The sequence below is a fragment of the Microcaecilia unicolor genome, chromosome 12 (assembly GCF_901765095.1).
Source record: "Microcaecilia unicolor chromosome 12, aMicUni1.1, whole genome shotgun sequence".
In the NCBI taxonomy this organism is placed as follows: domain Eukaryota; kingdom Metazoa; phylum Chordata; class Amphibia; order Gymnophiona; family Siphonopidae; genus Microcaecilia; species Microcaecilia unicolor.
The window spans coordinates 12,252,124-12,314,014 of NC_044042.1; the positions used below are offsets into that span (position 1 = coordinate 12,252,124).

Sequence of the window (61,891 nt, forward strand, 5' to 3'; positions counted from 1 at the left end):
TCACCCGGCATGGCTCCCCTTATGTTCTTAAGTCTGTTGGCTACCATACCCAGATCCTTTTTTTTTTTACTGGCCAACATGATGGGTTCCACCAGTCACCATGGCCGCCTGTGTTCACCAGATCTCCCATCTCACTCTCAGGCGCTTTATGGGAGGTCAGTCCTCGCTGGCCCTCTCTGCCTCCTCTGCTTATTTTCACTATTAAAAGAACTTGAGATTTTCTCATTTGGAACTTTTTTAACCACAAATTTCCTCAGGAGAAAAACAATAAGGAAAAGTCAATTGAAGGAAAACTGCAACCAGTCTAGCATCCCACCACTCTGGGACCTAAGTTAGGACAGATAACGGGAGAAGTTGGGTATCTGGACACTAATTAGTACAGAATAAATAAATGATAGGTACCGGAGTCAGAAAGAAGGGAAAAAACAAGGCCAAGTGAAGGTTGGAATATTTTTCTAAAGAAACCGCTTAAAAACACCATAAGAACCAGGAAGAACAGCCAGTGGTATACAAGGGGGGAGGGGGGGCGGCGGTGGGGGGCGGTCCGCCTCGGGTGCACGCCGCTGGGTGTGCCGCGGCACGCGCCTGTGGGCTCCGACTTCGCTAACTTCGCTCGTTCGCTGCAGCTCCCTCTGCCCCGGAACAGGTTGCTTCCTGTTCCGGGGCGGAGGGAGCTGCAGCGAACGAGCGACGTTAGCGAAGTCGGAGCCCACAGGCGTGCGCCGGGCACCCCCTCCCCCCAGCGGTGTGCACCCGGGGGGGGTGTCATTTTGCCGGGGGGGTGGGGAAGGTGTAATTTTGCAGGCGGGGGGGGGGGGGGGGGTGGGCGCATCGGCGATCCGCCCCGGGTGCAATCCAAGCTAGGAACGCCACTGCAGCCTCCCTCACTCTTATCCTGTGGAGAACTATTTGGACTTACTTTCAAGTCACTTTACCCTGTCAGAAGCATCTAAAAGCAAGTAAACAGGTCTGAGGAGCTGGACCAGCGCAAGGTTGGCGTGCAGGCTGACTGAGCTCACCAAGGCCCCAACATAAACTAATCCTGGACTTTCTGACCCCAGGACATCAGCCACAGAACTATTTAACTGGGTACAAACAGTGGTCAGATAATGTGCCCTGTCATTACTGAAAGTCACAGGAATTCATCAAACCTACTACTTAACATTTCTAGAGCGCTACTAGGGTTACGCAGCGCTGTACAATTTAACATAAAAGGACAGTCCCTGCTCAAAGAGCTTACAATCTAATAGATAAGAGTGGAGACAAATATAGGACAATCAAGCCATTGTGACATCACTGATGAGGTTGGCTCTTAGGCATTGGTGGAATGAGGCATTATGACATCACAATCTCAGCTCTGGATACCAGAGACTGAAACTCTTCACACTAAGGGGGGGAAGTGGGCCAAAGTATAGGACAGTCGAGCCATTGTGACATCACTGATGAGGTTGGCTCTTAGGCATTGTGGAATGAGGCATTATGACATCACAATCTCAGCTCTGGATACCAGAGACAAACTCTTCACACTAAGGGGGGAAGTGGGCCAAGTATAGGACAGTCGAGCCATTGTGACATCACTGATGAGGTTGGCTCTTAGGCATTGGTGGAATGAAGGCATTATGACATCACAATCTCAGCTCTGGTTAAATCACTGCTATATGTAATAATACTACTACTACTTAACATTTCTAGAGCGCTACTAGGGTTACGCAGCGCTGTACAGTTAACAAGAAGGACAGTCCCCTGCTCAAACGAGCTTACAATCTAATGGACAAATGTGGCAGTCAATCAAATTGGGGCAGTCTAGATTTCCTGAGTAGAGGTTGTTAGTGGTTAGGTGCCAAAGGCGACATTGAAGAGGTGGGCTTTCAGCAAGGATTTGAAGATGGGCAGGGAGGGGGCCTGGCGTATGGGATCAGGGAGTTTATTCCAAGCATGGGTGAGGCGAGGCAGAAAGGGCGGAGCCTGGAGTTTGGCGGTGGTGGAGAAGGGTACTGAGAGGAGGGATTTGTCTTGAGAGCAGAGGTTACAGGTAGGAACGTAATGGGAGATAGCGGGTAGAGAGGTAAGGAGGGGCTGCAGATTGAATACATTTGTAGGTTAGTAGGAGAAGCTTGAACTCTATGCGGTACCTGCTCGGAAGCCAGTGAAGTGACTTGAGGATGAGGGGTGATATGAGCATATCGGTCCAGGCTGGAAGATAAGACGTGCAGCAAGAGTTCTGAACGGATTGAAGGGGGGATAGATGGCTAAGTGGGAGGCCAGTGAGGAGTAGGTTGCAGTAGTCAAGGCTGAGGAAGTAATGAGAGAGTGGATGAGAGTTCGGGTGGTGTGCTCAGAGAGGAAGGGCGAATTTGCTGATCGTTAAAACTACAGAGCTTAGAATCATGCTAAGTACCTATAGCTAGATAAACATTTCGATTTGTACTAACCAGGGGTGTAGCTACGTGGGGCCACGGGGGCCTGGGCACCCGTAGATTTGGCCTGGACCCCCCCTGCCTACGACCCTCTCGACCCCCATACAACGTGCAGGACGTTCAGACTCAGAAACAGAACAGAAGGAAGAAGAGGACCTTGGCTGGCATGGGTGGGGTCCCCCGCAGCAAAGGTAAGCGACGCGGGAGGGGGGGGGGTTGAGAGGGTTGTCGGCAGGGGGGGGGGGCTAAAATGTGCCCCCTTCCGCCGAGCTCTGGATTCCTCTTCCGCCGAAGTCTGGCTACGCCCCTGGTACTAACCTACCTTTTTTCCTTCTCCATAGATCAGTGGGAATTTCAGGTCGTCTTCCTGGATGTTTTATATGCCTGGTAGAATAGAAAGCACTTGTTACTGCTAGAGAAAGGACCTCGGCTGGCAGAGGTTGGGGTCCCCCGTTACCAAAGGTAGGCAACGGTGGGGTTGGCGGCGGGGAGTGGGGGTCGAGAGGGTCGTCGGCAGGGGGGTGTAAAGCTGGTGGTGGTGGTGGTGGCGGCGGCGGCGGCGGTGGGTTCGGCAATGGCGGGGGGGGGGGGTCGGCACTGCCGGAGGGGGGGGGCTAAAATGTGCCCCATCGAGCTCTGGCCCCCCCCCCCCTCCCGCCGAAGTCTGGCTATGCCCCTGCTTTGAATTGCATTTGCTATGTTGTCCATTAGAGCACAGCCACTGAAAAACAAAATGGCGTGTGAGCATTTATCGATACCTATTTTGTAGGCAGTAAGGCCTCACACGCTAATCCTGCACTAATCAGTTAGTGCAAGGGTAATGTAGCCGCCCTAACTAATTAGTGCAGAAAAGCCCACTGTCCTTCCTTCGGACGCACATAGTTAAGCAGAAGAGTAGAGAATGCAACACGAGCTCCAATGTAGGGAATGCTGAACAAAACTGCACTGGCTTCCTGTTCAGGACCAGATCACTTTTAAAATTTGCGCTCTGGTGCATAAAATCATCTACGGTGAAGCCCCAGCTTATATGGCCACCCTTATCAACTTGCCACCTAGGAATTCTCACAGATCAGCTCGTTCGTACCTAAATCTCCATTACCCAGTATATAGTGGACTCAAGTATAAGACCACCTACGTATCCACCTTCCCCTATATTAGCGCTCATTTGTGGAATGGGCTGCTTAAATTGGTGAAACTTACTCCTGATCACCCGACCTTCAAAAAACACCTCAAGACCTTTCTATTTGGAAAAGCTTACGCTCAAATCCTGCCTAACATCTCTTACTTCTGAACTGTACCTGTCAAAGTGAAATATTGATCACCGCTGCTCTTTCTCCTTTTCCCTTCTTTGCTATTACCCTTTCTCTCTTTAACTTCTGTGAAATTGACAGTTTGTTTGCTGAATTGATGTATGTTTTTACAGACTGTTGTAAGCCACATTGAGCCTGCCAGTGGGTGGGAAATTGTGGGATATAAATGCTATAAATAAAACAACTTTATTGGCACCAAACAAAGACCTGACACAGGGCCGTGTTTCAGCAGGACAAATCCAACTGCCTCAGGGGTCAAGGATTACACTGCTAGTGAGAAAAGAAAATTGACGGTGCCTGTGGTGAAGCTGGCCTGGTATAATTGCGTGTAGTTGGAAAACGCAGGGCCGCCGAAGGGGGGGGGGGGGGGACAAAATTCCCTGGGCCCGGCGGCGCCGCCGCAGTACGGCCCCGCCCGCCCTCCGTTGCTCCCTGGCATTGAAATTAGCACCTCACCTTCAAAAGCGCAGCAAGCAGCGGCAGACCACGCCTTTCTTCTGTGTCCCGCCCTTGCCTGATGTAACTTCCATGAGGGCGGGACACGAAAGGAAGGAGTTGTCTGCTGCTGCTTGCTGCACTTTTGAAGGTGAGGCGCTTAAGGTCAGTGCAGAGGGCCCAGTGGTGGAGAGAGGGCCCAGTGGCGGGTGGAAGGGGGGGCCCGGTGACTTCGGGTGGGGGGGGAGCCCAGGGGTGGCCTTCTCCCGGGCCTGGCATAGTCTCTCGGCGGCCCTGGGAAAACGCTAGTGAAAAGACGCCTTAGCGCCAAAAATGCCACTGCATCGATGTCAGGTTTTGGCGTCAAGGCGTCTTTTTGCTAGCGCTTTCCGATCTGGGTGTTCCAACTGCACGCAATTACAGCAGGATAGCTTCACCATAGACACCAGAAATGTTCTTGTCTCACTAGCAGTGTAATCCTTGACCCCTAAGGCAGACAGGTTTCTCCCGCCGAAACACGGCCCTGTGTCGGGTCTCTGGTTGGTGCCAATAAAGTTGTTTTGTTCAACATTCCCTGCGCTGGAGCTCATGCTGCATTCACTACTCTTCGGCCTAACTTTGGCACCATTTATTTGCTGTAGCTCTATGCAGGGGTGTAGCCAGACTTCGGCGGGAGGGGGGTCCAGAGCCCGAGGTGAGGGGGCACATTCTAGCCCTCCTGCCCGCCAGCCATTGTTGACCCCCCTCCCCAATGACCCGCTCGATCCCCCCCCCCCGCCGCCGCCAACCCGCCTACCTTTGATGGCGGGGGACCCCAACCCCCCGCCAGCCGAGGTCCTCCTCAGAAAAGGCTTCCTATTCCTTCTGTTTCTGACGTCCTGCACGTTAGGAATAGGAAGCCTTTTGTGAGGAGGACCTCGGCTGGCAGGGAGTTGGGGTCCCCCGCCAGCAAAGGTAGGTGGGTTGGCGGTGGGAGGAGGGGGGTCGAGTGGGTCGCCGGCAGGGGGTCCAGGGCCCAATCTACAGGGGCCCAGGCCCTCCAGGCCCCACGTAGTTACGCCACTTGCTCTATGTGTCCTGTCCTTGCTGACCCCCCAGGGAAAGTAGTATTTGAGAAAGTGCATTGTGAAACACCTTATTCTTCAGGATCCTGGGAGGTTCACAAGTGTTTAGATTTACCAGCCTGTCATGTTATGGTCTCGGTACAACATCCTCTTTCCCAGTTCCTTGTGTTGAATCCTCCGGGGAAATTCCAGATGTGTGAAGTCATCGCCGAGCAACTCTGGTTTCAGGAAACCCTAAAGGTAAAAATAAACAAACAAAACCAATATCAATACATTTTTCCCCTAGAAAAAATGGTTCCGTATTCACAGGGCTTTTTTTGAGGGGGTACTTGGGGGTACTGAGTACCGGCACCTTTTCCATTGTCTGCTAAAATTGATCCATGAACCCCAAGTTTTAATGAAAGAGCTCAGGCTCTACACACCGATTCTGCCTTGTCATAGATTCTGTGAATAGTAGCAGGGGGCCTGGCTATTGTGGGGTGGGTCCCTCAGTGATCATCCCACCCCCTGAAGGGTGGCCTAGCATTTGAATACCGGCACCTTTTTTGCTAGACAAAATGCACTGCGTATTCACAAAGTCAATTTAAAAGGGGGGTGGGGGGTGGCTAACTGTGACTCTGTTTCCACAATAGCTACACTCTCAAAGTGGTCACCTGTAACCAGCCGCAGAGCATATGAAAAAGCAGCAATGCAAATATTACACTAGCACACCTCTTCACTGGAAAGCAGAACCACATTCTCTCCACAAACCCCCAAACTCTATAAATGGCACACAAAAATATTGTAATCCTGTTTTATGATGACACAGAGTTTCAGGGCAAGACTGGCTTCTCAGCAGATCAGGACAGTTCCTAGTGAGCTAAAACAGAAATCACACCGTGACCCTGAACAGACATCTCTGTATGATTCCTATAAGGTGAGAACAACGCACAGCATTTCCGTCCAGTGGCGTAACTACGGGGGGGCCTGGGCCCCCACAAATTTCATCCGGGCCCCTGGTTTGGCTGGTGGGGGTTGGGTACCCCTGTCAGTAAAGGTATTTGTTTTTGCAGGGGGAGCGACGAAGTGGTGAGGCGAAGCGGCAAGGAGGCGAGGGGGAGCGATGAGGAGAGGAGGCGAGGTGGGGGGGTTGGGGCGAGGCGGTGTGGGAGAGCGAAGAGGCGTGGCGGAACTCAAAATGTGCCCCCAACATCGGGCGCTGGCCCTTCCCACTGTGAGGTCTGGCTACGCCCCTGTTTCCCTCATATGTGAGAACTGTCCAAGCTGACAGCGGTTTATTTCTGAATGGGTTTTCCCCCCCCCCCCCCACCACGGCCAATCCTTTTTAATACCTGGATTATGTGACAATCTTCGCTACTATTGGAAAGGCAAGTCTCTTTCTATGGGGAATCCCTAGGGTGCACAAACTTTATTCTTGTATTAAGGCACTCCTCTACTTAGAAACGTTAACAGAGAAATATAGAATATGATGATGGCAGCCATGTGGAGGGGCCTGGGTCTGATTCCCAGCTCCTGCACTCCCCCCCTGGTCAATGGGAATTGAGAATGCCCTGAAGCAAGTCTTAGTCACTGTGCAATGGTGACACCTAGTGGCCATGCTTACAGCCTTTGTTTTCAGGGTTCTAGGAGGAGTCCTGGCACACGGACTGCAGCTGAGGATTCCAGCCGTAGTTTCAACTGAGTGGGAAGCCCAAAGAACCACGAGTGAACTGTAGGGACAACAAAAAGATGCTGGTGACCATGGGGCTTCGACGTTAACTTCAGAAATTTTAGAACAAGGACAGTGCTGGGCAGATTTCTACAGTCTGTGCCCTGAAAACAGCAAGAATAAATCAAGACCAGGTATACATATGAAGTATCACATACCATATGTAATGAGTTTATCTTGTTGGGCAGACTGGATGGACAATACAGGTCTTTATCTGCCGTCATCTACTATGTAAGTGTTTATGGAACTATAACCAGCCCAGTTTACTTCCTAGTGCAGTACTCTGGACCCAGGCTGACCTCTGGTTTTCCTTTCACTTCCTCACAGCTGGGAACCCTTCCCCTTCTGTGCTTATCCCAGGCTTTCTTTAATTTTGTTGGTGTTTTTGTCTCCACCAATTCCCCTGGAAGGCCGTTCTCTTCCTCCAACCATGTCCGTCTAGATAGGGCGCAGAAAGGCCGGGAGGTCAACCAACCAAGACACTTTTAAATCTTGACAGTTAACAACTAAATTAAAATTTAAAAAAAACAAGTCACTGATTTCTGCTTTAAATTTGGTGGTTGTCGGAAGGACGGCATCGGTGGAGTTGGGAAGAGATTCTGGCAGATTATAGAAAGGACGTTGGCCCCGATATTCAGACTGTGGGCTGCCTCCTGTGGCCCACCCGAATATTCAATGCTGGACTGTTTCCAGTGACCGGCATTGAATATCTGGGATTTTTTTGGGGCGATTTGAAGATAACCGGCTATGTTGATATTCAGACATAACCGGTTGTCTTTAAACCAGCCAAAGATATACCCTTATATTGTAGTTAAGCCCCACCCAGCGCATCCCAGGATGCAGTGGGCAGGGTGCCGCCATTTTAAGACAGAGCTTGCAGGAGGAAGGAGTGCTAATCCCTCCTGCTTTAAGGTAGGAGGGGGTTTGGGAGGGGCTGGCCTACCTCTAGACCACCAGGCTGGGTGGGTGGATGGTCGGGTCTGGCCTGGTAAGGGTCCCAACTAGGAGGGGAGGGGGGGGATATAGGTACAATCTAAAACACCTTACTGGGCATACTGGATGTACTCTGCAATCCTTTATCTGCTGTCAATTACTGTGTTACCATATTAATATGATTCTCGCAGGGATAACAACCCAGCCCAAAGCTGAAAGGATCAGTCTCTTGTGTTTCTATAGCAGTACGGAAATAATCTATTGCTTAAGAGAGGACTTGATAGTTTATAGGTTATGTGATCCGATATACCACCTATCTCTAGAGAAATCTTTGGCAGTTTACAATGAAAGAAATATAAATATACATAAAATATATCTATTTTAGACACCTTCAGTACAGAACGGGGAATGTAGACCTAGGTTACAATGTATACACAAAGAGTATAGTGGGGAACATAGAACCACTGATGTTTGATGGAAAACAGGCGAGGGAAAAATCTATATATATAAAAGGCACCACCAACGTTCTAAATTAAGCCTCCAGCCGGAAGTGTGAAGGGGGAGAGATATCCGTTTTCCCCATGAGTGTCTGCCCCCCCCTCGCTCTCTCTGTAACACAAACAATGAAGGAAAACACAGCAAAGCACGAAATCAAATCGCTCTTTCTGTAACAGTGAAGGACTCAGAGTGGGGAGGGGAGAGAGGGCAGAAGCCCTCACTATCTCTCTAACACAAACAGCTCAGCAAGAAACTTAACACTGAAGGACTCGACTCCGAGGGGGGAGGGGACACACAGCACAGGGGAAGGGAGAGAGGGCAGAGGGCAGGGACACACACACTCCCACATGCACACAGAAGAAAACCTTGCTAGCCCCCGTTTCATTTGCATCAGAAACGGGGCTTTTTTACTAGTTATCAATAAAATAATTGTAAACACAAGGAATCCATTCTTGATCGTTTTGTGATCTAGGTGTATGTTATCCATTGGATTAGTATCATAATCCACTTCCCTTCTCACTTCTGGCCCTCTTGTGTTGAGTTAAAACATTGTTGACAGACTTATAACATGTTGGGTAGTATTAATTTTGCTGTGTGGATGTTTACCCCTCCCTGTGGCTTGTTTTCCCTCCCTTCTACAGTCTATACATTGTCTGTGCTCTCCCTGAAGCAGTTTTAAATTTGTATTGGCCACTGCCTCAATGTCTTTATATAAACTTTAAGACTTTAATCAAATAAATAAGTAAAAACAAGACAGTCTATTACCAGTGTGATGAGATTTCCTTCATTTGTAGATTAAAGATTATGGCATGCAAAAGATGAATTTGGAAAAGCTGTACCACGTATGATGGATCTCCCAACAGAACAGAACCCTCAACATGTCCTTAAGCATTGGCTAGTGCTGGCTTGGAGGGAAATAATGTCTTCTCTGAAGCCACCAGAGCTATCATGGCACTTGGTCGTCCTCAAAGGTCTCTTCTAAGCATTGACTGGGCTCTACTCTGGTTAGTATCTGCAGAACAACAGGCCTCTTTCTGATCATAAATATTTTAGAACAATCCCAACCTTTAGACTTCATCTCAGAACAATCCATCTTGTCCAACGATAGTGTAGTCCCCCACCCCCAATCCCATCCCTTGAATTGTTTGTACCTGAAAACCAGGGACATGAGGAAAACCAGCTGCAATCTGTAACCCAACAATCAGTAGCGTTCCTAGGGGGGCTGACACCCGGGGTGGATCACCGTTGTGCCCCGCCCCCCGGGTGCAGCGCCCCCTCCCCGAACAGCGTGACGCCCCCCCCGGCAAAAGAACCCCCAATCCTCCGGCGAAAGAACCCCCCCAGGTGCACGCTGCTGAGGGGGGGTGCCGCGCACCTGCCGGCTCTTCGTTTTCATGCTCCCTCTGCCCCGGAACAGGAAGTAACCTGTTCCGGGGCAAAGGGAGCATGAAAACAAAGAGCAGACAGGCGCGCGGCACCCACCCCCAGCGGCGTGCACCCGGGGCGGACCGCCCCCACCTTGGTACGCCACTGCCAACAATGGTGGCCATGCTGTGGAACAAAATGCCTCCTGAATTGAACTGTTATGGGCCTTTTCATAACTTGGCTTTACCCATGTCAGAATAATGGATATACTGGGGTAGGTGTTGGGTTTTCGTGTAATTTTTATTTGATAGTAATAAGGGGTTAGGTCAAGATAGGTGAAGAACTAGGGAAATTGTAACTAGGAAATGTTAAACGTTTATTAAGGATGGTGGGACAGGGAAGGTTATTTGTTAACCGCTTCGATTGTTTTCATTAGCATGTAGATGGTATATAAGAACTTGCATAAATAAATACAAAATGCCTGTCAGGTATGTCTATAAAGTTTTCCTCTAATATTAAAAAAACTAGTGGAACCCAGCCCGTTTCCTCAACAATGAAACGGGCCCTAGAAAGGCTCTTGTAAGAGATTTTTTTGTCTCTCCCCTCCATGTCCAGCGATTCTTCCCTGCCCTCCCCTCGCTGTGCTGCGATTCTCTCTTCCTTTGTACCTCATCATTTTCTGGCTGGCCTGGCTGGCTTCCCTTCCGTTGGTAACATCTTGACATCAGCTCGCCTCCAGCGTTCCCTTCCCTCTCACTGTTCCGCCCTCTGACGTCATTACGTTTTGACGTGAGGGGAATGGAACGCTGGAGGCTGGCTGACGTCATGAGATGTTACGAACCCTGGCAGCCAGACAGCGATGGAACGTTGGAGGTGCAAATTATTATACAGGATGTCTCTTACTGTGAAATATTGTACAGTTTTTTCTGTATAAGAGATCTGCAGAGTTTTCAAAGTACCTGTATAATATCCTATATAATAAAACTCACCCTCAACGTTCTGAAGACACTGACGTCAGTGAAGCCAAGCCACTGACGTCACTTCCTTCAAGACGGGTTCGAAGGGTTCATGGTGGTGAAGCCACCGAAATCGCCAAGTCTCGGGGCCCCGCCCTCACGTCAAACGTGATGACGTCGAGGGCGGAGCAATGGTGTCACACACCAAGGGCGGAGCAATGGTGTACGGTGCGTTCAGGAGGTGCGGAGCAATGGCGTCAGAACGACGAAGGGGTCGGCAGGTAGGTAGGTAGGTAGGGAGGGAGGGAGGGAGAAGGGGGGTGTTGGGGAGGAAAACCTTGCTAGCGCCCGTTTCATTTGCTCCAGAAACGGGCCTCTTTTACTAGTATATATATATATATATATTATACAGGCACTTTGAAAACTCTGCAGATCTCTTATACAATAAACCACTTTGGTTGTACCACAGAAAGGCGATATGTCAAATCCATGAGCCCTTTGACCCTTTTCTGGATGAGGTATTTGTCTGCATACCCTTCAACTGCAGAACAGCATAAAGCTCTTTTGAATTAGGTAATCTGTATGGACTGCTCGACTTGTGAACCTGTGGTGTTCAGTAGCCCAACACTATAATTCATATATAATTCATTGGTCTAGCATGACCCAGGCGACTAAATGCAGCATCCAACTGAAAAAGAAGGCGGTGCACGTGATGTTTGCTAGAGTTGACTGATCAGAACAGATCCAGTAATAAAATAGAATAAAATAAAATAACATTCGTCCTTACTAAGAACTGAAGCCTCTGCCTCTCTGTTTCTGGAGTAAATTCCCTGGACATTGGAATGATTTCCCCATTGCGAATGATAATAGCCCTGTAATAAGACATGGAACGATGAGGTTAGAAATAAATATGGTCAAAAGAACTCACCAGGGTGGCTGACATTCTTTTTGGCCGTGGCAAAGGGAAAGAGACTTTTGGGGATCTGCTCTGGTCCTTTTTTGGAAAAGCTGCCTCATAATTCCACTCTGAACCTACTAATATGGCTAACTCAATTTCAATTAGAATCCACTAGAATGACTAAAATACAGGAATGGAATTATAAAATTGTTAGAATAATGATACAACATAGAAAATCCACAGTATGAAAATGGTAGAGAACTGTTGGTGAGTATTCAAAATTGCTTATGAATATGCATAAAGGGGAAGGGAAAAGACTGAAAGAGCTCAAAATCTTACCATTTGCACTGTGGCAGTAACCATATGTTCAAATGTTTATCTTTATTCAAATTCAATAGCTTAATCCAAATATCTCTATTATATATAAAACCTAATATCACATGGAGTAGAGGGAGTGGCCTAACGGTTAGTGCAGCAGGCTTGGATCCTGGATCGATTCTCAGTGCAGCTCCTTGTGACCTTGGGCAACTCACTTTACCCTCCATTGCCCCAAGTACAAAGACTTGTGGCAATGGAGGGGAGACATGATGGAGGTCTATAAAATAATGAGTGGAGTTGAACGGGTAGATGTGAAGCGTCTGTTCACGCTTTCCAAAAATACTAGGACTAGGGGGCATGCGATGAAGCTACAAGGTAGTCAATTGAAAACAAATCGGAGAAAATGTTTCTTCACTCAATGTGTAATTAAACTCTGGAATTCGTTGCCAGAGAATGTGGTAAAGGCGGTTAGCTTAGCGGAGTTTAAAAAAAGGTTTGGACGGCTTCCTAAAGGAAAAGTCCATAGACCGCTATTCAATGGACTTGGAGAAAATCCACTATTTCTGGGATAAGCAGTATAAATGTTTTGTACATTTTTGGGATCTTGTCAGGTATTTGTGACCTGGATTGGCCACTGTTGGAAACAGGATGCTGGGCTCGATGGACCTTTGGTCTTTCCCAGTATGGCAATACTTATGTACTTAAGATTGTGAGCTCTCTAGGGACAGAGAAAGTACCTGCATATAATGTGTACAGCACTATGTACATCTAGTAGCATTATAGAAATGATTAGTAGTAGTTGTAGTCAACATACCCGTATTTTTCGGACTATAAGACGCACCGGACCATAAGACGCACCTAGGTTTTAGAGGAGGGAAATAGGAAATTTTTTTTTTCCTTTATCCCAACTCTAAAACCTAGGTGCTCCGGTGCGTCTTGTCCGAATCCCTCCCTCCAAGTTCGGGATCGCCCTCCCCCCGGCCCTGTCACCACTTCTCCCTACTCACGCGATCTTCCCTGGTGGTCTAGTGACGTCGGGGCAGGAAAGAGCCTCCTCTTTCCTGCCCAGCGTGCTGCTCTCCATCCTCCTGTATGCATTGCTGCCTGACAGTCTCGGCGAGATTCAAAATGGCCACCGAGAATTGAAGTCTCGGCGGCCATTTTGAATCTCGCCGAGACCGTCAGGCTGCATACAGGAGGATGGAGAGCAGCGCGCTGGGCAGGAAAGAGGAGGCTCTTTCCTGCCACGACGTCACTAGACCACCAGGGAAGATCGCGTGAGTAGGGAGAAGTCTACCTTCGGACTATAAGACGCACCCCCCATTTTCCTCCCAAATTTTGGGGGAAAAAAGTGCGTCTTATAGTCCGAAAAATACGGTACTTCCTTTCATTCCACCCTAACCTAAAAACATACTCTTCCACAACTCAAAACCATACTAGGATACTTCTATTGGCTACAGTAAAATGTCTTACTAAATATTCCAGCGAATTTAAGATAACATCATGATATATAACAAACTCCAATAATTTGTAGTTGTTCATCCTTTGATCCAAAATTCACCGGTAGTAAACAGATCCTACTGATCTTATTGTCCTTATGTTCCAACCATTTTTTTTATTAATGATTCAACAGACCCAGCAACAAAAACAACCATTAATCACAATACACAATCAAATTCAACTCGGACAGTCCGAGTCTGATTTAGATAATATCTCAGCATCACAGTTGAACCCTTTTTTTTCTCCCCCCCTCAACTCGCCCCACCCATATAATTAAATGAAATTTACTACATTGTTATTAACATAGTATGATGTCTGCTCTTACCATGATCCGACAACGTAGACCATGAATCTAACCATATCTAGGAGTCTCTTCCAATTCTTTAATAACCCAACTTAATAACATGGAATATAACATCACAAATTATATTATCTAGTTACAGAATCTTACCGGCGGCCTTGTTTCTTATAGCCACCTGCCTCTAATTAAGTCTATCATGTAACTACGTTACCAAGCGAAATATCCATTGATCCCTTAACCCACAACTCCTCCTTCCAAAAATCTTATTGTCCTTAATGTATGGACTTACCTTTTAATACTTCTTCAATGATCACTCTCCATTACAATGTTGTGAAGGTCAACTTTTCAGATTCAATGAATATAATTGCCTGCAGCTCTTTGATGTCTTAGGGGGTCTTTTACTAAGCCATGGTAGCGTTTTTAGTTCGCGGTAGAAAGCAGCTGTTGGTAAACACCAAGATGGCCATTATATTCCTCTGGGCATCGTGGCATTTACTGCCAGCTGATTTCTACCACAAGCTAAAACCATTACTGTGGCTTAGTAAAGACCCCCTTAGAGCTTCCTTTCTTACTGCATGTAGATATCTCCTTCCGTTAACCCTATTCTGGGAAAAGATTACACAGTATTTAGACGATGAGCACTACTGGAAGAATCAATAGAGTTGACTTACCTACTGTCACCTGCATTGGCCACGTAGAGTTTTCCCATTACGTAAACCACAACCAGAGCGCAGCAACCTCCCAATATACTGTATGTCAATCTCTCTCGCTCTATCTGTTCATCCTACAGGTTGCAAAATGCAAAGAACACCCAATCATGAATCTTTTTCGGACAACTGCTTGTTGAAGATTTTGACTAGAGGACAGCGCTGTCTACTAAACTGGCACATACCCATCCATGCACGAATGTGTAGGTGTACAACATGGGAAGAAACAGATGGGTAACAAGCAGGCAAGAGGTAGATCAGCGCCCTCTGTCTGTGGACTGTGGATTCTCTGTGGCAGCCAGTAGAGAATGCGTGTTTGTTAGTTTGTATTGGGTCCATTCATGCACCATAAAAAAAATTGAGGGGTCCTTTTACAAAGGCACATTGAAAAATGGCTTGCGGTAGTGTAGGCACTGTTTTGGGTGTGCGCCAATCCATTTTTCAGCGCACCTGTAAAAAAGGCCTCTTTTTTTTGCCGAAAATGGATTTGCAGCAAAATCAAAATTGCCGTGCGTCCATTTTGGGTCTGAGACCTTACCGCCAGCCATTGACCTAGCGGTAAAGAATCCGGGTGGTAATGACCTACATGTCTCAAATGCCACTTGGCGCGCGTCCGGTACGCACATCCAAAAATAAAAAATATTTTTTCAGACGGGCGTATTGGATGCACGCCAAAAATGAAATTACCTCAAGAGCCACATGGTAGTTGGGCGGTAACTCCATTTTGGCATGAGTTGGGCACGCGTAGATGCTTACGCGGCTTAGTAAAAAGGGCCCTTACTGCATGCAAAACTTATTTAACAAAGTAAAGAGCTCTTTTACTAAGCTGTACTAAGAAATGGCCTTTCCTGAGCGCCGTGCCCATTTCTAGTGTGACCGTCAAAAAGGGCTATTTTCTATTTGTTTTATTTCTGATCCTGCGCTAATGTCAGCATTAGTGCGTGGACATTTAAAAAAAAAACCTACTGCAGGGGCACTTACCGCTTACTTTTTAGGATGCGCTAAAGGCTCCCGCATTATGGACGCACTAACCAGTTAGCAAGGCGATAATGTCCCATTCTCCACCCCTGACGCACCTCCTCCCCCAAAAATATGAAAAAATACATATTACATGCTTAGAATGTGCAGATGGCAAAATTAACGCAGAATGCTTTAGCACATCCGGCGTTAGGCTGTTTTTGCTGCATAAAGCACCCGATAATGCCTAATGCAACTTAGCAGGTCCTCTAATCAGGGGTGTAGTTACATGGGGGCATGGGCCCCTGTAGATTTGGCCCTGGCCCCCCTGCCTGCCGCCAACCTTCCCCTGCCGCCATCAGGTACCTTTGCTGGCGGGGGTCCCCAACCCCCGCCAGCCGAAGTCCTCTTCTCCAGTGCGTGCTGGACGTCAGACTCACAGAAACAGAAGCCTGCCCTTCCAGATCAGCAATGCAGCTGCGCCGGAGAAGAGGACTTTGGTTGGTGGGGGCTGGACGTCAGATGCACAGAAGCCCTGCAGAGTACAGCGAAAGATCAGCTGAGAGGATAGCGAGTGTCTGGGTGGGCTGCGCACAGCCAGGGGGGCTAAAATGTGCCCCCTCACCTATGGCTCTGGACTCCCCTCCCGCCGAAGTATGGCTATACCCTGCCTCTAATTATTAATTAATCTGCACTCATTGAAAAGTTCTAATGTCTACCCTTTCTGGAATCCTACTGGGGAAAGGAATTAATTTTAACCCCTCTGATTTGGCCTGGCCAACCTTTTGGACCAAAACCCTCAGACCTACTAAATCTGCGGCAATAGTAACATAGTAGATGACGGCAGAAAAAGACCTGCATGATCCATCCAGTCTGCCCAAGACAAACTCATATGTGTATACCTTACCTTGAATTTGTACCTGTCCTTTTCAGGGCACAGACCATATAAGTCTGCCCAGCAGTATTTCCCGCCTCCCAACCACCAGTCCTGCCTCCCATCACCGGCTCTGTTACAGACCATATAAGTCTGCCCTCCCCTATCCTCGCCTCCCAACCACCACCCCCTCTTCCCCCCAACTGCTCCGCCACCCAATTTCAGCTAAGCTCTGAGGATCCATTCCTTCTGCACAGGATTCCTCTATGCATATCCCACGCATGTTTGAACTCCGTTTACCGTTTTCAACTCCACCACCTCCCACGGGAGGGCATTCCAAGCGTCCACCACCCTCTCCGTCCCACTCTGTCAATAACCCACTCCTCTTTTTTAACGTTACATAAGGCTTACTGGACGACTTTTCGTATCCCCACTGCAACTGCTTGGGGCAAGTCCCCCAGGAAGGTGAAAGAAAAATAAAAAAAAACCATCTAAACTAAGGACGGCACCCACACAGCTACTTTATTTCATGCTATATACCTAATGGAAGTCTTAATGGTTCTGTTAAATGCTGTTTACATTATTACTTACTAGTAAAAAAGGCCCATTTCTGACACAAATGAAACAGGTGCTAGCAAAGTTATCCTCGGAGTGTGTATGTTTGCGAGAGTGTGTGTGAGACTGACTCTATGAGAGAGAGAGAGAGAGTGAATGTGCGAGAGTGTGTGTGTGTGTGTGTGTGTGACAGAGAGAGTGGGACTGGGTGTGAGTGTGTCTGTGAGAGAGAGTGTGTGTGAGAATGAGAGTGTCTGCCAGGGCCCCCCCTCCCTCCCAGTTCCAGGGTCCCCTCCCTCCCTGTTCCAGGTTCCCCCTCCCTCTCTTCGAGTGCCCCCTCTGAGTTTCAGGGGCGGGCCTGTTGGGTACTCGGCTACCGGGCTGTAACCTAGGGCTGCAGCTGAACTTGCCTGACCTTTATCCACTTTTACTTTCTGCTGGGTGAGCCCAGATTGAGAACTGACAAATGATGCCTCATAAAACACTGTAAAAACTTATGCTAGCAATCCAAGTTTGATGCGCTGAGGGGGGGGGCTCCTGCTCCTGTTCGCCACGGCCTTGCTGCTGCACGGCCACCCTGCTCTTTCCCATTGCCATCCCCGGCGGTGCCATGATCCATGTCCATATCACATGACCCGCTCCCTCCCAGGTCAGCCCCGCTTCCCAGGGGTGTGGCCACAATAGCAACGGTGACGTCAGCCTGGGCTTCGGAGTCTAGCAGACCAACTCTGAAGAAGTCATGGACACAGGCAGCAAGACACATAGAATTATAGAAAAAAAGTTCCAATGTATGTTAATTAAAAAAAAAATCTTTATTACAACCAAGCAATATAATAAAAAGTACCAAAAAGACAATACAAAGTGGTAATTTGCAGTTTTCACCCCTCCCACCACCGTCTTCCCAATCAAAGAATACAAAACAAATGGATTAGACCGCACATGTTGATTCTTCATGGCGTTCTGAACCCACAATCATAACAAATCCAAACAGTGTCACCCTCCCCCCAAAAAGTCAAGTACTTCATGTTACAAGTTCAACAGATAACTATGAGTGCAATGTGGCAAACGATCCCACACTGGGGACCAAATTTGTTGAGAAGTTTTCCAGGAGGAAATTTATGAAAAATCTGTAAACAAACCAAAAAAGGTTTGGACTTGCACATCCCTAGCAACTAGCACCTACCATGTAGGAAGTCAATTAAAACCAGTCAGTCTGGTGTGTTTCTCGGGCTGTGGCAAGGCATCTTCTGAGAAACAGGTTAACCTCAACACATCACTGCAGAGAAGTCACTATCAGGCTTATTTTCGAAAGAGAAGGGTGCTCATCTTTCGACACAAATCAGGAGATGGGCGTCCTTCTCTCAGGGTCGCCCAAATCGGCATAATTGAAAGCTGATTTTGGACGTGCCCAACTGCTTCCCGTCGCAGGGACGACCAAAGTTCCCTGGGGCGTGTCGGAGGCATAGTGAAAGCAGGACTGAGGTGTGCCTAACAGATGGGCATCCTTGAGTGATAATGGAAAAAAGAAAGGCGTCCCTGACGAGCACTTGGCTGACTTTACTTGGTCCATTTTTTCTTACGACCAAGCCTCAAAAAGGTGCCTGAACTGACCAGATGACCACCGGAGGGAATTGGGGATGACCTCCCCTGACTCCCCCAGTGGTCACTAACCCCCATCCCACCCTCAGAAAAACAACTTTAAAAACTTTTTTTGCCAGCCTGAAATGTCATACTCAGGTCCCTGGAGCAGTATGCAGGTCCCTGGGAGGGGAGGTATGTGTGTTTCAGCGGAGGCATAGCGAATGATCAAATATTTTGACACCCACCAGACAGGACTTAACAAAGATCTGGGTTTTCTAGCCCATTATAAAGCATAAAATTGTATTGCTTTGTAAATTGTATTGCTCTGTCACCTTCCTGTCTCCCTGACTCTCACCTATCCACCCCCATCCTGTTAGACTGTCACTGAAATGCTTTGATGTTTCACTCATCTACCAACATTTGCTTATTTCCGATCTGACGAAGAAGGGCAACCTTCGAAAACTAATCAAGAAACGTATTAAGTTATGTCCAATAAGAAAGGTATTACAGTATTGTTGGTGAGGAACCAGTGTTACTAACTAATATCAACACTAAACTTATAGAGAATGTAACTGTAAAAGAATAGTCTTATCTTAGAGGGTTAGGGGGAGAAGGAAACATCTGAACAGAGTTGTCTTTCAGGTTGGCCATGTTAACATACCATTTCGTATTCTTGTTGTGAACCTACCATCTCTTTGAATGCATTCTCAACAGCACCCACAATCAGATTTTGGTGAGACACTTCCTTCTCTAGGTGAAATCGTGTTATGGGTTCACTGTGGGGTTTGGCATCTTCTTCTGATGGAGATCCCGAGGCTGGCTCTGCTGCTGATGTCTTTACAGCATTGATAAGGCATATGGGAACAGTGGTGAAGGATCCTGGAGGATATGGACAATGTCTCTCAACTGGTCACAGATATGTAGATGTAAAAGTTAGATACCATAATGGCAGCTCCTGGTCCAGCAGCCCATCAAGCAGTCCCCAGTGAAGGAAGGTGATCCCATTTTCCCCCTGAGATAGGAAACATTTTGTTAGGAGACTTTCAGGGTTGGCCAACCTTAGCAAACAAAGACACATACTTTCAACAACCTTACCAAACACACATAGCCCCTGATTCTACATAGTACACCACAAGTAAGGATCTCTTGAAGAAGCTTGTATATAGTCAAATGGAGATCCCAGTTGGGATGGTGCATTAAAAGCTTAGGACTAGATTCTATATATAGCGCCTAAAAAATTGGCGCCAAAAAATATGCCTAGGTGTATTCTATAAAGTATGCCTAAATTTCCACTTGGTTTATAGAATACGCCGAGTGCCCATCTGAGTGACTAAATGTAGTCGTTGGTAGTTACGCCAAGTAAAACTTGGTGTAAATGCCGACGCCTAAATTAGGCGTGGACAGGGTGTATTCTATAATAATGCGCATAGATTTTAGAAATGCCCATTCCATGCCCCCTTTTCAACTATGCAACTTAGAATTTATGAGCATCGCATTACAGAATATGCTTAGCCTGTTGTGTGAATCAATTCTAATTAATGCCAATTAATGTCAATAATAGCTTAAGTGGCAATTATCGGCACTGGCTGGCTCATTAACTAATTAAGCTGCATGCGCAAATTGAGAATATGACTGGATTTGAACGTGCAACTTAAGTCGCACTATATAGAATCCAGGGCTAAGTGCTTGCTTATATTTGACATTACCTATGCTGCAAATGATTCATTAAATAAGGGCATATTAAAAATTATATTCACAATTGTAAAAGAATAAAGATTTAAAGGAAGTTTTTTATGACCAATGATGGAACAGAGTCCAGTGAATCTGACACCAAGTTGTATTAAGGGTGTTATGCTGGAGATTACTGGGGTCTTTTTCGATTAATTTTTGGATCAGTTGTAGAGACAGAATACAATAGTCTATTGCTTGAGAGTTCCTTCAGTCTGTTGATAGTTGCTCTCTGCATATGCGCAGCCAATAATAATCCAATTTATTACAAATGTATAAGCCTACTAGGGTTAATTTGAGATCTCCCACATATGAAGGTGACCAAATCAGGTGGACTTATCCCATTTAAAATACTTATAGCAATATATAATATTTTAAACTCAATGTCAGCATAAGCCAGTAGCCAATTTAATAAGATCAATAATGGAGTAATCCTATAATATTTAGGGCTCTTTTTTTAAGGTGCGCTAAATGCTAAGAAGTCCATTTTATTTCTATGGGCAGTGTGAGCTAAATCCATTAGCGCACCTTAGGGAAAAGAGCCCTAAATATGATAGGATTACTCCATTATTTAACACAGAATCACCCTTGCTGCTGTATTCTGATCAACTGCAAGCGAGACAGCAACTTCTTTGTAATTTCTGAGCATAAAATATTACAATAATCCAGATGGCGGGGTGGGGAGGAAGTACGGGCTAATTTCTGTAAAACTTCTAGAGAGAAGTAAGAATGAATTTAATATATATAACTAACTTTAAAAAAAACTTGTAACATGATGAATCTGAGTTTCCCCCACTCAAACTGAATCTAGCAACACTCCCAAGCTGTAGATATATCCCCAGATATTCAGTGCTAGCTGGCTATTTTAAAAAGCCACATCGGGCCGCCTAAATAGATGCAATGTCCTTGGCCAGTTTAAACTTAACTGGCTATCCTATATAATAATTCTCACCTCCAACGTTCTGACTTGCTGCCTGGGACTGTGGCTCATTCCGAGTTGGTCTGCTAGGCTCCGTAGATCAGGCTGACATCACCGTAGCCATTATGATGTCAACTTCAGAACCCGGGGGAAAAACAAAACCCATGCCTCACAGCTGATTCATGTCCAGAGGAGGGTCGCTGGACATGGGTGGCTGGAGGGGGGGCAGGGGAGAGAGGAGGGTCGCGGACATGGGTGGCTGGAGGGGGGGTAGGGGAGAGAGGAGGGTCGCTGGACAAGGGTGGCTAGAGGAGGGGCAGGGGGGTTGCTGGACATGGGTGGCTGGAGGGGGGGCAGGGGAGAGAGGAGGTCACTGGCCAAGGGTGGGCAGGAGGGGGGCAGGGGAGAGAGGAGGGTCACTGGACATGGGTGGCTACAATGGGCGCAGGGGGAGAGGAGGGTCGCTGGACATGGGTGCTGCAGGGGTGCAGGGGGTCACTGGACATGGGTGGCTGAAGGGGGGGCAGGGGAGAGAGGAGGGTTACTGGACATGGGTGGCAGGAGGGGGGCAGGGGAGAGAGGAGGGTCGCTGGACATGGGTGGCTGCAGTGGGCGCAGGGGTAGAGGGGGTCGCTGGACATGGGTGGCTGGAGGGGGGGCAGGGGAGAGAGGAGGGTCGCTGGACATGGGTGGCTAGAGGGGGGCCGGGGAGAGAGGAGGGTCACTGGACATGGGTGGCTGCAGGGGGCAGGGGGTCACTGGACATGGGTGGCTAGAGGAGGGGGCAGGGGTTGCTGGACATGGGTGGCTGGAGGGGGGCGGGGAGAGAGGAGGGTCACTGGACAAGGGTGGCGGAGGGGGGCAGGGGAGAGAGGAGAGTCACTGGACATGGGTGGCTACAATGGGCGCAGGGGGAGAGGAGGGTCGCGGACATGGGTGGCTGAAGGGGGGGGCAGGGGAGAGAGGAGGGTCACTGGACATGGGTGGCAGGAGGGGAGCAGGGGAGAGAGGAGGTTCACTGGACATGGGTGGCTGCAGTGGGCGCAGGGGTAGAGGAGGGGTTGCTGGACATGGGGGGCGGAAGGGGGGGCAGGGGGAGAGGAGGGTCACTGGACATGGGTGGCAGGAGGGGGGCAGGGGAGAGAGAGGAGGGTCGCTGGACATGGGTGGCTGCAGTGGGCGCAGGGGTAGAGGAGGGTCGCTGGACATGGGTGGCTGCAGGGGGGGCAGGGGGTCACTGGACATGGGTGGCAAGGGGGGCAGGGGAGAGGAGGAGGGTCGCTGGACATGGGTGGCTAGAGGGGGGGCAGGGGGAGAGGGAGGGTCGCTGGACATGGGTGGCTGCAGTGGGCGCAGGGGTAGAGGAGGGTCGCTGGACATGGGTGCTGCAGGGGCGGGCAGGGGGTCACTGGACATGGGTGGCTGAAGGGGGGCAGGGGAGAGAGGAGGGTCGCTGGACATGGGTGGCTAGAGGGGGGGCAGGGGAGAGAGGAGGGTCGCTGGACATGGGTGGCTGCAGTGGGCGCAGGGGTAGAGGTAGGGTCGCTGGACATGGGTGGCTGCAGGGGGGGCAGGGGGTCACTGGGGTGGCTGAAGGGGGGCAGGGGAGAGAGGAGGGTCACTGGACATGGGTGGCTAGAGGGGGGGCAGGGGAGAGAGGAGGGTCGCTGGACATGGGTGGCTGCAGGGGGGCAGGGGGTCGCTGGACATGGGTGGCTGCAGGGGAGCCGAGGGAAACCTTGCTAGCGCCTGTTTCATTTTTGCCAGAAACGGGCCTTTTTTACTAGTCTCCTAATATTAACCGGTTAGGTTTAAACCAGTCAGAAATAAACTGGATATTTAGTGCTGGTCACCAGGCTGATTGCCAACTGCAGGGTTCCCTCCTGCAGTCTGAACATCGGCCCCTTGGACTTTTATAAAAATAAAGATGAGGTGATTGAGATCTCCACGATAAATATTCCTGTGGATCACTTTTGGGATTGGGTTTTCCATAGTTGAATCTGACCAGTTAATTCAATTGGTTAATAAGTTTGGAAAAGGTTTCTGTGATTAAATACCTTGTCCAATGACGTTGCTTAAGCATTTGCCTTTCGAATCAATTGTCTGGTTAATCTCTCTTTTAAGTTTGATGTTGAACAAGGAGTGTTCCCTCAAGACACTAGGGGCCCTGTTTACTAAGGTGCACTAGCATTTTTAGCGCGTGCTAAAACTTAGAACACACTGTGTAGACGCCCATAAGAATATTATGGGCATCTACACGATTAACGCACGCTAAGAAAATGCGAATGCGCCTCTAGCATGGCTTAGTAAACAAGGCCCTAGAATTGTTATGCTCACTCCATCATTGAAAGATTCTTATAAGTCTCCTGATCTTTGTACAAATATGTTTCTGTGAGTCTGACGTCCTGCACGTACAACTTGCAGGACGTCAGAAACAGAATGAAGCCTTCGGAGGAAGAAGAGGACCTAATCGGCTGGCGGGGATTTGGGTCCCCCGCCAGCAAAGGTAGCCCACGGTGTCGGCGGGGGAGGCTTGGCGGCGGGAGGGGGGGTCATGAGACTCGTCGGCAGGGGGGTTCAGACCCCCCCTGGCCACACGTAGCTACACCACTGATTTAGAGTGCACTAAAAACGCTAGTGTACCTTAGTAAACTGGGCCCTTGGTATGTTACCCTCCTCTGAATCGTGTTGTCTTTTTATGTCCCCTAGGGCCCTGTTTACTAAGCAGCGTTATAGGTGCATTAACATTTTTAACGAATGTTAACCATGTACGTGCCTACAATATCCCTATAGGCGCCTACATGGTTAGAATGAACGCCAAGTGTTGGCATACTAAAAACACTAATGCACCTTAGTAACGCAGTCTTTCCCGATCCTATTTAATTTTACATTATCCAGATTGCAATGGCCTCAAATACAAATCTACCTACGCATCAAGCTTCTCCTTCATAGGAACTCAGCTATGGAATGCATTGCCTAAACTCTTAAAATCAACTCAGAATCATCTAAACTTCAAGAAATTATTGAAAGCCACCCTGTTCAAGAAGGCGTACCATCCAGACATTACTTGGTTTATTTCTTATCTGTTCAGCTAAATTTATGGACCCTAATGTTCTTCCATTATCTTTTATTATCTTTGTTGTCTTAGACGATACGTTTACGATTACTTTTTTTACTATGACATCCTCAGAGTGGAGGAGTGGCCTAGTGGTTAGGGTGGTGGACTTTGGTCCTGGGGAACTGAGTTGGATTCCCACTTCAGGCACAGGCAGCTCCTTGTGACTCTGGGCAAGTCACTTAACCCTCCATTGCCCCATGTAAGCCGCATTGAGCCTGCCATGCGTGGGAAAGCGCAGGGTACAAATGTAACAAAAATAAAAATAGATACTATTGGAGATTCTACATGGAATGTTGCTACTATTGGAGATTCTACATGGAATGTTGCTATTCCACTAGTAACATTCCATGTAGAAGGCTGCGCAGGCTTCTGTTTCTGTGAGTCTGACGTCCTGTACGTACGTGCAGGACGTCAGACTCACAGAAGCAGAAGCCTGCGCGGCCACATTGGTGATCTGCAAGGGCCGACTTCTACATGGAATGTTGCTACTGGAATAGCAACATTCCATGTAGAATCTCAAATAGTAGCAACAGTGGAGGAGTGGCCTAGTGGTTAGGGTGGTGGACTTTGGTCCTGGGGAACTGAGTTGGATTCCCACTTCAGGCACAGGCAGCTCCTTGTGACTCTGGGCAAGTCACTTAACCCTCCATTGCTCCATGTAAGCCGCATTGAGCCTGCCATGAGTGGGAAAGCGCGGGGTACAAATGTAACAAAAACAAAACTGTAGCCTACCCATGTTATTGTGTAAGCCACATTGAGCCTGCAACTAGTGGGAAAATGTGGGGTATAAATGTGTTAAATAAATAAAATAAAAATAAATAAACAGGGTCCTTAGTAATACATGGCCTCCAAAATTGAACACAAACCTCCAGTTGGGGCCTCAACAATGACAGGGACAGGTAACGTGAACTGTGAAAATCGCAAGGTCCACTATTCTTAACATGAAGCTGTATCAAGCAAGAGACAGAGATATCCGAAGAGCTTTAGAAACCAAAACTTCACTTGCCATGGAAAATTAAGTAGCTGCTACTGTCACCCACCTTATTTCCATTCTCACACATGCTGTCTGTTTCCTCGTAGACCCCGGCAGATTCTTTCCACGCTGGGTCACATTTTCCGTTCCTGCGTGCCACAAACACAACCTCACAGCAGGCCTGGTCCTCATTGTGTTGGCTTTTGCCTGCATTGATCACCCTTAAAATGAAACAAAAGACATATTTATTGCTTTGTTTTTTTTTTTTTCTTTTCCGGGTTTTTAAAATTGCATGATGTACCACGTACTGTTAGAATATCCTTCTGAAAATCGCCAATATTAAATCAAATTCCTTGTTGCTTGGAGGATGTTGTATGGAATTTAAATCTTTCACATTACAGCCATAGCTTATAAATCTTAAATCTACAGGGCTGTACATTTAGGGGTAGATATTCAGCCCCCGGTGGTCAGTGGTTTTTAGGCCACTTATAGCTGTGGGCTGAATTATCTCCAGATATTCAATGCTGGGGGCCATGTCACAAGTGTCTGGCAGAATCCCAAGAAGTAGCAAGATTCTGGAATTCCAAAGAGTAGCAAGATTCCGGAATCTCAAAGAGTAGCAAGATTCCGGAATCCCAAAGAGTAGCAAGTTTCCGGAATCTCAAAGAGTAGCAAGATTCCGGAATCCCAAAGGGTAACACGATTCCAGAGTCCCAAAGGGTAACACGATTCCGGAATCCCAAAGAGTAGCAAGTTTCTGGAATCCCAAAAGGATGCGAGATTCCATGCTATTCACCTTAGGGATAAGCAGTGGCTTTCCCCAGGTCTATCTTAATAATGGTTTATGGACTTTTCCTCCAGGAAGTTCTCCAAACCTCTTTTAAACCCAGATACACTAACTGCTTTTATTACATCCTGTCAATGAGTTGCAGAGCTTCATGGTGGTAGCTAATTATGCAGGAGAAGGAACAGTCATCAGCTGCTTCTGTCATCTTTGAATTTATTTAATTTTTTTGGACTAGAGCCTTGTAAACACTACTAAAATGATACACATCTGAGGCAGCCTCCAGAGAAGAGCAAACATAGCTGCAATTTAGGGATATGTAGGTGTTATTACCTGGTCATTAAAACGCTACTGGTGCTGTTACTTATCATGGGCACTGCCTCCTCTGACTCGGAATAATTCTAGGGTCTGGAAACAATGTGATTCTGCCAACCACAGTGACTGTTAGACTGGGATTAGGGATCATGTGTTACACTGGTCAGCGGGTTGCAGATACAGTTGTAATGGAGCTTTTTGGTCTCTCATATGGAGAGGGAAGAATTCTGTTACCTCGTGTCTGGCATGTGTAAGGTCTTCAGCACAGGAACCACAGGGGGATTTGTTTTGTTTTTGTGCCTCAAGGATAACTTGGAGTTTCTTCTGCCTCTGAGCACTGTGTATACTGATCGAGGCTCCTTTAACTACTGAAAATGTAGTTACCCTGCTCCAGCAATTACGTGGCTGACCAGTGCATTGCGTCTGTTCATACCTGCGTACTGCTGGGAGCTCGGCTTGGGCCCTCCTGCAGCTCCCGAATCAGCCTTTTATCAAGATTTTCTGTTTCCTCTCACTCACTCTCAGAAAGGCTCAAGACGGCAGAGCTGTTCCTTTAAGAGGGTTATTATTCTAACCCGGGGTTCTCAACTCAGTCCTCAGGAAAACATCCAGCCAGTCGGGTTTTCAGGATACCCACAATGGATATGTAGAAGGTAATGCAATCTCATACATATTTTATTTTTGTTACATTTGTACCCCGCGCTTTCCCACTCATGGCAGGCTCAATACAGCTTACATGGGGCTATGGAGGGTTAAGTGACTTGCCCAGAGTCCACCACCCTAACCACTAGGCCACTCCTCCACTGTTGCTACTATTTGAGATTCTACATGGAATGTTGCTATTCCACTAGCAACATTCCATGTAGAAGCCTGCCCTTGCAGATCACCAATGTGGCCGCGCAGGCTTCTGCGAGTCTGACGTCCTGCACGTACGTGCAGGACGTCAGACTCACAGAAACAGAAGCCTGCGCAGCCTTCTACATGGAATGTTGCTAGTGGAATAGCAACATTCCATGTAGAATCTCCAGTAGTAGCAACATTCCATGTAGAATCTCCAATAGTATCTATTTAATTTTTGTTACATTTGTACCCTGCGCTTTCCCACTCATGGCAGGCTCAATGCGGCTTACAAGGGGCAATGGAGGGTTAAGTGACTTGCCTAGAGTCACAAGGAGCTGCCTGTGCCTGAAGTGGGAATCGAACTGAGTTCCTCAGTTCCCCAGGACCAAACACCACCCTAACCACTAGGCCACTCCTCCACCATTCATTGTGGATATCCTGAAAACCTGACTGGCTGGGTGCCAAGTTACCCTGTTCTCTAGACTGGAGATTTTGGGACAGTCCTGGATTACTGACCACCCCATCCTGTGTATTTCGGAACTTGCCGCACGGATTTCAATGGGCAGAACCAGGCACTACAAATCCCTAAGCTTTGGAATGCAAGTTCAAAACCATGACTAGCCAAAAACCATGACTAGCCAAGAAGTCTCCAGCCTGGAATCGGGTAACTTGGCATCTATATGGGTGTATCTCAAGGACGGGGTTAAGATCTTCTGTTGTAACCTCTTCAGCACCTCTTACTGAGTCCACTTGCCCCTGAATGTATTTAACAGGATTTCCTTCAAAGCCTATGCGTTGAGTCACAGAGAACGTATCCCTCTCCAAGAGGCAAGGGGATTTTTTTTTTGGTAGAGGAAGTTCTGGCGCAAGAGTTGTGATATGAGAGACCAGAGTTGAAGGGGGAGGGGTAGACTCGGGAGTAAATCAGGATCAGTTTTTTTTTTTTTTTTACAGAATGAGTAACGGATGCATGAACAGCCCCTTTCACTCCTTCCTCGAGGGGATCCTCTGTAATGCAGAAACAAGGTTAATGCTGGAGCTTGAATAAGGTTTGTGGTATAGCAGTAGGAAGGAAAAAATGGACAGACAGAATAGACCATGAGGCGTTTATTGACCCTTACATTTTGTTTCCATCTCATTTAACCAGTGCATTTTTTTCTAGCAAAAAAGGTGCCAGTACTCAAATGCCAGGTCACCCTTCAGGGGTGGGGTGATCACTGAGGGACTCACCCCACAATAACCAGGTCCCCTGCAACCAGTCACAGAATCTATGACAAGGCAGAATTGGTGTGTAGAACCTGAGCTCTTTCATTAAAACTTGGGGACCATGGGTCAATTTTAGCAGACAATGGAAAAGGTGCCAGTACCCCCTCAAAAAAAGCCCTGCTAAAGAGAGACAAGATTCCACACAGAATTTCAAAGAGTAGCAACATTCCATGTAGAACCCCGAAGAATAGCAAGATTCTGGAATCCTAAAGAGTGACAAGATTCTATGCAGAATCTCAGAGAGTAGCAACATTCCATGTAGAACCCCAAAGAATAGCAAGATTCTGGAATCCTAAAGAGCAGTGTGTTTTTTCTAGTGAAAAAGGTGCCGGTACTCAAATGCCAGGCCACCCTTCAGGGGTGGGGTGATCACTGAGGGACCCACCCCATAATAGCCAGGCCCCCTGCAACCAGTCACAGAATCTATGACAAGGCAGAATTGGTGTGTAGAGCCTGAGCTCTTTCATTAAAACTTGGGGACCATGGATCAATTTTAGCAGACAATGGAAAAGGTGCCGGTACTCAGTACCCTAAAAAAAAAGCCTTGCACGTAACCCTAGATTCTGGATCATCGCTGCCTCCCTCCCTCCCTCCCCCCATCTGCTGCTGTTGGCAGCCCTGAGTCCCTGTACAGTAGAGATGATGCAGGGCCTGTATGTAACATGAAAGCCTGCTCTCTGATTCCACATTAGACACAGACTCTTAAATTTCAGACAGGTTAAGCAGCCTAAGTAGCTATTTATCACTGCCAAGATCACAGATGTAGCCCCTCTTCCCCCACCAGTGTGGTTAACATACTGCTCTTCCCTCGGTAATATGTAGCTGTGCAAATGTAAACATTAAAATTATCTGTAAAATCAACATGGGGAAAATAACACTTAGGAGTCTGTTTCCTGTACCTTGAAGAAAATAAGGTAACATTGAAAAAACGTCCACCTTGTTCATTCTGATTATAGAGTTTTATACTATACATTATAGAGATTACTTTACGATTACGTGGTCAACCGTCCAACACTGCCACTCTGGAAGAGAAAAACAAATGTTTGCTTCAGCAAAGATGCATTGCCCTTCCGGAGCTGACAAAAGCTGGTTTGAATATAACCATCCATGATACAAGCTCACTGCTCATTGGCATGTTGGCTTGAGTCTTGGAATGGACGCCAAGGATGTTTCAGTTGAATTCAACACAACACACTTCTCCTTAGTTAATGTCAATGTTGTACTTATTAATCGCTGTTTCCCCTAAAACAAGGTTTCAACACGATGTACAGTTACAGTTGCCCTAAGGTTATACATAATGCAATCATAGCACAGTAGTTAGCTTAATAACAGCGTTCAAAAAAATATGTTTTTTCAACAGTTTACAAAATTTTAAATAATTCTTCTCAACTCCAATAATTAATGGAAGAGAATTCCATGAAGGTTCGGCAATAACAGCAAAGATAGTATTAAGTATCCTAAAAAGATTGTGGGGCTCTTTTACTATGCCAATTTGGAACTACCGTCTGGCTACTGCGTGGCCCGGATGGTAATTTAATTTTTTACACATGCCCACTATGTGTGCCGGAAAATATATTTTATTTTCTGGCACGTGGCGCTAACCAGGCGGCAATCGGCATTGTACACGCGCTGACAATTACTGCCCAGTTAACGTGTGGGAGCTTACTGCTAAGTCAACGGGTGGTGGTAAGGTCTCAGGCCCAAAATGGACACGTGCCAATTTTCATTTTGCCGCACGTCCATTTTTGGCCCAAAAAGAAGACCTTTTTTGCAGGTGCGCCGAAAAATGGACCTGCATGCATCCAATAAGCCATGTACTAAGCCATTTAGATTACTGCAATGGTATCTATGCAGGTTGCAAAGAACAACCAACAAAGAAACTTCAGACCACACAGAATACAGCAGCCAGATTGATATTCGGAAAACCAAAATTTGAAAGTGCCAAACCCATTCGCAAAAAACTGCATTGGCTTCCCACTAAGGAACATATTGCCTTCAAGGTCTGCACTCTTGTCCACAGGATTATTTATGGTGAAGTTCCTGGATACATGTTGGACCTCATAAAATTATCACCTAGAAATAGTACCAGCCTATCCCGAACTTATTTAAATCTGCATTATCCAGACTGCAATGGACTTAGATACAAATCAACTTATGCATCCAGCTTTTCTTACATAAGTACACAACTGTGGAACGCTTTGCCAGTGGCATACCAAGGGGGGGGGGGGGGCGGTGGGGGCGGTCCGCCCCAGGTGCACGCCGCTGGGGGGGGGGGGGGTGCCACGTGCCTGTCGGCTCTTCGTTTTCATGCTCCCTTTGCCCCGGAACAGGTTGCTTCCTGTTCCAGGGCAGAGGGAGCATGAAAACGAAGAGCCAGCAGGCACGCGGCAACCCCCACCCCCAGCGGCGTGCACCTGGGGGGGGGGGGTTCTTTCGCCGGGGAGGCGTCGCGCTGTTCCGGGGGGGCGCTGCAACCGGGGGGCGGGGCGCATCGAGGAATCCTGTGCAGAAGGAATGGATCCTCAGAAGCTTAGCTGAAATTGGGTGGTGGAGCAGTTGGGGGGAAGAGGGTAGGGGAGGGCAGACTTATACGGTCTGTAACAGAGCCGGTGATGGGAGGCGGGACTGGTGGTTGGGAGGCGGGAAATACTGCTGGGCAGACTTATATGGTCTGTGCCCTGAAAAGGACAGGTACAAATTCAAGGTAAGGTATACACATATGAGTTTGTCTTGGGCAGACTGGATGGACCATACAGGTCTTTTTCTGCCGTCATCTACTATGTTACTATGTCAGCCCCCCTAGGAACGCCACTGCGCTTTGCCCAAAACCATGAGATCTATTCATAACCACCTTAACTTCAGGAAACTACCAAAAACCATCTTGTTTAAGAAGGCCTACCCCCCTGACCCAAATTAACTTCCTACTTCCTGCGGCACAGCAAAATATGGACCGTACTAGACTTCTATCACCACCCCCTCTTAATTTCCTTGTTGCTTTATACTGATATCTCTTACATGCTTACTACTGTACTATGTATTTGTATTATTGAACCGGAGCCTGCCTCTACGGTATAGTGTAAGCCACATTGAGCCTGCAACTAAGTGGGAAAATGTGGGATATAAATGTGTTAAATAAATAAATAAAAACATGCATCTGCACCAGCGCAGGCCACTTTTCAGCGCACCTTACAAAAGGACACCTGTGTTTTACCAAAAGACAAAGGGCAGAGAATAAGCTGTTAAACCATGCAAACCAGAGCTCATAAAGCAAACCCAGAAATCTTTATTCTTTGCTAGACTGAGAAATAAAAGTTTTAGGATCTCTGGCTAAGACAATTCTGATAATAATGACTTGTAGGCCAACAGGAGATGCCTGGATGCATCAGATACCTGGCAAAATTGTTGTCGGTCTTCTGCTCATTTCTGCAGCTCTGCCACTGCCCTGGAACAGCTGACACCATTCTGCAATAGGAAGTTGTACATATTCAAAGCAGGAAGTCCCACGATTGGGTCAGCAGCAGAGCGGTAATGCGGTGAAGGCTAATTTCTTACCGGCCTGGAGGGGGGGGGGGGGGGGAGGAGGACTGATCTTGTGACACTGTGTAGCAAGACCTCGAGTTTATTTACATTCCAGTTCCTCAAACTCTTTTAGCAAGCATCCAGCTTAAGGGCTGGCACAACCAGCAGGCAGAACTAGGCAGTTGCCTAGGGCCACAGTTCCGGTGGGAAGGGCAGCAAAGAGCAGTTTACCACATTAATTTGTGCTGCTAAGGCATAGTAAGTGCAAAAACGCTAACACACATTCAGTAAAACATTCCATAGACGTGAAGTTCTGACTTCCATTAGAATATATGGGAATAACAATCTCCACAACCACTGGGGCCCTTTTACTGAGCCGCGTAAGCGTCTACGTGCGCCCAACACACGCCAAAATGGACTATCGCACGGCTACCGCGTAGCTCTTGAGGTAATTTATTTTTGCCACGCATCCGATATGCACGGCTGAAAAAATAATTTTTCTGCCGCACGCCACGTGGCCTGCAAAAAAAAAAAGCCTCTTTTTTTTGCTAAAAATGGACATGCAGCAAAATCAAAGCTGCGCCACATCTATTTTGGGTCGGAGACCTTACCTCCAGCCATAGACTTAGAAGTAAAGAATTTGGGCGGTAATGACCCTGCTGTGTCCGTTGCCAGAAAATTAAAAAATATGTTTCAGACGCACGTAGCGGACGCGTGCCAAAATTGAATTACCCGCAAGGTGCCGGCAGTCAGTAACTGGGCGGCAACTCCAATCTGGCGCACGTAGGCACCTACGCGGGTTTAGTAAAAGGGCCATGAGTCTGGCTACGCCTCTGGACAGAGCCCAAAACATTTGAGAAACACAGGAAGGTCAAGTCATATTAGCAATCAGAACAGGAAAAGTGGTAAAGTATAGGCTGACAGCAGGGGCGTAGCCAGACTTCGACGGGAGGGGGGTCCAGAGCCCGAGGTGAGGGGGCACATTTTAGCCGCTGCCGACTCCCCCCCCCCGCCGCCGCCAACTTCACCCCCCCCGCCGCAGCAACCCTCTCAACCCCCCCTTCCCGCGTCAACCCTCTCCAGCCGCGTACCTTTGTTGGCGGGGGACCCCAACCCCGCCAGCCGAAGTTGCTCTCCTCGGCCGCGCGGCGTTGGTTGCTGAATGATTGATCAAGTTTCTGTGCGTGCGTCTGACCACGCATAGAAACTTGATCAGATCATTCAGCAAGCAACGCCCTGCGGCCGAGGAGAGAACTTCAGCTGCCAGGGGGTTGGGGTCCCCCGCCAGCAAAGGTATGCGACGGCAGTGGGGGAGGGGTGGTGGCGGGCCGGGGGGGGCGAGAGGGTTGTGGCAGGGGGGGTTCAGGGCCAAATCTATGGGGGCCCAGGCCCCCGTGGCCCATAGTAGCTACGCATCTGTGGCTGTTTGAATCTACTGCTTTGCCTTGAATGCAGCCTATTCTTTGCCACCCCAACAAGCTGCCGCCCTGGTCAGCCACCTACTCCGCGTAGTGCTTAAGCCAAGCCCTGTGGGTTTGTACAGTCAGCCCAAAGAAACCAGCCTACAAAATCCAAGCTAGAACCAGCAGACTGCTAGCGAGTGCTTCCCTGCCCTGTGCTAAACACAGTCACTTCCTCCTCCGTGAGAGCTGCAAAACCCAGCTTCAAGAAGCCTTGTTTGAAAGCACTGCCGGCATCCTTTCCTTCAAATTCTATTTTCCCACATAGGCGAAATGTTCTTTGCTTCTGCAATTCAGTGCATCTTTTGTTTTTAATGAAAACATTATGTTTAATAATACACTGGTATCAGTGGAATCACACTCCCCAGGCTACGACACACTAAATACATAAGCTAGTTCTCAAACGCGGGGAGATGACCTTCAACTGACCTGCTTCACACAGTCCCACAGTCTGTACACACATCCTCAGGTGCACACCCTGCTGTGGGTTGTGCTCTGGCTACTGTGGTGTACTCAGCACACTGCTTTCAGTTTTAATTCCAGGCTTTTTAGTTTCAAGACTTTAAAAAAAACCCAACAACCCAGTCAGAGCAGACGGCAGCAAAACTAATTTCTTTCATTATAAGATCAATCAATGCAGATACTCACATCCTCCTAAATGCAAGTAAGACATAAGACATAAGCATCGCCACACTGGGACCAGGCCAAAGGTCCAACTAGCCCAGCACCCTGTCTCCGACAGCGGCCAATCCAGGTCACAATCACCTGACAAGATCCACGGAGCAAAGCATTTTGTACTGCTTGTCCCAGGAATAGTGGATTTTTCCCTACGTCCATTTAATAACATTCTATGGCCTTTTCCTTCAGGAAGCCGTCCAAACCTTTCTTAAACTCTGCTAAGCTAACCGCCTTAACCACATTCTCCAGCAACGAATTCCAGAGTCGAATTACGCGCTGAGTAAAGAAACATTTTCTCTTATTTGTTTTAAACTTACTGCACTCCAGCTTCATCGCATGCCCCCCTTGTCCTAGTATTTTTGGAAAGCGTGAACAGACGCTTCACATCTACCCGTTCAACTCCACTCATTATTTTATAGACCTCTATCATATCACCCCTCAGCCGCCTTTTCTCCAGCTGAAGAGCCATAGCTGCTTTAGCCTTTCCTCATAGGAAGTCGTCCCATCCCCTTAATCATCTTTGTCGCCCTTCTCTGCACTTTTTCTAATTCCACTATATGTTTTTTTGAGGTGCGGCGACCAGAATTGAACACAATACTCTAGGTGCAGTCGCACCATGGACCGATACAGTGGCATTATAATATCTTATGTCTATTCCACTAGGAGAGCATGGCACAATGCAGCATGGCAACCCTCTGTGTTAGGGCCGCCGAGAGACTGAGCCGCTAAGACAGTGGGTGGCGTTTAAAGTCTCAGGCCGAACAAGGACGCGCGCTGGTTTTCATTTTGCCGCACGTCCATTTTCTGGCACATCAAACAAAAAAATCCCCTTTTTCCAGGCGCGCTCAGGAAATGGACCAGCTTGCGTCGAAAACACGCGCCTACACCAGGGCAGGACACTTTTGGGCACTCCTTAGTAAAAAGGCACCTCAACGATCTGCTTGGGATCAAAAAACAAAAACAAATACCCACCCACAACATTACAACACATAAATGAGGAAATTTCCACAAAAACCTAGCTCAAAGGCACATGGCCCACGATTTAAACCAGACGCGTAGCCAGGTTTGTGACGCCAGGGGTAGCGGAAAGGCGCACGCACGGTTGTAGTGCGGTGGACTGCCTGAAAAATAGGTGCCGGGACTGTCTGAATTCGTTTGGGGGCGCAGTTACTCCCCTGGTACCCCACCTAGCTACGCCACTGATTTAAACACCAAAGGTCCTGTCGCTTTTTCTGCATATCTCTTGAAGATCAGGAATATATGTATCTTAGATCCCAAAGCAGATCATTCAAAATGTTTGAAATATAAACTTACAAGTGCATTCACTCAGCAGCTCTTCAGTACCTCTCCACTCTTACCTCTCCCTAAACTCCTTCCCGGGAATTCCGTTCATCAGGTAAATCTCTCTTATCTGTACCCTTCTCCATACACCTGGAGTAGGCTTCCTGAGTCAGTACATCACTCTCCAGCTCTGGCCGTCTTCAAATCTAGGTTAAAAGCCCACCCTTTTGAGGCTGCTTTTAACTCCTAACTCCTATTCACTTGTTCAGTACCCATGTCTGTTTTATCATTCCCACCTTAAGTAATAATTCCCTTATCCCTTATTTGTCCGTTTGTCTGTCCTGATTAACCTGTAAGCTCTGTCGAGCAGGGGCTGTCTCTTACAGGTTCAATGAACAGCACTGCATACATCTAGTAGTGCTATAGAAATGATAAGTAGTAGTAGTGTTTGGGAACCGGAATCTTGATAATCTTAGGGATTCCGGAATCTTGCAACTCTTTGGGATTCTGGAATCTTGCTACTCTTTGTCCTTATCCCTTATTTGTCCCGTTTGTCTGTCTTGATTAGATTGCAAGCTCTGTGGAGCAGGGACTGTCTCTTCATGTTCAAGTGTACAGCGCTGCGTACATCTAGTAGTGCTATAGAAATGATAAGTAGTAGTAGTGTTTGGGATTCTGGAATCTTGCTACTCTTTGGGACTCAGCACAGAATGTTGTTACTCTTTGAGATTCCAGAATCTTGCTACTTTTTGGGATTCTGCAATCTTGCTACTCTTTGTCCTTATCCCTTAGTTGTCCTGTTTGTGTGTCCTGATTAGATTGTAAGCTCTATCAAGCAGGGACTGTCTCTTCATGTTAAAGTGTACAGTGCTGCGTACGTCTAGTAGCTCTATAGAAATGCTAAGTAGTAGTAGTAAATGAAGAACCAGTTGCAATCAGGCTCCAATTCAAACATCATCCCCAGGGTTGTCCTTAGTGTCACAACGTCCACTGATGATTCTAGAAAGCCAGTCAGATATAAAGATTGCTGGTCACCCCTACAGAAGCCAGAATTTCAGGCTTCATCTTCCCAGTAATAGTTATATAATATGTTCTCACCAATGGCGGAAGAATTTCCAGTGCTATTCCCAAAACTTCCATAACATATTAACCATATCCACCAGAACAACTACTGGGGCTTAAGAAACCTTAGATTGTTCCTTCTCCACTGGTACTCCATAAATTCTGTTTATGATGTACAAATTCTTTTTTTTTTAATGTACATTTTCATAATACATCAAAAACAATTTCAAATTAGGATAAAGGACCAATACAGAAATGATTCCCAAAAAGAAACCAAAACACAGTACGAAACAATTGGCGTTATATAGTCCACAACAGAGGGTGACAAGAATCCCAACACTCCTGAGGAAAAAGGATATAATAAATGGGAAAAAAGTAAAAAATAGCAAATTGAGTGCCAATTACTACTAAAGGGTCAGCATTGCAAAGGTGGCTCATTCTCCACTGATAGCAGAACCTTTACCTTCCAAGAAATCTGGGAAGCGTTATAAAGATATATAAGTATGATTATTTTGGATACACATTCGGAGGGATACCTTAATTGAAACTTAGCACCTAAATCAATAACTCATTCACGAAGGTTCAGGAATTGCCTACATCTGGACTGAGTAGACTTGGCCACGTCAAGAAAGATCAAAACTTTCCCCCCAAGAAAGCTTAAATCTTTAGTCTCAAAGTAAAGCTGCAATAACGCTTCCTTATTTTGGTAGAAAACAAAATGTCACTAACAAGTTAGTCCTTATAACAACTTCTTCATGGGACTTCTCTAAAATGCCCCGAGAACTGAAAAACAGCCAAACACAATCCAAAAGGGTTGTGTGGAATGAATGTAAAGAAATGAGGAAAGTGGGAAATACCCTCAGGAACCGAGGCTTCTGCCAAGGTCTAATCAACAAGACACTATTATCAAGTTTCTTTCATGGGGTAAATATTCCCTACTCCACTCATTCAAAAATGCCCATATAAGAGCACAAATATTAAAGATAACTGAGTAACAAAAATTGTTCAAGCTACCTCTCGAGCACTTCTCTAAAATGCCAGTCAAGTCCAGACTATCTGATGAAACATCCATCACAGACGAATCTCTTTCAGGAGTCCATTGCATCTTAGGGACTGGTAGATAATAAACCCTATGCAGTGATGGGAGACCTTCTGAGGAGTATTTAAATACCTCCTGCAGGTATTTATAAAACATTTCTTTACTCATACTACCCCTCTCCTCAAGTCGCTTCACTGGCTCCCTATCCGTTTTCGCATCCTGTTCAAACTTCTTCTACTAACCTATAAATGTACTCACTCTGCTGCTCCCCAGTATCTCTCCACACTCGTCCTTCCCTACACCCTTTCCCGTTCACTCCGTTCCCTGGATAAATCCAACTGCCAACTCCAGACTTCGCTCCTTCTGTCTTGCTGCGCCCTATGCCTGGAATAGACTTCCTGAGCCCCTACGTCTTGCCCCATCCTTGACCATTTTTAAATCTAGATTGAAAGCCCACCTCTTAACATTGCTTTTGACTTGTATCCACTCGCCTCCACCTACCCTCCTCTCCTCTTTCCTCTACACATTAATTGATTTGTTTGCTTTATTTTTTTTATTTTTTGTCTACTAGATTGTAAGCTCTTTGAGCAGGGACTGTCTTTCTTCTCTGTTTGTGCAGCGCTGCATACACTTTGTAGCGCTATAGAAATGCTAAATAGTAGTAGTAGTAGTCATTAGTTGAGGAAAATATAACAGGCGCAAGTTCATCATTTATCATTTACTAGCAGTTGAGCCCGTAAAAACGGGCTGGTATTGGGGTTTTTCCTTACTTCCCCCTCCCTCTCTCCCTCCCCGCGAGGTCGCCACCGCTACCGTTTCCCCCCCCCCCCGGAGTCGCCGCCATTCCTCTACCCGGCCTGGGCCCTCTCTCTCTCCGCTACTAAACTTACACATCCATTCGCCGGAACGCAGCACGCACATCAGCTGAGCTGCCGTCGGCCCTTCCTTCTCTGCCTGTGTCCGGCCCTCCTGTGACGTAACGTCAGCGAGGGCGGGACACAGGCAGGGAAGGAAGGCCGACGGCAGCTCAGCTGATGTGTGTGCTGCGTTCCGGCGAATGGATGTGTAAGTTTAGTAGCGGAGAGAGGGCCCGGGCCGGGGGGGGGGGGGGGGTAACGGTAGCGGCGACCCCGGGTGGGTGGGTGGGGGGGGGGAGCGGTATCAACTTCGGCGGCGCAGTTTCCCTCTCTGTCCCGCCCTCGTCATCACGTATTGACGCGGGGGCAGGACAGAGAGGGAAGTCTCTACTGCGCATTTGCGAGTGAGTCGGTCACTCGCCGTTTATATGTTTGATTCATTGTATATACCGTTTCTTATTGCAACTGCAAAACAGAACGGTTTACATTAAAAAAATACAACTCATACATACATACAAACAAACAAACAAACAAACAAACATACAAACATACAAATAACTAAGAACTCCAATCATTAACAGAAAAGCACAGCAAGCCAAAAATGACAAAGAGGGACATAACTAGTACGATCTACAGATTAAAAATACAGTTAAACCTAACCTTCTACACCTTCTCTACTATCATAAGTTCTGTTCATTACAGTTCAAGTGCTTTGTATAATTCTCAAAGTTCTCCAAATTTCTCTAAAAGCATCTGATCTGGCAAGAAAACAGCTCAAGACTGTTTAATCTATAAATTTTCCGAAGGTTAAAATGGTGAAACCAATAGATACGTTGAAGAGATGTCTTCAAGAAGTTTTAGAAATTCCTCAAGCAAGTTTGCCACCCTTTAATCAAGTTTATTACGTACCACAAAAAGAATTGGTTCGGCAACAACAAAATGAGTCTTTGGATGTGTCAGCAATTTTGGAAACTTCTGAAACGGAACAAGCTAAACCAGCAACCTCGATAGCCACATTAGCTTTAACGCCAGATAAAGCACGGCTCTTCAGACTGTTCTTCAAAAATAGAGATAAATTATTTCTCGGATTAAAAATGAATTTGCTTCCTGACGTCTCGAAAGAGACTCCAAGAAGGAGAGAAAACAATTTTACTCCTAAACCGGCTGTTCTCCAATTAGGAGGAGTATTTGATTTAGGATTTCCTTGCAAATGCATCATTCGACTTAATTTGACAAAATATGTTTTCTCGGACCCTTCACATTTGACATCATTCATTGCCTCCAGAAGTTCAACAGGAGTTTAATATAATAATTTGCTGTCCTGCTCTAGGTATAATTACTTATAATAAGTTCTTTTTTTTTTCTTCTTGTATACCTCTTGAAATTTGGACTTCTTGGATCCAGCTTATGTGGACTTGAGTGTTAACACTTCACTGTTATATAATTATAATGTATTATAATCTTCTGCTTTTCTTTTCTTTTGGAAGTTTGTAATGCTTTTCTGACTCAAGTGTTTAACCTTGAAATTTGAATGTGATGTAAAATTAAAAATCCTATATAATAAAAACCAACCTCAACGTTCTGAAGCTGACTCCGTGGCTTCAGTGAAGGGTTTGAAGCTTCTGAAGCTCAGGCTCCATCTCTGTAAGCTCCGCCCTCGAGTACTTCCAGGTTCGTCACAAGCAGAAGTGACCAACCATATGAGGTTTCTCGGCTTCAGAATGTTGGAGGTGCATTCTATTAAATAGGATTGGTCAGTTCCTTGAAGCACAGCCAGAGCTCAGTGTCCTGCACAGTAACAGTCAGACACCAGAGAGAGAGAGAGGGGGGGGGGGGGGGGGGGGCTGACACCAGAGAGAGGGAGGGAGGGGGGGGGCCTGACACCAGAGAGGGGGGGGGAGGTATCTCTGTCACACACACACACTCTCTCTCACAGTCAATGTCTTTCTCTCTCTCACTCTCACACACTGTCTCTCACACACTCTATTCAAAGCACTTAGCCTTCCAAAGTTCCTTAGAAACCTATGGAACTTTGGAAGGCTAAGTGCTTTGAAAATATGCCTCTATGTCTCACACTGTATCACATTCACTCTCTATGTGTCACAGTCACTCACACACTCTCTTGGTCTTATACACTCAGTCTCACAGAGAGTCTGTGTCTCACACACTCTCTCTCGCACACATTGTATCTGTGTGAAACACACTCTCTCTCTCACACACTGTGAGTCACATACGCACTTGCACACACTCTCATTCTCTCACAGACACACTTGCACCCAGACTCACTCTTTCTCTTTCACACACACACTCGCACATACACTTTCTCAAACATACACACTCCGAGGAAAACCTTGCTAGTGCCCGTTTCATTTGTGTCAGAAATGGGCCTTTTTTACTAGTATAATAATTAAAAAAAAGAGACTGTTTAATCTGTTGCACTTGGCCTGAAAGTTCTTCAATCTGCCCTCCAAGCACATTCACTATTTCCTCGAGTACCTTTTCATCAATAGATGATACAGATAAGGCACATACCTTGTAAACTGAGTCTAAAGCACTCCAGATGAAGTCAAAGGTCACCTCCATCAGTTTTACAAGGGATGGAATAACCAACCTTTTCCCTGGATCATGCATAGCTCCTCCTGGTGCAGTCGGGACATTGGCCCAAGTTCCAGGTTTAATAATTCTTGGGGTAGAGGGTAAAGCCTTCCCCCCAACAGAGGCCGTAGACGGTGGTGGAGTTCCAACCGCTGTCAGCATCTCAGGCATTGCCATATCTCGGAGTGCCGAAGGAAGTGCCGGAGGAACAGCTGGGCCAGCCAGGCTGAGCGAAGCGTCGCTGTCCAATTCAGGGCTCTTCCTCACGCTCTGTTGAGTAAATACACCCGAAATGATACTCTGGTATGTGCAGGATGTCAGACTCACAGAAACAGAACGAAGCCTTGCGCCGGAAGAAGAGGACCTCGGCTGGCGGGGGTTGGGGTCCCCCGCCAGCAAAGGTAGCCTATGGCGATGGTGACTGACCCAGAAAACTCACATCCTTAAAGCAAAACTACGATTGAAGAATCCAATCACAGTTATGCTGCAAGGCAAAGGGGGTTATCAAGGTTGCTTTGGTAACAATAGAAAACCAGAAAGATCAAAACTACCATCAGCCCCTACCCTAGCAGCCTTCGTTGGACCTGGAGTCCCTGATTCAATATAGAAAGCTTTTGTGATAGGTGGCATTGCGTCACTAGAGATTTGCAATGTCTCCTTCAAATATTTCTTCACCATCTCCCTCGGAGAGAGAACAGGGGACTTTTGGCAATTCTAAAATCTCACATTCAATCTAAGATCACGGGTTTCGAAAGCTTCCCGTTTCCGACGAATGTTCGTACTGTCCTTCATCAGAGCTGTTTGAGCAGACTGCAGTTTCTCCATCTGAGACTCCATAATCCTCACCCTCTTTTCTTGTTTCCCAGCAATATCCCCACATTGCTTAATATGAGATTGAGCAGATTCAGGGATCTTCAAAACATTAACCAAACAATTCAGCAAGGAATGTTCCAAATCTCCCAAAGCCTGAAAGACTCAGTAAGTTTCTCAGGTCTCTTCTTCAACCTCATTAAAGGGGTCTTCTAAAAGGGAGCGCTAGCGTTTTTAGCTCGTGCGAAAAATCAGCTGGCGCTAAACGCTCAGACACCCATAATGGGCACTCTCGAACAGCAGCTTGCAGGGGGTGGGGTCTGTCGGATATACTGGATGGTCGGATCAGCGAAGGTTGGATAATCGAGACTCATTTTCCATAGGCCAGTGGTCCGCTCAGGTCCACTGATTTACAGTATGAGTCGCCCCTGTGGAAAAACTTCATCGGAGAAAACCGAGTTCCAAAATTAGACTGGGTTTTGGTTTTAGATACTTCACAGGGGCTGTGGTATTATTTAATGCATTTGATATGTAATATCACAGTCACTCAGCAGGTCTGGGAAGAGGAATATCTACAGGGGCTGAGCTAATCCCACCACGGTTTAACTCCTGTAATTTCTAATGCAGAGCCGAACATAGAAACAGAGAACAATGAAGGCTGATAAAGACCATCCAGTCTGCCCATCCATGCTATCTACTGTCCCTTCCGTAGAGATCCCTATCTGCTTCTCTCAAGCTTTCTTGAATTCCACCACCTCCAGTAGGAGGCCGTTCCGCACATCCATCACCCTTTTCATAATGAAGTATTTTCTCAGGCTACTCCTGGATCTGTCCCCTTTCACCTTCATCGTATGCCCCCTCATTCCAGAGTTTCCCTTCAGACGTGCCTTTTGTGCATTTATGCCACAGAGGTATTTCAGTGTCTCTATCATATCTCCCAGGGCTTCTGACTTTCAGTGCACATGAGCAGCAGGTAGAACATAAGAATAAAAGCCTTGCAATACTGGGATAGACCAAAGGTCCATCGCGCTCAGTTTCCAGCAGTGGCCAATCCAGATCACAAGTACCAAGCAAAAGAAAACAGATTTTACGCTGCTTATCCTAGGAAAAAAAGTTGTGGATGTTCCCAAGCCCATCTTAATAATGGCTTATGGACTTTTCTTTTAGGAAATTAGCCAAATGCTTTTTAAACCCTGCTAAGCTAACTGCTTTTACAGCATTCTCTGGCAACGAATTCCAGAGTTTAATTACATGTTAAGTGAAAAATCATATTCCACAATTTGTTCTAAATTTACTACTTAGTATCTTCATTGTGTGTCCCCTAGTCCTAGTATTTTTGAAAAGAGTAAACAAACAATTCACGTCTACCATTTCCACTTCACTCAATATTTTATAGACTTGTATTATATGTCCCCTCAGTCATCTCTTCTCCAAGCTGAAGATCCCTGGGCTCTTTACCTTTCCTCATAGGCTGTGTATGAGTTTGGTTAGCTGCTCGCTCCTGCTCCATAGCTGGCTAGTTGACCCATTCCAGCCCGTATATGCCCTTGAAAAGGAGACATAAAAGGGAGGTGGAGGGAGGAAAAACCTATAGCCAAGTTCTTTGGTTGGGGAAGCAGGACATGATGGACAGATGACAATGTAAAATTACTATTTTCCGGAAGGGAAGGGTGTTGCACTCTCTCTGGAAATAGCAGCTGTATATCAAACTGTTCCCTAGAAATCTAAGGACACCAGAGGTCAGGGTGCCCCAGAGTTGGAGACGTAGGACAGGCTCATATCTTAGGTTTTTATTCTTTGTCATGAGGTGTCCATTTTTCTGTTGTGCCCTACAAAACAGATTCATGCCCAACCTGGTCAATGCATTTGCAAGGGGCCTTATGACATGCCGATCAGTCCCACCGCACACCACCCAACACAGGCCACAACAGACGACAGGAGAGGAAACCCACCAGTGAGGCAACATCTGGGAATATCTGGCTCTCAGTCTCCTTGGAGAACAGGGTGCATCATGGTTTGGATTTGAGCCTCCTGAAGAATTCAAGCATAATATCGAATTTCCCCACTCCATAATGAGAAACTCAGGTGCTCACCTCCCCATCCCAAGAAGATGTATTTAATATTCATAAAAAGGATTCCCAGCTTTGCAAGTTTTTATAGTACAGTAAAGTCCTGATTATCTGACCTAAACAGGACCGACAGTTGTCAGATAAATGAAAAGTCGGATAATACGGAAAACAATGGTAACCCCTCAAACAATGCAGAACAAAGTCTGTAAAAGCAGGTGTCCCGGGCTCACAGCGGTGGTAAAAGTAGGATCCCGAGGTCGGAAAACGGAAAGAGAAGCCGTGTGATGTCACTGGGGGGGGGGGGGGGGGGGGGGGGTGGGGGGTCTGTCAGATATGCCAGTCGGATCAGCGCAGGTCAGATAATCGAGACTTTACTGTATGTCCATGAATGGCAATTTTGGTGCCCCCTCCTCCACCCATCCTTCTGATTCAATCCCCTCCTCCCCCATCTACTACTACTACTACTATTTAACATTTCTAAAGCGCTACTAGGGTTACACAGCGCTGTACAATTTAACATAAAGGACAGTCCCTGCTCAAAGAGCTTACAATCTAAAGACAGTCAGTCCGATAGGGGCAGTCAAATTGGGGCAGTCTGGATTTCCTGAGAGGTGAGAGTTAGGTGCCGAAGGCAGCATTGAAGAGGTGGGCTTTGAGCAAAGACTTGAAGATGGGCAGGGAGGGGGCTTGGCGTAAGGGCTCAGGAAGGTTGTTACAGGCATAGGGTGAGGCGAGGCAGAATGAGCGGAGCCTGGAGTTGGCGGTGGTGGAGAAGGGTACCGAGAGGAGGGATTTGTCCTGTGAACGGAGGTTACGGGTAGGGACGTAAGGGGAGATGAGGGTAGAGAGGTAAGGAGGGGCTGCAGATCGAGTGCATTTGTAGGTGAGTAGGAGAAGCTTGAACTGTATTCGGTATCTGATCGGAAGCCAGTGAAGTGACCTGAGGAGAGGGGTGATATGAGTAGATCGGTTCTGGCGGAATATAAGACGTGCAGCAGAGTTCTGGACAGATTGAAGGGGGGATAGATGGCTAAGGGGAAAAATCTGGTACAATACTTTGTGTAGCCTGAAGAAAGCCCAGTTTAATCTAGTGAATGATCTGGGCCAGTCGGGGCTGCAGGAGAGGGGGAGTCCTGGGCATCCAGGGGTGCAGGGAAGGCCAGGCATTAATAATAGGCTCATTGTGTAATAGCAGTAGATCAGGCACAAAAGAGTGAATTCCAGGTCTATGGTTTATCCTTTTCATTAAAGCTGATTAGTCCACTTTAATGTTGGATGGCCTGAAATCAGCAAATAAGTGGTTTTGAAGCATACTGAAAAGTGCTTCCTCCCCCCCCCCCCCAAAAAAAAAACCTTACAGGTGTTAACGTGACCTATTTGACTGCCCCTATCGGACCGACCGTTCACTTGTCTATTAGATTGTAAGCTCTTTGAGCAGGGACTGTCTCTCTTTGTTAAACTGTACAGCGCTGCGTAACCCTAGTAGCGCTTTAGAAATGTTAAGTAGTAGTAGTAGTAGTATTACATATAGCAGTGATTTAACCAGAGCTGAGATTGTGATGTCATAATGCCTCATTCCACCAATGCCTAAGAGCCAACCTCATCAGTGATGTCACAATGGCTTGATTGTCCTATATTTGTCTCACTCTTATCTATTAGATTGTAAGCTCTTTGAGCAGGGACTGTCTCTCTTTGTTAAACTGTACAGCGCTGTGTAACCCTAGTAGCGCTCTAGAAATGTTAAGTAGTAGTAGTACCTTAAAAAACTGAAATGGGTCGACCAATGCTCAAGGTCAACAAAGGTCAGCCCCCCCTGATTCATATCCTGCTTTAGATCTGAAGTGTGGCTGGTGTACAGGTGTATAATGCTGAGGAAACAGGGAGGGCAACCAGGAAGGAGTCTCTGGGCTTCTGGAAAGGCTCTTTGCATGGGCTACCGGATGGCACGGGCCAACCCAGTCCCTGTTGGTGCAGCAGCTGCACAGAGACCACAGTCACTCACTTCTGCAATGCAGACACAACGGGGAGCGATCGGGGAGGGGGAGGGTGTTACTCACTCGGCATAGCCCGTGTCCCAGGGTAGGCGCTTGCACCCCTGGGGGGTCTGCACGGCTCTGACCGTGTGGTCGGCAGCTTGCTGCTCCTGGTCCGGGATCAGCTGGAGGAAGGCGGGTCTGCAGACAGGGTACCTCGGGGGCAAGGGGGCCGGTTCCGGGAGGAGATCATGGGGTTCCTGCTCCGAGGAGCTGCTGCCGCCGGCCAAGCCGCTCACCACACTGGCCACGGCCGTCCTGAGTCTGCTGATCATCCTCCCTCCCCGGTGGCGCCGGCTGTGCACTGAGGAGTCCGGGAAGCTGCTGCACGACCGAGCACAGCTCCACTCCCGTCACGTGAGCTGAGACCGGACACACTCAGTAGTGCAGTGCCAAAGGAGACACCCCCCCAGCCCTCACACTTCCCTGCAGGAGGTTCCCCCCCCTCAACCTTTAAACGTTCACGCAGGAGACACCTACACCTCCCTCCCGTCACACCTATCTCCCCACCCCCCCCCCCCCCCCCCCCCCCCCCCCCCCCCGCCATTACAGTTCTCTGCAGGAGACCCTTCCAGCCATTAAACCTTCCCGCAGGAGGAAACACCTCCTCTCATCACACCTCCCTGCAAGAGAGATCCCCCCCCCCCCCCACAAGTCATCACACCCGTCCTGAAAGAGACCTGCCTCACCATCACACCTCGTCTCGATCATACTTTCTTGCAAAATACCATTCTGCTCCTCCCCCACCATACACATGAGACCTTCCCTCACATAATCCCCCCCCCCCCATCCAGTCCTTCATCAAACTTCAGAGTCTCCCTTCCTCGCATCGCAGTTTCCTGCAGGAGACAACCGAGGACCAACTTTTCAAAATGATTGTGGGTGCTAAATTCAACACAAATCCCCGGACACAGGGCCAGATGCACTAAACTTAACGAGCCAGCAACCTGGGTTTTAAACTGCTTCTAGCCAGTTTAGCGCGCAAGTAGTAAACCGGGATATGCACGAAAGGGTTCTCCGAGCCATTTTCCTGTCACGGTAACAGCTAATGAAAACGGAATGCAGATGAGCTAATTACTATTATAATGTGAATGCGAAGCGATGCACTACCGTTTCCGACCCCATGCACCGTGGAAAACCTAACGGGAGGTCTGCACCTCTCGGAGCTGCTGTGAGCGGGACCCATGCAGAGGAGGACGCCCATCGCAAAAATGGGAAGAAAAAAAACGTCCAAGTGCTCGTCAGGGACGTCCTTTCAAGCGCCTAACACTTGGACGCCCTTCACTCAAAAAAAAAAAAAGGACGTCCCTAACGAACACTTGGACATTTTTCCCCTCGGATTTTGTGATGGGCGTCCTTCTCTTGGACATGTTTTTCATACATGCCCAAAAACTGCCAGAGAGAATCGGGGATCGGGGTGCGAGGACGTCCAAATCAAAACTATTTGGATGTCCCTTTCGATTATGCCCCTCCAGGTCTCTCTCAGCCAATCACAGCGCGTTTGACGTGTAAGAAGCCGTCTTTTGCATGCGCAGAGCAGCCAGCATAACGTTTGGCTGCTCTGCGCATGCTCAGCTGGCCGACTGGCTTCCCCTCCTTAGGAAGGAAATCGCGTGCAAATGAGCTAACAGCGAGCAGCTCATTTGCATGCGATTTCCTTCATGCATGCCCGGTAAGGGAAGGGCTCTTTCCATGGAGTTAGTGCATCTGGCTCACAGGATTTTACTCCATACTGGGAGCACCCACAGTCTGGCATCTATGCCTATGCCCCTCCCCCAGCCTCTTATCTCACTTGGAAAAATTCACTGCTTATTTCTAGGATAAGCAGCATAAGAGCTTGTTTTACTCTTTGGGGATCTTGAGGTACTTGGAAACAGGATATTGAGCTTGATGGACCTTCGGTCTGACCCAGTGTGGTCTAAGGGGATCTCTGGTGGGCGGAGTTCTTGATTATGACTCTTATCACATGGGTTATGTTCTCCTGGTCCATCTCATGTCAAACCTCAGAATGAAAGGAGGAAGCTAAAATTGAAATCTGCTGCCATCTGCTGGCAAGCTGTATCACTGCACAGCCAAAGGGCATCGGTGTGGGTACTCTCAGGGGCTAATGCTCAAAAGTCGTGGCTAATAGCCACGTGTGTTTATAGCTGCAGCTCAACTTACCGAACAAGGAATAGCGATTGACGCGGAAAGGAAATTGCATTCCAATGAGATGCACAGAAAATCTGCCTGCAGTTTGGGAGGGAAAGCACCCAGCACATGTGCAAAACGGTCTTGCGGTAAGTGTGATATTCTGAGCATGGCCAGAGGAATGGGAGGCAGGTGTGTGTACTCCTAGATGTGGTGGTTCAGTCCATCCACCATCACGCTTATTTTTGAAAGAGAAGGACGCCCATCTTTCGACACAAATTGGGAGATGGGCGTCCTTCTCGCAAGGCTGGCCAAATCGGCATAATTGAAAGCCGATTTTGGCCGTCCTCAACTGCTTTCCGTCGCGGGGATGGCCAAAGTTCACGGGGGCTGGTCGGCATGGTAGCGAAGGCGGGACTGGGGCGTGCCTAACACATGGGCGTCCTCGGCCGATAATGGAAAAAAGAAGGGCGTCCCTGACGAGCACTTGGCCGACTTGGTCCAGTTTTTTCTTGCGACCAAGACTCAAAAAGGTGCCTGAACTGACCAGATGACCACCAGAGGGAATCGGGGATGACCTCCCCTTACTCCCCCAGTGGTCACTAACCCCCTCCCACCAGAAAAAACAAGTTTAAAAATACTTTTTTGCCAGCCTCAAATGCCATACTCAAGTCCATAGCAGCAGTATACAGGTCCCTGGAACAGTTGTAGTGGGTGCAGTGTACTTCAGACAGGCGGACCTGGGGGGGGGGGGTTTGGGGGGCTCAGCACCCAAGGTAAGGGAGCAATTTGTGAAGTCCACTGCAGTGCCCCCTAGGGTGCCCGGTTGGTGTCCTGGCATGTGAGGGGGACCGGTGCAGTACAAATGCTGGATCCTCCCACGACCAAAGGGCTTGGATTTGGCTGTTTTTGAGATAGATGTCTTTGGTTTCCATTATTGGCGAAAGCCATGGTCGCCCATCTCTAAGGTTGGCGATCTCAACATTTAGGTTGACCATCTCTAAGGTTGACCCAAATGTCGAGATTTGGCCGTCCCCGACCGTATTATTGAAACGAAAGATGGATGTCCATCTTGTTCCGATAATGCGGGTTTCTCCGCCCTTTCGCGGCGCCATCCTTATAGATGGGCCGCCCCCATTCGATTATGCCCCTCCATGTTACCCATCCAGTTCAGATTTCATGTGGAAGGCCAGCCTTTACCCCATTGAACTATTCCAGAACCAGGGGGGTGGAGGGCTTAACATTAGGTGGCATTGAAACATACAATGAAACATTGATCCAAAAGAATATCAAAGCACACCTGGATGGGTTGGCTACATCTTACCAACTCCAGAGGGAAGCTCTTTTTGGTGGGATACAAGTTCTAAGGAGATTGATGGGAGTACATTTGTTTCCAATATGTGGCATCACACAAGCCCTTTGTGTAATGTACTTCAGTCCCTGCACATTTTTCCAGAGTAGCTTCAACAGTGCAAGACAACCTACTTGAGGATCATTTTCACACCTGCTGCGGAACTTCATTACTCGGCGATATGTCTGTTGCCATATAGAAGAAGAAGAAGACTGCTTTTATAACCTTTTTGGCTTTATCTTTCAGTCTGCCGTAGGATATAAACCACTTTGCTGTACATGGAAGAGAAGAGATATGACAGAGATGTTTAAATACCTCAGTGGCATTAATGAGCCCTTTTCAACTGAAGGAAAACGATGAAATTAATAGGGTATAAGCTTAGGAGTAATGTAAGAAAATATTATTTCACAGAAAGGGTGGTGGAAGCGTGGAATGGCCTCCTGGTGGAGGTCGTGGAGTCGAGGACTGGGTCAGAATTTAAGAAGGCGTGGGATCAGCGCGTGGGATCGCTTAGGAAAAGGAAGAGTTAAGGGTTACAGAGGACGGGCAGACTGGATGGGCTATATGGCCTTTATCTGCCGTCATGTTTCTGTGTTTCTATGTTTCTGTCACCTTCATTGGTTGATTACTGGACTCCTGATGAAGGCCAGTATGCCAAAACATGGCCCATGCCAAGTCCGTACCTCCCAACCACTGTACATCATAAGGTGTTTTACAACAAAAGTTTTTATCATGGAGATTCTTGCCCCACTGTGTTGCTCTGCAGCTTTTTAAAAATACCTTTCCAAGACTTTGATCAGGGTGCATCTTTTGGCCGTATGGACTAGGGAAAATACCCTGTATTCCTAGAGATTCTAGCAAGCTAAGAAGCGTCATTTGCAGAGGACATGGTTGCTACAGGTGTTTGAGCTCTACAGTGGCATTGGACAAGCCATTGTTCCTTAATGCCATTCCTGTATCAGACAGGACCACGTTCAGTTCCAGCCTCACTGGGTTACCATGGCTCCAGGCCATGGAGGACAGATTAAGCCAGTCCGGGTTTATTTCCATTGAAAGCACTGGAAGAAAAACCTGGACCACCTCAATCTGTCCTCCATGACCTGGAGCCATCTGGTAACCCTAGGGAAACCTCTTATCTTCACACAAGATTATCCACGAAAGAAATACAATACGCTAGGAGCGAAGGGTCTGATTATTGGGACATTAGGAGATGAGAGAACCCTGCAGGGTTGATGCTGAATCCTGAGTGCAAAGGAAACCAGGAGAAGAAATCACATGCGTCCAGTAAGCCAACTCATGTGGCTATTCCAGTACAGAACCCAAGAAAGATTGAACAAAGAGATCTAAATTCAATTGTTGCTTTCCTTTGGATGCATGCTTCTTTTACTAAAACTGAAGCATATTGAGTGACATTTTCCAAACCATTTACTGTATTTTACTCCACATTACTGCAATTCATTCTGGGAAAGTTTTGTAACTTTTGGAGTATGGGAAGTAGACACGCTGAAGGCACCCTCTGTTGATGTAATCATAAGGATCAATGACAAACTATTGGCCACTAGAGGGAGACAAAGTCCACAGCAACCAACTAGAGCTAACCTTGAAAAAATGCACCTGAAATTGTTAGGATGCTGTTGTCACTTTGTCTTCAATTTTTGTAATTTTGGTTAAATAACCTGGTTTAGGTTAATCAGCAAATCCCGAAGCTGGGAACTGCACGAGGCTAATTATTATTACTACCGGTATTTTTGAAAACTTCTAAGGCTGTTAGTGGAAATAGCAAAGAGAAGCATGCATGCAGCTGCCTCTAGGGTACATAGCATGGTACTACTGTACTTTTCTAGCAGCTGAAATGCAAGACAGACTATTTCCACCGAGGCCACAGATCACAGCAATATTAATCCTACACTCTAGGAGAAACACAATATTCCATCACTTCATATAAAGTATAAGAAATTGAATAAGATTTACAAACATTCTTGCAAAAATTCTGCTTAAAAAGAGCTTTCCTAAATGAAAAATATATCCTAATTTGTTAAATGGTCAAAGTCAATGCATTCCAGACTTTTACTCCCTGGTACAAATATGAAGATTTTAAATAGATTTGCACCCCCCTCCGAAGGGACACCACCTTGTAGTGGTGGAAGGGCTTCTGTGTTTCAATGACTCAGAGGGCTATGCTGAAGGGTTACCCATATCAGACAGGTCTCTGAGGAGAAACCAGACAAAGAGTGTCCCAAACTGGGAGAGTGGTAAGATGGTGGCCTGGAGTTCGTACGCCCAACGGCCCAGCTGCCCTCTGAAGTTTTGTCTTCTTTATGTAAATTCCCTCTCTGCAATTGCACTTTCCTTAACTGAGAGGAAAGGAACAGCCGGCGGTCAGCCGCTGATGGCCAGCGTTTTGTCCCCTGAGTAGCAAGTGCGGGACCGCTGTGCGTCGAACTGCCCACAGATGAAAGGGTTGGTGAGTCCTTTGATTAGCACCGGCGAAGGAGCGTCGACGCTCTTGGACCTGGAAAAACAACTCCATCGCTCCCGAATTATTCAACCACCATGTCCAAAGGAGTGGAGGAGTGAGTTAGAGGCATAAGCTGAAACGGAGGACGTTTACAGCAGAACCCGAATCGGCGGAACCACTCCTAAACACCTCAAGAGAAATCACCTTAGAGTTTTTGGCTTCCTTGGAGGTTACATTGAATACCATCTGGAAGGCACTTCGGGACCTAACGGCGGAAGTAAATAACTTTGTTTCAGATATAATCTTATTGGAGAGTTACATGGACAATTTGACTGAACCATTTGAGAGTGAAAAATTGATATAACAAATGTAGTTCTAAACATGCAAGAAGTGGTTATGATCCTGAAAATGATAATGGACCAGAAACTTTGAATAATAAGGTGGATGTTATTGTGGATGATTAATGTCGAGATTATTGTTTTTCCCAGAGTTCCAGGTATGACTCCTAAAGTTTTCCTCAGAAATATTTCCTTAATTATTACTTCAAAAGGAGTGAAGCCTGTGAAAACTGGGATTGCTTTAATCAGTGGGATTTGAATTAGAGATTTAAGTATATGTATTGTTAAATAATTTCTGGTTTTTAAAAGAGAGAGAATGTAATCAGATGTATTATTTCTAACTAAAACCTGGACAATAAGTATGTTCTCAATGAAATGAATTGACTATACACCGTATTTGGTCTTGAGGAAGCCAACCAGATGATCAATGTGGAATAATGAATTAGATGAGTAATATCTGGGGATAATCAGGTTAATACCATGTTTTCTTTTTTCTGTTTACTGTTTAATTGATCTCCTTGTCTTATCTCACTCTCCCTATTTTTCTTCACTTTGTGGTCTAAGAAAGAGAAAGATTGTATATAATCCATATATCTAGTTGGGATTGTTTTCTTCTTATATTGTATTAATGTGCAGTCATCTCTGTATTACTGTTTGCAAGTGACCCTTGTAAAATGAAAAATTATAAATAAATGATTAAAAAAAATAGATTTGCACCATACATTCTTTGCAGATGGATAATCTAATTTCCAACACCCTTCTTTACGCACTGTGCAAAATGCAGATGGAAAATCCAGACAATGAACTAAACCACTGGAATTCTCGCCATAAAGAGATTTAAAAATCAAACAAGCCAATTTAAACTTTATCCCTAAAGTAATAGGTAACCAATATAAATCTTGCAACAGTGGTATAGCCCCCTCGAACCTTCCCAATCCAAAAATCAATCTTGCCACCGTATTCTGCAAAAACTGTAACCTATTAGTCAATTTACACGAAATACCTCCATATAAAGAATTACAGTAATGTAAATAAGGAGTTAACTGTGAGGAGATACTGCTTTTAATTGTCTTAATCTGAATTTTTTTTAACCAAGGCGTTTACATGTAGTTCAAATGATCATTTTGAGTCTAAAATGACCCCCAATATCTTGGAATGGTCTTCAGTTAATAATTTCTCACCCGACTCAAGGTCTAGATGTCTCTTAGGCAGCTGATCATATGCTCCAAACCACACAATCTTCGTTTTTAATTTTTTAAATTTCAAATAATTGTTCTTCACCCAACCATCCATTTTAACAATCACAGGGTCTTTTTACTAAGGTGCGCTGAAAAATGGCATGGGTTTTGGGTGCACGCCAATCCGTTTTTCAGCGCGTCTGAAGAAAAGGCCTTTTTGAAATTTTTGCAGAAAATGGACGTGTGGCAAAATCAAAATTACCGCGCATCCATTTGGGGTCTGCGACCTTACCGCCAGCCATTGACCTAGTGGCAAAGTCTCACGCGGTAACCGGGCGGTAATGACCTACACGCACCAAATGCCACTTGGCGCGCGTCCGATACGCGTGTCTGAAAATTTTTTCAGGTGCGCGTATCGGACACACGGCAACAATGAAATTACCACAAGAGCCATGCAGTAGCCATGTGGTAACTCCATTTCGGCATGCATTGGGCCCGCGTAGATGCTTACGCAGCTTAGTGTAATAGAAGTGAATTTTAAAGATTGTTTTTCAACTCTGTCGTTGACCGAAAGTAACTTTTCTTGTAAATACAAAAATAAGTTGGAATGCAGAAGATAAGACACAGCTCTAGCTAATTTGGCATGTGGAGGGGAGGATGGCATTTGTTTTCGGAAGTTCAGCTTGGCCACCTGGGCTTGGGAAAGCATGTGACCACGTTCCCACAGACCTAAGCAGAGAAGCATTCTGTAATTTTCCTTAGCTCTGGGCATGGGCTCGGAGCCTAATAAAAAGGGAGGGCTTGTCACAGCAGAGTAGGAGCTCATCTGTGAGTAACGCACGGACTGCGCAGAGGATTTGTTCCTGGTCTAAAGCTCCTGGCTCTCGCTGTGAACCGGGCCCCCCCAGCTGATGATAAGAGCCTGGATGATGGAGACCAGTGATGTTGTATGTATAGTGTAATTAATTATTGCTTCTTTTCCTGGTCTAAGAATTCTTGGCATTGCGTAGATGTAGAGACCAGTGATGTAATGATTGTTTATACAGCTAATCATTGTGTGTATCCTAATCATTGTAGAATTTAGCTCCTCTAATAAAGGTTTTCATTTACTTATTACAAATCCAAAAGAATCCACAGTAGTCTGTGTCAGCGAGACAGGCTGTAAATCCATAGCAGTTCACTTAGTAAAAGGGGCCCCACATCTTTTATCAGTTCTAAGGTGTCGTCAAATTTTCCAAATGCTGTACATAATAAGAAATGAATATGTCTGAATATGAAAAGACCAATGCTCCTACTTTTGACAAAACTCCTCCCATCTTCCTCAAATCCATGTTAAACAAAGTTGGTGAGATAGGGGAGCCTTGCGGGACCTCGCAAACTGCCTGCCACTTCGATGCAATAGTATTTCCCGTCTTAACCCTATATTGTTTGCAAAAAAAAAAAAACCAACTCAAGACTAATCCATCAATTCCCAGTTCCTCCAATCTACTCAATAACAGCCCGTGATCTAGTGCATCGAAGGCCACTGGGATATCAAACTATAACAGAATCATTTGTTTCCCTTTGCTCAAAGATAGTTTTAGTTCTGTTGTCATCTATAATAATAGGGTTTCTGTACTATAAAATGATCTAAGGCCATGTTGTGAAACATGTAAGATATCAAACTGCAGTAGAAAACCAATAATTTGTATACCCACTACAAATTCTAGTAATTTTGCAAGCCAAGAAATGCCTGCAACTGGTCTATAATTCTCTTCTTTAGAAAGGTCAGCTCCCATTGTCTTTAGAATTGGTGTTGACAAAATTTGCATCAGATCAGAAGGATAGATCCTATTACCTAAAACAGAGTTTACGAATCCCTTCAACCGGATAACTATATTCAGAGCTACATAAGAACATAAGAGTAGTCATAGAGGCATATTTTCAAAGCACTTTGGGAGGCTAAGTTCCATAGGTTTCTATGGAACTTTGGGAGGCTAAGTGCTTTGAAAATGAGCTTGATAGTGGGTCAGACCAATGGCCCATCTAGCCCAGCATCCTGTTTTCCAAACAGTGGCCAAGCCAGGTCATAAGTACCTGGCAGAAACCCAAATCGTGGTAACATTCCATGTAGAATCTCAAATAGCAGCGACATTCCATGTAGAACCCCAAAGAGTAGCAAAATTCCATATAGAATCTCAAATAGCAGCAACATTCCATGTAGAACCCCAAAGAGTAGCAACAATCCACTCATAAGAACATAAGAGTAGCCATACTGGGTCAGACCAATGGCCCATCTAGCCCAGTATCCTGTTTTCCGAACAGTGGCCAAGCCAAGTCACAAGTACCTGGCAGAAACCCAAATCGTGGCAACACCCCATACTACAAATCCCAGGGCAAGCAGTTGCTTCCCATGTCTGTCTCAATAGCAGACTATGGACTTTTCCTCCAGGAATTTGTCCAAACCTTTTTTTAAACCCAGATAAGCTAACTGCTGTTACCACATCATCTGGCAAAGAGTTCCAGAGTTTAACTATTCGTTGAGTGAAAAAATATTTCCTCCTACATCCTTTAATAGGTATGAAGGGCGGATATGTAAAAAACGTGTTTTCTTTGATAACCTCTTCAAATACACAGCTAAAGTATTTACTGATACTGTTAAAAACTGGCACCAATATAGATCTCTATATATAGGTACAACCTCCTTCTCTTCTGTCTTTTTAAGCAATGGCTGTGGACTCAGCTTATCTATCAAAAGACCCTGCTTTATGTTCTCAATTTTAGTCGCAAAAAGTTAGGCACTGCATTTGCATTAGGCTGTATATCTGGTGGACTTACCCCAAAGGTTTATGAGATTGAATGGTAAAGATGGGATTAGAACTCATATTTCCATATATATTATCTATAACTTTAGGGCTCTATGCCAGAGATTTCCCTTTCCAGGTGTGGGAGCCACTTGTCACAATTTGGGAACCAGGCCACTTTCTATATGCAGGATTTGAACTTTTATTAAAATGGGGTTTAACCCCTAAAGGAATACATTGGAGTCAGTCACAGCATACTTAAACACAGTTTAAGCTTAGCCAACTCAGTTAGCCCCACAATACTCTGATAGGGTACATGCAATCTTAATTCTACAACACAGCTTAGTCTTAGGAAACCTGATTAGCCCTGCAGTAATCTATAGTACTACCAAGTAAGCTTTTTCTCTACTCCTTTTATAGAACAGGGAGAATCACTGAGATGACTGGAAACAAATCTCCAAGTCTTATCCTCTTCTCCCAAGGACACACTTCTATAGGAGAAATCCACATGCTCCTACATTCTTCCTCCAATAATGCCTTTGTGCAACAATACTCCCCAGCACAGGGAGGATTCCTCCCTCTGGCCTAGGCTAGGCTTCTCAAGGACCTACCCCCTAAGGTTGGCCCTCTGTTTCTCAGCCTTATTAGGCTATCCATCCTTGGTTGGGAGGTTTCCAAGGGTACTTGCTTGTTTCCCCTTCCTACTTCCCTAGCACTTTTTTCCCTGAGACTTGGGAAGTTAATGCTAGGGTTTAAAATCTTCAGATTAATGCAGCAGGTTAGCTGCTGGACCAAATGGCTTTCTCCAGGTTTTCCTCAAGCCTGGCTCTGCTGACCTCATGGGACTTGTAATTTTCCCTTTCCAAAAGTCCAACCTACCATTCCCAGGTTGTTTAGCAAAGCTGGGGGATTAATACCATGGCACTGGACTCTCCTTCTCCACCATGACAAGGTCAGGGCAGTGTCTTGTAAGTATGTGTATGTCTATAACAGTGGTTCCCAAGCCTGTCCTGGGGGAACCCCAGTGAGACAGATTTTCAGGATATCCACAATGGATATTCATGAGTTAGATTTGCATGCAATGGAGCCAGTTCCCCCAGGCCAGGTTTGGGAACCACTGGTCTATAAGGTGCCACCTGTCTGCAAAATTTCCTCTATTCAGTTGCTTTTCTCTCCCCTCTCACCAGGTGTCAACATACTTCAACTTCCTACTGAGAGCCAATGCAGAAAGCTACCACGAGCCTCACTGTGTGGTGATCACCAGATCAGGAGTTGAGTGTGAATGGAAGACAAAGTTGCAAAGTATATCGAAATGGCCGCTAATGGCCATTAAGCATTTTTTTTTTGTTTTGTTGTTACATTTGTACCCCACACTTTCTCACTCATGGCAGGCTCAATGCGGCTTACATGGGGCAATGGAGGGTTAAGTGACTTGCCCAGAGTCACAAGGAGCTGCCTGTGCCTGAAGTGGGAATCCAACTCAGTTCCTCAGGACCAAAGTCCACCACCCTAACCACTAGGCCACTCCTTCACTGTTGCTACTATTTGAGATTCTACATGGAATGTTGCTATTCCACTATCAACATTCCATGTAGAAGTCGGCCCTTGCAGATCACCAATGTGGCTGCGCAGGCTTCTGCTTCTGTGAGTCTGACGTCCTGCACGTACGTGCAGGACGTCAGACTCACAGAAACAGAAGCCTGCACAGCCTTCTACATGGAATGTTGCTAGTGGAATAGCAACATTCCATGTAGAATCTCCAACAGTAGCAACATTCCATGTAGAATCTCCAATAGTATCTATTTATTTTTGTTACATTTGTACCCTGCGCTTTCCCACTCATGGCAGGCTCAATGCGGCTTACTTGGGGCAATGGAGGGTTAAGTGACTTGCCCAGGGTTAAGTGACTTGCCCAGAGTCACAAGGAGCTGCCTGTGCCTGAAGTGGGAATCCAACTCAGTTCCTCAGGACCAAAGTCCACCACCCTAACCACTAGGCCACTCCTTCACTGTTGCTACTATTTGAGATTCTACATGGAATGTTGCTATTCCACTAGCAACATTCCATGTAGAATCTCCAATAGTAGCAACATTCCATGTAGAATCTCCAATAGTATCTATTTTATTTCTGTTACATTTGTACCCTGCGCTTTCCCACTCATGGCAGGCTCAATGCGGCTTACTTGGGGCAATGGAGGGTTAAGTGACTTGCCCAGGGTTAAGTGACTTGCCCAGAGTCACAAGGAGCTGCCTGTGCCTGAAGTGGGAATCAAACTCAGTTCCTCAGGACCAAAGTCCACCACCCTAGCCACTAGGCCACTCCTCCACTCCATTCCATTCCAATGCACAAAGAAAGGAGACTGCACTGGAGTTTAGGATTGGATGGCGGTTGGTCTGAATCAGGTACTTACGCAGAGCTACCAAGTGACCCAGTTCAAGGCTGAAGATTTTTTTTAACAATCCAGATTTTGAACTTACATCCCAAAGCAGTGTGGGATTTGTTGTGCCTGATCTTATCCGTTGAAATCAGGGCTGAAGTCCCATAATGCACCAGGATGATGGGGCGGTGTCAGAAATCCAGGACTGTCCCAAAATCTCCAGTCTGGAACTGGGTAACTTGGCATCTCTGAGTTATGTATTTCAACTCCACTCACCCCCTCCGATGACAGCCACATGCAAGGTCTTCTGTCTTCATATATAGAGTTGTTCATGGTATTTTCATGTTTTTTTTTAAGAAGGAGATACTGAGGACAGGAGAGTCAGGTACCAAATGCCAGGAAAGTTCAAATGTTATGCAGTTAGCATAAATTAGCATAGATGATAAGCAAGATACTTGGATGTGAATTATTTAACACTGAAACTTGAAAAATACATATTTTATAAGGTTTTTTTTTTTTTTTTTAAATAGGCTGATGCAAGCATTCTGAGGACCCAAATGAACAATTACCCTGGATTATAGCAGTAGAAAAAAAATTCTTTGCGGTGTGAGTTTCCTTAAAATATGCTATGAAGATGCTGTTTCATGTGACCTGATACCATTTCATCCCTCCTAATGCTTCACGGTTGTTAATTGTGACAGATTTGCATTTATAGCTTAACTGTCTCCCTTTCGAAAATACTACTGGCCATGCTGTACACAGCATGCTAATTATTCTATCTGGGGAGGGGGGGGGGGGCTGGTAAAGATTTATTTGACACCCGGACTTTGTAGTCTAGAATGTTCTTTTACCTGGTGGTGGCTAAATAAAAAGTCGGAAGATCTTGAATCTGTGAAGAAAATTATAGCAAAAATGACATCTGATTTTTTTTTTTTTAGCGTTAATTTTCAACAGCTTTACCTACGTCATCGAGGGGCCCTTTTACCAAGGCGCATCGAAAATGGCCTGTGCTGGTGTAGGGACGTGTTTCGGACGCGCGCAGGTCCATTTTTCAGCGCGCCTGCAAAAAAGGCCTTTTTTTTGTGTGGCCGAAAATGGACGTGTGGCAAAATTAAAACCAGTGCTTGTCCATTTTCGGCATGAGACCTTATCGCCACCCACTGACTTAGCGGTAAGGTTTCACATATTAACCAGGCGGTAATCATCGGCTCACGTACACCGCCGATGACTGTTGGGTAAGCGCCCTGCGGTAGAAAATTCCTACCGCGTGTTTAGGATGTGTTTCAAAAATGGAATTATCGCCCGGGGCTTGCAGGTGCTGGGTGGTAGTTCCATTTTGACATGCATTGTACACGCATAGGCGCCTACGCGGCTTAGTAAAAAGGGACCCTAAAGAGCCTTTCAGGCTTATTTTCGAAAGAGAAGGGTGCCCATCTTCCGACACAAATCGGGAGATGGGCGTCCTTCTCTCAGGGTCGCCCAAATCGGCATAATCAAAAGCCGATTTTGGGAGCCCTCAACTGCTTTCCGTTGCGGGGATGACCAACGTTCATGGGGGCATGTCGGCAGCGTAGTGAAGGCGAGACTGGGGCGTGTGTAACACATAGGTGTCCTCGGCCGATAATGGAATAAAGAAGGGCGTCCCTGACGAGCACTTGGCTGACTTTATCTGGTCCATTTTTTTCTTGCGACCAAGCCTCAAAAAGGTGCCCGAACTGACCAGATGACCACCGGAGAGAATCGGGGATGACCTCCCCTTACTCCCCCAGTGGTCACCAACCCCCTCCCACCCTCAAAAAAAACTTAAATTTTTTTTTGCCAGCCTCAAATGTTATACCCAGCTCCATGACAGCAGTATGCAGGTCCCTGGAGCAGTTTTAGTGGGTGCAGTGCACTTCAGGCAGGCGGACCCAGGCCCATCCCCCCACCTGTTACACTTGTGGTGGTAAATGTGAGCCCTTCAAACCCTCCACAAACCCACTGTACCCACATGTAGGTGCCCCCCTTCACCCCTAAGGGCTATGGTAGTGGTGTACAGTTGTGGGGAGTGGGTGTTTGGGGGGCTCAGCACCCAAGGTAAGGGAGCTATGCACCTGGGACCAATTTTTGAAGTCCACTGCAGTGCCCCCTAGGGTGCCCGGTTGGTGTCCTGGCATATGAGGGGGACCAGTGCACTATGAATGCTGGCTCCTCCCACGACCAAATGGCTTGGATTTGGTTGTTTCTGAAATGGGCATCCTCGGTTTCCATTATTGCCAAAAATCGGGGATGACCATCTCTAGGGATGACCATCTCTAAGGTCGACCTAAATGTGGAGATTTGGGCGTCCCCGACCGTATTATCAAAACGAAAGATGGCCGCCCATCTTGTTTCGATAATACAGGTTTCCCCGCCCCTTCGCGGGGACGTCCTGCGAGGATGGCACCAGGAAAACTTGGGCGCCCCATTCGATTATGCCCCTCCACGATTCCCAAACCTGTCCAGGGAAAACCCCAGCCAGTCAGGTTTTCAGGATATTCATAAGATTGATTTGCATACACTGTCTCCTTGTATGCAAATCTCTCTCACGCTTATACATTACGGATATCAGATTCTTTACGGTTGTACATTGGAACTATTGATTATAACATTTTCTAAATCATTGTTTGGCTGCTCATCTAGATTACGTAGTCAGTTAACACCGCGTCCTGCATTTTTAAAGATTTAATAAAATTGTTAGCACTATATTTTCAACTATGTATTTTCATTTAAAGGACTGTGGAATTCTTTTCCATCATTAATTAGAACCGAAAGGCAATATTTGACTTTTTGATAAAAAGTGAAAACTTCTGTTTCTTCATAACATTATTGATGAGTATTGATTGTGTAATCTTTAGCTTGTATTGGACACTGCGTTGAACCCTGAAAGGGGAGTTGAGCAGTTTATAAAAAGTGTTTTGATATCGGTATTGATATTGAAAACCTGACTGGCTGGGGTTCCCCCAGGACGGGTTTGGGAACCCCCTCATCTCACCATCAAACCTTATTCCTGTTTTTATTCTAATGTTTTTTTTTTAAGGCAGGAAGTTATCGGTGGCTTCAATTTTTCCTCCAGGAGGCTCATTTGTTTGATCATGGGTGGGGGAGGGGAAGATGTGGTTCCGTCTTAAGTGCAGAGATGCAATGTGGTAAAAGCGGACTGGATCTGACCGTCAGGTGGGAAGTACACAGCCCTCCATGGACCCTGCTGTCTATCCTGCTGAATTTGGGATTAAATGGAGAAAGAGGTGATTTTGTTTCAATGATTTTTATTGACAACAATTGTAAATAAACTTTACATACAAAATCTTATGCCACAACTCAGTGTCGTCACAACAATTTGGTATTTCCCCCCAGCTCCCCCCTCCCTCTAGTTCCCCCTCCCCTTCCCCTACCAACCCACCCAGTACAGCTGGTTAAAGTTACTAGGAAGCAGGAATTAAGTTTTGAGAATTTGTCTCTTCGCTGTCGGCTGCAGTGTGTTCCAAAATCTGCTCCAAGTCTGCCCCAGACCCCTCCCTGCCACAGAGTCTAA

At 46.6% G+C, this 61,891-nt stretch overlaps 1 pseudogene; it reads right to left on the reverse strand.

The window, feature by feature from the left end:
* Window positions 1–5,337: 5,337 nt before the first annotated feature.
* LOC115482076 lies at window positions 5,338–46,131 on the reverse strand (annotated as a pseudogene).
* Between the last annotated feature and the right edge of the window lie 15,760 nt (window positions 46,132–61,891).